At 43.3% G+C, this 72089-nt stretch overlaps 2 pseudogenes; both read right to left on the bottom strand.

Moving 5' to 3' along the window:
• Nucleotides 1–37614: 37614 nt before the first annotated feature.
• LOC116538145 lies at nt 37615–58616 on the bottom strand (annotated as a pseudogene).
• Nucleotides 58617–68260: 9644 nt separating this feature from the next.
• On the bottom strand, nt 68261–68549 carry LOC116538082 (annotated as a pseudogene).
• Between the last annotated feature and the right edge of the window lie 3540 nt (nt 68550–72089).

Genomic DNA, 72089 nt, shown 5'->3' with positions numbered 1-72089 from the left:
AATCCCATTACTGGGTATATATCCAAAGGATTATAAATCGTTCTACTATAAGGACACATGCACATGAATGTTCATTGTAGCACTGTTGACAATAGCAAAGACCTGGAACCAACCCAAATGCCCATCGATGATAGACTGGACAGGGAAAATGTGGCACATATACACCATGGAATATTATGCAGTCATCAAAAATGATGAGTTCGTGTCCTTTGTAGGGACATGGATGAACCTGGAAACCATCATTCTCAGTAAACTGACACAAGAATAGAAAATCAAACACCGCATGTTCTCACTCATAGGTGAGTGTTGAACAATGAAAACACATGGACACAGAGAGGGGAGCATCACACACTGGAATCTGTGGGGGGAAATAGGGGAGGGACAGTGGGGGGTGGGGAGTTGGGGAGAGATAGCATGGGGAGAAATGCCAGATATAGGTGAAGGGGAGGAAGGCAGCAAATCACACTGCCATGTGTGTACCTATGCAACAATCTTGCATGTTCTTCATATGTACCCCAAAACCTAAAATGCAATAAAACAATAATAAAAACCGATTTAAAAAATTAAAAAAAAAAAAAAAAAACCTCTCCCCCAGCACACTACATGCTTTCACTACATTTATAACTTGGGAATTTTTTTTTTTGAGACAGAGTTTTGCTCTTGTTTGCCAGCCTGGAGTGCAATGGTGCGATCTTGGCTCACTGCAACCTCTGCCTCCTGGGTTCAAGCCGTTCTCTTGCCTCAGCCTCCCGAGTAGCTGGGATTACTGGCATGTGCCACCACGCCCAGCTAATTTTGTATTTTTAGTAGAGACAGGGTTTCTCCATGTTGGTAAGGCTGGTCTTGAGCTCCTGACCTCAGGTGACCCACCCACCTCAGCCTCCCAAAGTGCTGGGATTACAGGCGTGAGCCACCACACCCAGTCAGGGATGTTTTTTTTTTTTTTTTAATCGGTCTACATGTATCTCCTTTACTGTTATTATTACAATTAACTGTACATAAGCAGATTTCATTGATAGAGACAGAATGACCATTTCCTGCTTTTTTTTTTTTTCCCTGCTGTAACCAATCATGCTTCAATGAATAATTTCTTAGAGCATTTATGTGAAGAGTGCATAGAAATACGTAGAAAATTCCCAGAAGTAGAATTGGCTGGAGTAAAATATGTATGCATGAACAATTTATTCTATTTCTTTTGTAGAGTTGGGATCTCACTGTAGTGCCCAGGCTGCTCTGGATCTACTGTCCTCAAGCAATCTTCCTGCCCTGGCCTCCCAAAGCACTAGGATTACAGGCATTAGTCACCATACCCACCCCAGCAATTTTGAGATATTTTCACGTTGCCTTTCCAAGAAACAGCAAGTGTGTGTGACTCTTGTCAACAACCGATGACGGCTGAGCAGGGCAGGGAGGATTTCCTAGCAGGTTTTCGGGTGGCTCAGGTGGATCCCTGACCCTTGAAGGATGTGAGAGAAGAGGATCCCCAGGAGGGAACACAGCCTGTGTCCAGACATGGCAAGCTGGTGTGTGGAGGCAGCCACCCGGGAACATGAGTGTTCAGTGCAAGAAGACAGGGGTAAGGCAGCCGAGTGGACAACTGGGCTGTCTGGGAGGCCCCAGAACATTTTGCTGCCCTGCTTGGACAGCCCCTTGGAGGCCCTTGGGAGGTGGTTTTAAGGACAGTAATGTGATCAAATTCTTTTTAAGAAGCATCATTCTGGCAGAATGCAGAAAGGCTAGAAGAGAAGAGATTGGGTGAGGGGATACATAATAGTGCTGAAGAAAAATGATGAGACTGGAAGGAAGGTGAACGTTTTGAGACTCCAGGAGGGGGAATGCTTTTGCGAGGTCTTTAGGAGGAAAGTTGGATGAACAATACCTTCATTTACCAAGTGTTTTGAGATTTCTTATCTATGTGATTTTCTCAAAAGCTTGAAATATTTTAAAAAGCGTCATTTTCATGTTTTATGTAACTCTGGTAACATATTTTTTATTAGCCTATTTGCATGATAGGCCCAGCGTACTATGAGAATGAATCGAGGTGGAGTCGGGTTGGTATGGAGGTCTCAGGAAACCCGGGTGGGGCTATTTGGAAGGAATACCCAGTTCTCTTGGCATGCGTAAGGGGATAAGGACGTCAGGATTGGGCTGAGGAGTAAGTCGTCACAACTCTTTTGAGGGTTTGTAAAATATTTCCTCTCACAGACTGGGCTAGAGAAGGAGACTGTCTAAAAAAAAAAAAAAAAAAAATTTCTTCTCTGAGTCAAAGGCAAAATAAATGAAATTATCATGTTACCTTTCTGCGAAAGTTCTAATAGTTCCCCATTGTCTCAAAAAAGTACGTGAAATACTTACCTATGTTCTAGGGGTCATGAAGGACAACTTATGTAGGCTCTTATGCCCACTTGGCAGAGGACATTACTGAGGTTCAGGGAGAAGAAGAGGCTGCAGACTCAGAAATAGAGCTCAGCTTAGTAAAAGCCTACACACAGACTTGGGAGATCCTGGATATTTGGATGATGGTAGTGGGTCTCTTTCTAGAAAGTTCCTGGGTTAAGACCTTTTGTGGAAGGCCAACAACCCCCAGAGGATTTAACCAACAGGTTCTGCCTTCAGATAGCATCATCCTAAAAGCATTGTCCTCTGAAAACATTGGCTCCTCCAGGCCTGTGTTGAGCCAGATATTGAATGATATTGATTTGCACAACAGATGCTCAATATTAATTCTCCAAATTAAATGCCAAAGGTAGTGGGCATAAGAATGGCCTGAAGAAATGGAAATGTAAAGAAACATAAAGAAAAAAGTCAGCTGCTCTGAGCTGGTGCCTTTGGACAGACACCAGGTAAATAGAAAGCAAGTTGGTCTGGGGACTCCACCTTGAGAAACGCTGCTCTATTTGAAAGTTCTATTAATTGAAACACAGCTAGTTCTAATATAATTGTCACATGGAATTATTCCTGTAGGCAAGGAAGGAGAAATTAATAAGAAAATGAGCTCACGATTGGGAAGGCTTGTGTCAAATTTTGCAAGTCAAATGGTCAGGTCATGACTTAGACGTGCAAGATTCAGTTCAGTGTTCTCTGGAAGGTATTTACTTAGTCCAGGGAAAGGAGTGATACATCGAAAATGATGGTCACTAAGGAAGGAGACAAACAGTGTTTTCATTCACTTCATTTCCTTTTGGCAGTTAGAAAACCTGCCTTCTGCTTCAGCCTGTGCTGGGTGCTAGAGACGTAGGAGGAGACTGATGTAGCCTCTAGTAGTTGGTAGTTACCAGAGCAAAGGAGAGGAAGCGGAAGGAAAGGGGGTAAGGAGTGGAAATGAGGTGAGGAGGGAGGAAAAGAGAGGATGAAGAAGAGCAGAACAGAGGAAGGGCAAACACTTCCCAGTGCTTACCCCTGAAGGTCCTTAACCGGAAGCCAAGCCTTTCAGGGTGTGCTGCAGCAAATTCAAAGGGTGTTCCGGGCTATTCTAAATTTCAAGGAAAAACACAGTGATCCTTGATTGATTGATTGATTGATTTCCTTCTTTCTTTCTTTTTTTTTTTTTTTTTTTTTTGAGATGGAGTCTCACTCCCTTGCCACGGGCTGGAGTGCAATGGCGTGATCTCAGCTTACTGCAACCTCTGCCTCCTGGGCTCAAGCGATTCTCTTGCCTCAGTCGCCCGAGTCGCTGGGATTACAGGTGCCTGTCACCACACCCGGCTAATTTCTGTAGTTTTAGTCGAGAGGGGTTTCATCATGTTGACCAGGCTGGTCTCCAACTCTTGACCTCAGGTGATTGCCCACCTGGGGCTCCCAAATTGCTGGGATTACAGGTGTAAGCCACCGTGTCTGGCCAGATCCTTGATTTCTATTGCACTCTGTGCACTCCTAGCCTGAGACAGCGCCCAGTTTCAGTGTTAGGTTGTGCAGCATTGGTTCTGATGATGTCATAGCTTTGGTTTTCTGCAGTTGCTGTAATAAAGCACAAGTAGAGCAGGAAAATTAATGTGGAATTGAAAATGAGGATGGTGGTATCCCTGCTTCCCAAGGCTTAAGAAGTTGTGGGACACCCAGCAAGCACACATGTCCCTTATTTTGTTCCTAAGTAATCATGGCTATTGAAGAATGAAACAAATATATTACTGTTCTTTCTATATATGTGTGCTACTTTTTTTCGAATTGCTACTAAATTGTTAGGATATGGATACTTACTAACTCCTTTGGAGCTAATTGCTTAATGAATAGAACTTTTAGATATTTCTTTTTGCCTGGCGGCACAATGAAATGCTGAAATGCTCAGGGCACTGAACAGACAAAGTTTGGGAGCTTCTTATCACTCTGTTCTTGCAACATGTAATTCTTTTTAATTTAATTATTGCGCTGACACTATTAGGTACAATTACTCTATTTTACTTTTGAGAAAACAGATTCAGTAAAGACCAGCACCCTACAACTAGTTCGTGCTAGAAAGAGAAATGACTTTGGATCAGCCTGACAGAATGTCTGTGTTCCTGGCCACTACTCTTAGCTCCCAGATACTTAGGATGTCCAATTAGCCAGTGCACCCTAAGCATTAGGAAAGCTTAGTTTTACTGTATTACTAACAAGGCCGCATTATTCTTTCATCCTATTAAACTGCACCCGCGTCTTATCCTCCAATTTGAAATCCCTTGATGTCTGGGAAGCACAGCCCTGTGAGTCAGATCACTGGCTCCACTGCTGTGATCGTGGACAGGAACAGAGCCCTGGGGACCCATGGAGTAATATGCCCTTTAAATATGGCCAGGCCTTTTTCCAGGCACCAGGAGGTATTCTTTTTGAGGAATGAGAAAAAATTGGAGACAGTTCAGAAAAAAAAAAAAAAAAAAAAAAAAAGCAGCCACCGTGATCACATGGTGGGAATCAAAGAATATTACAGTGTTAGAAACTAGCTAATCAACCCCTCATGACACCAAGCAGAAAACAGGCCCAGGAGGTGGTGGGTGGTTCAGACCTTGTCTAAGGCTACGGAGTGAGTTGGTGGCAGAGCTGGGGTGAGCTCCAGCTCTCTTGACGTAAGCTACTGGGCAGAAATCAGGCCCAAGAAGAAAACTGCAGAAGCCTCAGCTGGAGACTCAGACCTTATATGTTCACCTTCAGCCAACCTTCAAGGTGACCTTCAAAGGTGCTCCCGCAGGTGCCCACATTTATTGTGCCTGGCCCTCTGTGTTACATATTATATGTTTTATCCTATCAGGCATGACTTAGGCATTTTAAAGATCAGGCAACTGAGGTTCAAAACAAATCATTTACAAGCTAGGCAGGAATTGAAGCGGGACTCAAATCCAGCTTGGACAGATTCCCATGACAGAAGATGCTGCTCATATACCTCTTGCCATGTTTAGGTGGATTGAGAGTATATGAAACTGTTAGCTGCCATTCCCAACACCATGATCATTTTGGGGGAGTTTTAAATTTCCACTGGACTTCAACTCTGAACACACGCAGAGATCTTCCAGTTGTCTGATTCCAGAGGGGAGGTTTCCAAAGGTTTTCAGAGGGAAGCCATAAACTCTCATTTATCTAGCTATGTCTAGGTCAGGAGTGGGCAAGGTTTTTCTGTAAACAGCCAGATAGTAAATATTTCAGGCTTTGCAGGTCTCTGTTGCTGCCACAACTCACTTCTTCTGCTATAGCAAGAACAGTCACGGAACAATGCATCCATGGATAGAAGTGACTGTGTTCTTATAAAACCCTATTTATAAAAAACAATGACATGCTATGGTTTGCCAACTCCTTCTACAGTTAGTCCTATATCCAGCCAACAGTCCCTTTCTGATTTATCTTCAATATTTTCCTGAAACACATTTCAACAGAGTCCTTTACTTCAGTGGCTCTTACTTTTGCAGGGGCTGAGGGTGAGAAGGAAGAAGGCACAGAGCCCATTGAGAATGCCATAAACCCTCCCATAAGACATGCGAATGTGCGTACAGTTTTGCACACAATTCTAGGGGGCTGTGGACATATACCCTCTCTAGTCTTAAGAGCTTCATAAATGTGTCTTGGCTTTCTGGAAACTGGAGAGATGGGGACAGCTGGTTAGACATAAGAACATCAGCTTGAGAATGTCAGAACTGAGGAAGGTTTGGTAGTGTGCCAAAGTGCTGGTTATCTCAGAGTTTCATCTGAGCACAAAAGTGCCCAGCTAAAGGGGATGTTTCTTAACTCTCTTGGGGGACACATGTAGCTATGTGATCTTGCTCTGCTCAATGGGATAGAGTCGAAGTGACAGGTACCACTTCCAAGCCCGACCTTAAAGACTAGGTGTATGCTTCCCTGCCTTCTTTCCCCTGCCACCAACTAGGAGGTGGTGAGAATGGGACAGTCGTCCTGGACCCAAATGTAGAAGCTGCATGCCAAAGATGGAAAAGACATCTTATTGTCTGAACTGCCTTCTTCTGGTCTGTTAGGTAAGAGGAAAAAACTTCACTCTTATTTAAGGCACCACATTTCTGCATCTCTTTGTTACAGCAGCAAAACTTCTACCTAGTACTGACCACCGATTTTGCAAGGCCCAGTACAAAATGCAAATGTGGGGGCTCTTGTAAGAAAATGAATAAAAATTTAAGCCGGCTGCAGTGGCTCATGCCTGTAATCCCAGCACTTTGAGAGGTTGAGGCAGGCTGATCACTTGAGGTCGGAAGTTCAAGACCAACCTGGCCAACATGATGAAGCCTTGTCTCTACTAAAAATACAAAAATTAGCTGGGTGTGGTGGCAGGTGTCTGTAACCCCAGCTACTCGAGAGGTGGAGGCAGGAGAATTGCTTGAACCCAGGAGGCAGAGGTTGCAGTGAGCCAAGATAGCACCATTGCACTCCAGCCTGGGCGACAGAGCGAGACTCCATCTGAAAAAAAAGAAAGAAGGAAGGAAGGAAGGAAGGAAGGGAGGGAGGGAGGGAGGGAGGGAGGGAGGGAGGAAAGAAAAGAAAGAGAAAATGATTAAGAATTTCAAGACAGTGACAGCAGAGTACAAACTTATGTTCCCATCTTTCACCCTTCCAAGGGAGATGGTTTGCTCCCATTTTATAGCACCTGAAATGTAAAGGTCTTGAGTCCAGAGGTTGCAAGGACAGGTTCTGGTTAAGGTTACGCAGGTTCAACATCTGGTTCCATTACTTACCACATGCGTGAGTTTGGGCAGACCTCGGCTTCCTCATCTGTAAAATGGCAATAAGAATAAAAGACTCTGCCTCTTTGCTTTGGCATGAGGACTAAATAAGGTAACACAGGCAAATAACTTGGCATTTAGTGAGCACTTTATAAATGTTTGCCTTCATTACTGATATATAACACATGGTAAGCTAGATTTTCTAAAGTCCTTCAGACATTCATGTGGATCTGTTCTGCTCTCTCCGGCCCCTTCTTGCTTCTGTCTGGGTTTTGGTTCCTTTCATTCACCTACTTCTCTTCCCTCGCTGCAATGTTAGACTAGGCAGGTGTTTTTTGTTGTTGTTTTGTTTTTAAATCAGGACAAAATGGTTATATTTAACTGAGCATAATTTATTAAAATAATTGCCTTAATGAATACTAATTATTAAATGTTCATTTAGTTATGTGCTTCCCTTTGCTTGTATATGAACTTCATGTGAGTCATTATGAAACAAGACATGCAGCAAACTGTGTAATTACAGACAAAGCATTTAAGACACAAACCAATAAAAATCAAAGGTAGGAGAAAAATGCTTTGAAGAGAGCTGGGGAGTTGTTGGGACTTCCTGTGTCCTGCCAAGAACCTTCGGTGGGAGGGGGGGCAGGAGACGGGGTGTGGGGCGATGGCCCTGAGATCTGTGTGCCAGGCCTCTCTATCCAAGGCAGAGAGGAAATGAGAAAAGACCAAGGAGCGACCATGTCACATCTTTAAACAAGTGGAAAGAGATGAACTCCAGGCCAACAGAGCCCTCCTTCTCTCGGGGAGAGCGTGGAGTGCAGGTGGGGGAAGCATCTTCATGGAAGCCAGGTTTGTGTTGGGTCCTTGCCTTCTCCATTCTCACAGTTTGCTGAGTGACTATTAAGGGTTGAATTGTGTCCTTGCTGATGAATTCATATATTGAAGTCTTAACGTCCAGTCCCTCAAAAAGTGACCTTATTTGGAGGTAGGGTCTTTGCAGAGGTCATCAGGTTAAACTGAGGATATCAGGTTGGGTCCCAATCCCATAGGACTGGTGTCCTTGTAAAAAGTACCACCAACTGTATAGCTTAAACAACAGACATTTATTGTCTCACAGTTCTAGAGGGCAGTATTTGGAGAGGTAGGTATCAGCAGGGCTGGTTCCTCCCACGGGCTGTGACAGGTCCCCTAGCTCTCTCCTCCAGCTTCTGGTGGCTTTCTGTCAATCTTTGATGTTCCTTGGTCTCTGCCTTCATCTATACATGGTGTTCTCCTTGTGTGCATGTCTGTGTCTACATGCTCTCTTTCCGTGGACACTAGTTATACTGGATTAGAGCCCGCCCTAATGTCCCCAGTTTAATTTGATTACCTCCATGGAGACTTTATATCCAAATAAAACCACATTTTGAGATATTGGGGGTTAGGACTCAAAAGTATGAATTTTGGAAAGGACACGATTCAACCTCTAACAGTGATCTTGGGCAAGTATCTTCCTTTCTGTGAGCTCAGTTTACCTATCTGCAAAGTGATATGTCGTGATTACATAACCTCCAAGGGCTTTTCACCCCTAACGTCCTATGTGGGTGAAATAAATTCCAGCCCTAAGCCACACAGGGACTAGATACAGCCTTGCCCCAAAGGCTGCAGAAAGACATGCAAAGACTCCAATTTACCGGAGGCAAAGGAAGGTAAAAACGGCCCACTATGGCAAAAGCACACTTCATTATAAGTGTCTTTGTGCTTTGTTTGGGAGAGGCCCTGACCACTCTTCAAATCTCTGTGTCTAAGGACTTTGCCACGTTAAGCAGAGAGGACAGAGGACAGGAGCAGAGCTAGCCCATTCGGCCAGAGGGATTGGCAGTGCTGAGACAATCCATACCACAGATAAAGCCAGAATGTATTATTTCTGTATTGAAAAGTTTCCATCTTGCATGGAATTTCATGTAAATTCATTATTCATTTATTCATGTATTCAGGACAAATGTATTGAACACCTAAATGTCAGGGATTGCTTTGGTTATTAGAGATACAGGGATGAACAGAACACAGTTTCCGGTCACATGGAACTTTCATTTGCAGGGGTGTGGGGGAGGAGGTGCAGACAACAAACAAACAAGTAACTCATTTCAGATAATGATGATTGAAGGCAAAGAAGAAGGAAAAGCTGTCCAAAGTCAGAGTGATATGCATTTACTCTCATCAGCTTGTGATGGGCATAGCCAAAGGACTTTTGTCTTAGCAAGCAGCTTGGCTGGCTTCTGGAAGACCCCTAAGTAGACAGGCTTCCAGATGTAGAGTCTGACTAACAGGACAGAAGACCACAAGGAAGGGACCTCCACTTCACCAAATGTCTTCCACTGGGTGTCGTATAAGGAGCTATACCTTTGGAGCCAAACAGCTGTGAGCTTCAATCTTGTGTTTATCACTTTCCAGCTGCATGACTTGGAACCAGTCCTTTCACCTCTTATAGTCTGTTTTTCCATCCGTAAAATGGGGGAAATAATTATTAGGTTGTTGCAAAAGTAATTGGGTTTTTGCCGTTACTTTTAAATGGCAAAAACCACAATTACTATTACAATCATGACCTGATTGGGTGGTTATGAGGACTGAATGTGATAATGCCTATGAAACTTGCAGGTGATGGAATTTCGATACATTTAGCCACTGTGATGATGAACTCCAGCTGTAGTACAAAAAAAAAAAAAAAAGAGCCCTGGGCTTGAAGTCAGGTGAGCAGGGCTCAAGCACTGGTTTTGCTGGGTCGGAATAGTGAGACTCTGGGAAAGAACTTCTCTGTGCCTTGGAAGATTTATTTATTCATTCAAATGAGAAAACTTGACCTTAAAATAGGCATAATAATTTATATTTCCCTGGGTTGTTATGAAGGTTCACAAATTCATACATAGAAACTTTATTTAAAGGCAAGGCATTCATAAAATAGCTGTTCCTATATCACACAAAGCGTCCCTCCTCTTCCCACCACACAGATTTCCCAAAGTGCTTTATTTCTTCATTTGTCCCCATGTTGGCTTCTCCTTAAGCCACCAGGCACCAGACCTCCAGAGTCAAAATACATCAAGTGAGATCTTAAAATCAGGAGGACCAGGCTTCCAGTGAGTGAGAAGAGAAAGGGTACATGTGAGCATCTGAACCTGGTATACGGAAATATTACACTGATCTTGGAGACAGACACACCCAGAGTGGATCCGGGGCCATCCTTGAGGCTATGTGATCTTGGAAACGGTAAGTCCCCCCTCTGAGCCTCCATTTCCTCATCTGGAACACAGAAATCCTAATTCCCAAATCTTAGCTACCACTATTGTGCAAGTTATAGAAAATAACAAAGGCAAGAATGATGATAGCAGCAATAATAATAACACCTCACATTTATTAACTATTTGCACACGATTCTGTGTGATTTACGTGCTTTGTGGCATTTAATCCTCATAGTGACCTTATGAGATGCTAATTATTGTAATCCCATTTTGCAGGTGAGGAAACAAAGAAGGGACAAAATAGCTGCCGAAGTCACACAGCTGAGAGTGGCAAAGCCTGGGTTGTGGCTGGGGTCTTCTACTTTAGAGACCACACTTGTCACCATGACACTGAATTACCTCCCACAGCACAGTGGTGAAATCACACAACAGTTGGACACAAAACCCGGTACATCTGAGGTGACTGGAACAGGGTGGTTATGACTGTCATTACCACGGTCAGTGTTCCCAGCCCACAGATGATGTGATCAGGTGTCTTTTGCCAACGCTGCTAAGAGCTGCCTGGGAAGAGGTTTGGCCAATTTGCTGTTGACCGGCAGCATCCTTGGCTCTGTCCTTAGCGGGCAGCCTTCGTTTTTATTTTGAGATGGAGATGTTTAAGGCAGAATTCTTCCGAGTAGCAGAATTTTTTTAGGTGTCATTTTAAGCTACTAAGTCTTGGGGTAATTTTGTTACACAGCAATAGATAACTCAGTGCAGGGCACCAAGGCTGAAACAACATCAGCATGTAGCAAGTGGGGGGTGTTTGAAGCCTGTCTGGCTCCAAATTCCCCTTCCTACTCCACTTGTGTCCTTCCCGCAAGAGCAATAACAACTCAATAATAACTCAATAATAAATGTGAGGAGTAATTATTATTGTTGCTATTTCGATGTGCAAAAAGCTGAACATCAAGGACCATGTGTCTTCACTGGCAGACTCATGTGTGTGGAAGAGGTTGGAATTCTGTGTGATCTCTGTCAGTTCTTTTACCCCACCAGGGAAGATGCTCTTGAGGGAAGGACATGGGTAGAGCAGGAGGGGATTTTGGAGCCAGGCAGGCTTCAGATGCCTCCCACTTGCTGCATGCTTGGCTTTGCTTTTTCTTTATTTTTTTCTTCTCTTCTCTTTCTTCCTTTTCTTTCCTTTTTCCTTCCTTCCTTCCTTCCTTCCTTCTTTCTTTCTTTTTGAGACAGCCTTGCTCAGTCACCCAGGCTGGAGTGCAGTGGCACAATCTTGGCTCACTGCAATCTCCATCTTCTGGGTTCAAGCGATTCTCCTACCTCAGCCTCTCAAGTATCTAGAATTACAGTGGTGTGCCACCACACCTGGATAATATTTGTATTTTTTTTTTTTTAGTAGAGATGGAGTTGCACCATGTTGGCCAGGCTGGTCTTGAACTCCTGACCTCAGGTGATCCACCCCTCCTTGGCCTCCCAAAGTGTTGGGATTACAGGTATGTAATCCCACTGTGCCCGGCCTACATGCTTATTTTCTTCCAGCTTTGGTGTCCTCGACTTACCTATTCCTGTGTAACAAATTACCCCAAAATTTAGTGCCTTAAAATGACAATGTCAATCATCTCGCATTTTCCATGTATCCTCTGCAGTGTATCCTTGGCCTCCTTCTGGGTTCCTCCCAGGCTGGGATTAAGGCTGCGGACTCACTCATGTGGCTGCTGGTGGGTTCAGTTACCTGACTGTTGGCTGGAGTCCTCCCTCAGTTGTTCCCTGCCACTGGGGCCCCTCCAGTGTGGCAGCTGGCTTCCTCTGTGTGATTAAGCCAAAGTAAGACTGAAGTCTCAGTCTTTTATAACTTATGTCTCAGAAATAACATCCCATCTCTCTTGGGTTTTGTTGTTGTTTTCTGTAAAGTTCTTCTTGTGTTGTCTTTTTAATATTAAAAATTGTTTAGGCTGGGCACAGTGGCTCATCCCTGTCATGCCAGTATTTTGGGAGGCTGAGGTAGGAGGATTACTTGAGCCCAGGAGTTTGAGATAAACCTAGGCAACATAGCAAAACCCCATCTCTAAAAAAAGAAATTTAAAAAATTATCCAAGTGCAGTGGTGCATGTCTGTGGTCCCAGCTACTCAGGAGGCTGAGGCAGGAGGATCGCTTGAGCCTGGAAGGTCGAGGTTGCAGTGAGCTATGATTGTACCATTGCACTTCAGCCTGGGTGACAGAATGAGACCCTGTCTCAAAAGCAAATAAAATAGTTTAAATCTTCAATTGTAGTAAAATACACACAACAAAAATTCCTATCTTAACCACTGTCAAAGGTATAATTTAGTAGTGTTACATACATTCATGTTGTTTTGTAACTGATCTCCAGAACTCTTTTCATCTTGTAAAACTGAAACTCTCCTCATTGAACAACAGCTCCTCATTCCTGCCTCCCTCAAGTCCCTAGCAACTATCCTTCTACTCTCTGTCTCCCCGAATTTGACTACTCTAGGTGCCTCATATATGTGCAGTCATATAGTATCCATCTTTTTGTGAAGGGCTTATTTCACTTAAGATAATGTCTTCAAGGTTCGTCCATGTTGTAGCATGTATCAGAATTACTTTCCTTCTTAAGGCTAATAGCCCATCATATATATATACACATATACACATGCCACATTCTGTTGATCCCATTCACCTTTTGAACACTTGGGTTGCTTCCACCTTTTGGCTGTTGTGAATAGTGTTGCTGCAAACTTGTGTGTGCAAATATCTTTACAAGACACTCCTTTTAGTTTTTTGAGGGTATACATGTAGAAGTAGTTTGCCAGATCATACAGTAATTCTATTTTTTTTTCTTTATAAGAACTACCATACTGTTTTCCACAGCAGTTTCTCCATTTTACATTTTTACCAACAGTGTACAAGGGCTCCAGTTTATCCACATCCTCACCAACATTTGTTATTTTCTGTTTTTCTTTTTTTAATAGTAGCCACACTAATGGGTATAGGTGGTATCTCATTGTGGTTTTGATCTGCATTTCTTTCATGGTTGGTGATGCTAAGTATGTTTTCATGTGCTTGCTGGTCATTCACATACCTTCTTTAGAAAAATGGCTATTCATGTCCTTAGCACATTTGTATTTTATTTTATTTTACTTATTTATTTTGAGATAGAGCCTTTCTTAGTTGCTCAGGCTGGAGTGCAGTGATGTGATCATAGGTCACTCTAGCCTCGACCTCCCACCTCAGCCCCTACAGTAGCTGGGACTACAGGTGAGTGACCAGACCTGGCTAATTTTTTTTAAAAAGTTTTTATCAGAGATAAGCTCTCCCTATGTTGCCCAAGCTGGTCTCAAATTCCTGGGCACAAGTGATCTGCCTGCCTCGGCCTCAAAATGTGCTGAAATTACAGATGTGAACCACCATGCCTGGCTTTGCCCATTTTTAAATTGGATTGTTTGTTTTTTTGTTGTTGAATTTAAGGGTTCTTTATATATTTTGGATAGTAACCCCTTATGAGATATATGATTTGCAAATGTCTTTTCCCACTTATAGGCTGTCTTTTTACCCTGTTGATGTGTCCTTTGATGAACTGAAGTTTTAAATTTTGATGTAGTCCAATTTATCTATTTTCACTTAACACATTGTTGTCTTTTGCTTTTGGTTTCATAGCCAAGAAATTGTTGCCAAATGCAATGTCATGAGGTTTTCTTTCTATATTTTCTTCTAATAGCTGTATAGTTTTATGTCTTACATTTGTCTTTGATCCATTTTTAATTTTGTTTATGATGTAAGGTAAGGGTCTAACTTTCTTACTTTACATGTGGATACTCAGTTTTCCCAACACCATTTGTTGAAAAGACTGTCTTTTTCCCTATCAAATAGTCTTGGTAGCCCTGTTAAAGGGTGACCATATATGTGCAGACTCAATTCTGGCTATCTATTCTATCCTGTTCCATTAATATATATGTCTATATTTATACTAGTACCACACTGTTTTGATTACTGTAGGTTTGTAATAAGTTTTAAAATCAGGAAACGTGAGACCTCTAACTTTGTCTTTTATTAATTTCATTTTTGCGTCCCTTGAAATTCCATGTGAATTTTGGGTTTTCTATTCCTGAAAAAAATGCCATCAGGCCAGGGTCAGTGGCTCATGCCTGTAATCCCAGCACTTTGGTAGGCTGAGGAGAGTGGATCGCTTGAGGACAGAAGTTTCAGACCAGAGTGGGCAACATGGGGAAACCCTGTCTCTACAAAATACAGCCATGTGTGGTGGCCCACGCATGTAGTCCCAGCTACTTGAGAAGCTGAGGTGGGAGGGTCCTTTGAGCTTGAGAGGCAGTTGCAGTGAGCCAAGATTGGGCAACTGCACTCCAGCCTGTGTGACAGAGTGAGACTCTGTCTCAAAACAAACAAACAAACAAAGAAAAACACCATGGGGATTTTGATAGAGATCACATTGAATCTGTAGGTTGCTTGGGGTAGTACTGACATTTTAACAATATTAAGTCTTTCAATGTATGAATATGGAATATATTTCTATTTATTGGTATTGTCTTTAGTTTCTTTCAGCAATGTTTTATAATTTTTTTTTTTTTTTTTTTTTTGAGATGGAGTCTCTGTACCCAGGCTGGAGTACAGTGGTGAGATCTCGGCTCACTGCAACCTCTGCCTCCCAGGCTCAAGCAATTCTCCTGCCTCAGTCTCCCAAGTGTCTGAGATTATAGGTGTGCACCACCACTACACCAGCTAATTTTTGTATTTTTAGTAGAGATGGGGTTTCACCATGTTAGCGAGGCTAGTCTCAAACTCCTGACCTCAAGTGTTTCACCCACCTCAGCCTCCGAAAATGCTGGGATTACAGGCGTGAACCACTGTGCAAGCCTTACAGTTTGTAGTGTCTAAATACTTAGGCATTTTACTTCCTTGGTTAAGTTTATTGTTTAGATATTTTAGCCTTTTTGATGCCATTGTGAATGAAATTGTTTTAATTTTATTTTTAGCTCATTCATGGCTAGTATATAGAAACATAACTGATTTTCATGTGTTGATTTTTGTATTCTTCAACATTGTAGCATCCATTTATTAATTCTAGGAGTTTTATAAGATCATGTCACTTGTGAACATAGATAATTTTTTCTTCTTTCTTTTCGATTTGGCTGTCATTTATTTTTATTATTTTTATTTTTTTCCTGAAAGTTCTGGCAGGGACTTCCTATACTATGTTGCATAGAAGTTTCAAAAGTGGACTCTCTGTTTCATGCCTGATCTTACAGGAAGCTTTCCGTTTTTCACCATGAGTATGTTGGCTGTGAGCTTTTCATCTATGCACTTTCTTTTTTTTTTTTTTTGACACGGAGTTTCACTCATGTTACCCAGGCTGGAGTGCAATGACGCGATCTCGGCTCACCGCAACCTCTGCCTCCTGGGTTCAGGCAATTCTCCTGCCTCAGCCTCCTGAGTAGCTGGGATTACAGGCACACACCACCATGCCCAGCTAATTTTTTGTATTTTTAGTAGAGACGGGGTTTCACCATGTTGACCAGGATGGTCTCGATCTCTTGACCTCGTGATCCACCCGCCTCGGCCTCCCAAAGTGCTGGGATTACAGGCTTGAGCCACCGCGCCCAGCCCTCATCTATGCACTTTCTTATGTTGAGGTAGTTTCATGTATTACTGGTTTGTTGAGTGTTTTTTTCATGAAAGAGTATTAAATTTTGTTAAATGCATCAATTGGGATAATCTTGTGGATTTCTTTTCTCATCATTCTATTAATGTGATTTATTACATTGACTTTTTAATGTTGAAATATCCTTGCATACTAAGAACAAATCCCACTTTGTCATGGTGCTTAATCCTTTTAACATGCAGCTGAATTCTATTTGCTAGTTTTTTTTGGGGGTGGGGCGCGGGGCAGGGGGCAGGTGGATTTGTGCATCAAGATTCATTAGAAATATTGGTCTGTAGGCCAGGGTCGGTGGCTCACACCTGTAATCCCAGCACTTTGGGAGGCCGAGATGGGCAGATCATTTGAGATCAGGTATTCAAGGCCAACCTGGCCAACATGGTGAAACCCCATCTTTACTAAAAATACAAAAATTAGCTCGGCATGGTGGTGGGTGCCTGTAATCCCAGCTACTTGGGAGGCTGAGTCAGGATAATCGCTTGAACCCAGGAGATGGAGGTTGCAGTGAGCTGAGATCGCACCATTGCACTCTAGCCTGGGCAACAGGAGAAAAACTCTGTCTCAAATATATATATATATATACATATATGTATGTCTGCAGTTTTCCTTTCTGTGTCTTTGTCTGGCTCTGATATCGGGTAATGCTGGACTCATAAAGTGTATTTGGAAGTGTTCCCTCCTTTTCAGTTTGTTGAGAGTGAGAAAGACTGGTGCTAATTCTTTAAATGTTTGGCAAAGTTACCAGTGAAGCAGTCTGGCCCTGGGCTTTTCTTTGTCTGGAGGTTTTTGGTTACTGATTCAGTCTGCTGACATCCCATCACTTTTGCTATATTCTATTTGTTAAAAGCAAGTAATTAAGTGTAGCCCACATTTAAAGGAAGGGAAGGAGGGAATAATTACCAGAAGGAGGGAATAATTAGGGTCATCTTACAAAGCTACCTATCAGTCTTTCTCTGCGAAATGGAGCTATTCCCAATCAATTAATTAAACAAGATGATGAGTAGGGCACCCCACAGGGTGTCTGGTGTCTCAGAGGTACTTGGTAAGTGGTTAGTCTATCTCCTGCTGACGGGTTTCACAAAGCAGTCTGGTAGATGAGCCATCAGATTCCATTCTGATAGCCTGGATTTCTGGTCAGTGGTAACTGTTTTGCATCCTTGTGTATGATTCACATTTTGACACAAGATCCCAGTTTTCTCAAGTTAGTACAATTTCATAGGAATTTTAACTGTACTCTGTGTGTTTGTGTTTTCAGGCTCAAGCAATGAAGAGGATAAGCATCCTGGTCATGGTTTTCTGATGGTAATTCTCACCCTTCAACCTGGATACAGCCCCTCCTATACTATCCCCAGCACCAGGGGCTTCTTCTCATGTGGCACTTGTCAAACAGTACTGTCTTTGTCCATTTCAGGTGGGTCTTTTTTTTTTTCTAGATGGTGAACTGAGTCCAGAAATGATATCTTTTTGTTTTCTTTTATTTTCCTAGTATTCCTGAGTACAAGGTAGGCCCTCATTAAAGATCTGGCACATAAAAAGGAAAAAGAATGAATGAGTGAATCAATATTGTCATTGCCACTATATCTACCTGTCTCTCCTGCTAGTCTTGAAGGCTCTGATTCAGTCTGCAGGGTCCAGCCCAGGACCTGATTGGTTTAGAAGCTCAGTAAATGCCATGGGTTGAAGGAGAGAACGGAGCTTAGCATCTCCTTGCCTTGAGCTCATCAGCGATTGTAACCACCGGACAAAAATAGAAAGACCGTTTTAAATTCATTCAAAACTTCATTCCTTCATTCATTCATTCATACTTGAGATGTCATTCCCATAGTGTTCTTACCACAGGAATAAAAATCCCAAAGCAAGAGACCCCTTAAATCATTTTAATGTAATAAACAGCTGGATGCAGTGGCTCATGCCTGTAATCCCAGCACTTTGGGAGGCTGAGCGCTATAAACCCAGCACTTTGGGAGGAAAGGAGTTCAAGACCAGAGTGAAATAGGGAGACTGATTCTACAAAAAGTTTAAAGAAAAATTTAGCTGGCATTGCTGTGTATGACTGTAGTTTCGGCTCCTGGAGACTGAGGATCACTGGAGCTCAGGAATTAGAGGTTGCAGTGAGCTAGGATTGTGCCATTGTTCTCCAGCTGGGTGACAGAGGGAGATCTTATCTCCAAATAAATAAATAAATAAATAACTAAATAAAACACATCACTTGCAGTTGGATTCTCCCAGAAGCCCACTGTGAGACAAGGATTTGAGTATGTCTCATGGAGCACAGTTGGGAAGTAGAGAAAGGAGCCAGAAGACGGAAGGAAGCCCGAACATGTCACACTAATGAACAGGAGCTGCAACGCACACCTGATGCCCAGTCTTGCCAGGGATCATAGGGAGCATGCCTCAGCATCGGTCCCCGTAAACAGCATGAAAGCCATCAGCTTTACACCAACTCCTGTCATCTTTCTTTCCTTGGCGTCCTGGTCTGCCCTGCAGCCAAGAGAACCCTTATGAAGAGAGACTTGGATGCTCGAAAGATGAAGGTGTCTATGAGTGCTGAGTTCTGAGGGGATTTGGGAGGGACACTGACAGCATCTGCAGCAAATGTATGAAATTAGCTCTACAAACATGGACCTGAGACTGGTTTTGTTCCTTATTAGCAAAGGAAGTCCTATCAAACTCCCCAGCCCTCAGTGTGCCCATCTATGAGGTCCTGTTCTGTTCCACTAGGGTTTTATTCCTCTATGAAAACATATGACTTGGGATTACGGAAGGTGTTCCTTGTCAAAGCTCAGTTCCTAGAGTTTCTGTGTTCACTGACTTCCTTCCATGTCTCTGTCCATGCGTCACATCAGTCACTGTAGCTAAAGTTCTGCAGAATTAAGTTCCTCTTTGCAGCTGATCTATGTATGTATCACCACAAGTATGATTCACACATTACCCTAACTGTGGTGTTTATAGTATCTGATACTTTGATTACTTTGTTCAAAGTGATATCATTTGTTTATAAGCATTTGTTAAATCTTCAGAAATCCCTGCTCTCCTATCCTCTGGGCTCCTTACCTATGGTCAGAGTTAAGTTCCCTGTTGCTGGGACAACCCAAAGCAAGTAAGATGGTCTAATCAGTGAGTCACAGGTTTGTCATATTTCTTTTCTTTTTTCTTTTTTCTTTTTTTTTTTTTTTTTGAGACAGAGTCTCTCAGAGTCTCGCTCTATAGCCCAGGCTGGAGCGCAGTGGTGTGATCTCAGCTCAACCTCTGCCTCCCAGTCCTGGTTCAAACAGTTCCCCTGCCTCAGCCTCCCGAGTAGCTGGGATTACAGGCAAGCACCACCATGCCCAGCTGATTTTTTTAGTTTTAGTAGAGAATGGGGTTTCACCATGTTGGCCAGGCCAGTCTTGAACTCCTGACCTCATGATCTGCCCACCTCGGCCTCCCAAAGTGTTGGGATTACAGGCATGAGCCATCACACCCGATCGTGTATTTCTTAATATAATCAGGGTGAAAGAGAGAAACAAAACAAATGCAAAAGAGTTTTGACCAAGTTTTGTTAGTAGTTATTGATACTGACTTAGGTATGTGGTGATCCCCCCTTTGCCATGTACCCCTTCTACTCCTTGCCGCCCTTTCGTGCACCTCCCCCAACATCTTCATCTTCACCACTTTAGGACCAGATAACTGCCTCCTAAATGTTCCATGGAGTATGAATGTGTGTATCAGGAGAAGAAAAAAAAAAAGATCCCACAGTCTTTTTCTGGAGTGGAAAAAAGACTTCTAGTCTAGGAAAAGCTAGAATCAGCAAAGCACCAAGGTGACTTTGCTGCTGGACTTCTCAGAGACTTGTACATACCCACATGTACTGTGACGCTTGGTGAGGAAAATGGAGTGAGCAGCGTTTCCTAAACTATTGTGACCACAGAACACTGATAGCTGGAGAAATATTCTCCAGAACAATGCTTGGGACATGCTTTCCCGGATCGTGCATTTGCAATAGGAGTGAGACAGACCGATGATTCAGAATGCTACCACCCGCAGGCTGCAAAGGCTTCATGGTGACAACTGCTGACAGAGCTACTTCATGTATTGAGTATCTGCTACGGGCTGCATGCTTTACCATAAAGAAACAGCTTTGCGAGAGAAGACAAAAGTTAAAACATCCTCAAGGAAAAGGCTTTCTGGCAAAGCATTTGGTAAATCAGGAAGGCTAATTTACTGAATGATGGAGGCTGTGTGGGAGTCACTCAAGGGCCTGCCCTCAGCACCAGATCTGGCTAATTTGCAGGGTCCAGTGTAAAATAAACACATAGGCTCCCTTGTTTAAATGTTACTAAAAATTTCAAGATAATGACAGCAGAGTGTTAAAGCAGGCAGGGGGCTCTTTTAACAACACATAAGTTCCACCCCTGTGAAGTCTACCATGTGCAAAAAGTGCCTTCTGGAGGAGCAGCAGCCCTGGACCTCATGGGAACCAATCCGATCGTGCCAAACATCACCTCCTCCTCCCTTTCTTCCGTGTGCTGCTCCCAGACAGGCCTCCTCCCACTCTGCCTCAACAGGAAGCTGGTTCTGCCAGCTCTCGATGACTCAGCAGCTGATTTAAGCAACCTGCTGGGAGATTACCCAGAGGCAGCATGAAATTGTGGCAGGAGATTAGGAGTTCCAATTCCGGCTTTTACTCCTTCCCTCTCAACTACTTTGGGTGATTTTATGTCTGTTTTCTGTACCTTAGAAAATACTCTTTGGAAAAAGAGGTTGAAAATAATGCCCAGGCTGGAAACTAGATGGTGGGAGGAGCCAGCGAACCCAATGACAAATGAGTCAGCCTTTTGCAAATGGGCCAGTTCCTCACAGGTATTGGATTTTTCAATTTCCTCTCTTGGAGACTCTTGGCCACTTCTCTCATTTACTTCATTCATCATTCATTCATTCATTCATTCATTCAATATTTGAAGGGCCAGTAAGAATGAACCAATCAAAGAAGAAGGGGAAATAGTAGTGCAAGACCTTGTGGCTGGAAGAAGTGTGCTACACAGAGGGGAAGAGCCATCTCCTGGGTCTGGAGAAGCTTGGCTGTGGAGAAAACAGAAGTTAATGGTAGACAAAGGCCAATGGGTTGTCTGTGGATTCTAACCATTCTTCTAACCCCATTGCACAATAGTCCAAATAATTGACGGTTGGCCACCAACCACCTCCAGGAAACTCCAGCCTCCCAGTGCCTTCAACCATCTCCAGCAATTAGGCTCAGCGAGACAGTTGTTTCTGAAATGAGAAGCCGAGTGAATGGAATTAATCTCTCTGATTTAAATCCATTAGTGCCTGTGATATACTGGCGCAGGCATATAAGAGCCACTTCACCTCACCCCGTCATGCCCAAAGGGTCACAGACTGACTCATAGTTAATAGTGGGGAAGACTTCAATGGAGGGGCGGCTTTGAAGAAGTGCAGGGTGTGTTCAGAAGCTTGAAGGTTTAATGCATTTTTAATTAAATGTGCTCTAATAGGATTCAGCACCAACTATCATGTCACTACAGATAGATTCATTATATTTGTTCAGTTAATTATGCGTGCATTATTACCCAAGTGAAAACTTTGATGACCTGGAAAGAAGCTTGACTTCGAGGGACACTCAAGAGCTCTGCTGGCACTTTCAGGATTAGATTAAGCCCTTCCCCACCCTCCAGCCCCTGTGTGTACTCTCGGGCACGCACACCCACGCCAGTACATGTAGGCACATGTGCACACACCAGCACAGACATGCAGACACAGGTGTGTACACAGTCTCTCTCTCTCTGTTTTCTCTATCTCACCTCTATCTCCTTTCAAAAGGCAATAAGTGGTAGGAAATATTGAAGTTAGAAAAAAAGCATTACCAGATTGGGCTCCATCTTGTTATTAGCTGAATGCCTTCAGATGCGGCACTGCGGTATGAGCCTGTGTTCCTTCTCTATAAAATGACAATATTATTAATAATAATTATACCTCTCAGGATCACTATAGGTGCCAATGTGATTTTGCCTATAGAGTGCTTTGTGAAATGCCAAGAGTCTTGCACGTGCTTCCTGTTGTTGGTTGTAACAACTCAATCCACCTGTATGCTCTCTGTATACTCACCCCTGACCTATGCATGCACCTGTATTCGTTCTGTACACTCATTCCTTCAATATGCACACACCCGTATCCAATCCAGACATGCACTTCCCCATATGCACCCACCTATAGCCAATCCATACATTCACACTCCTGTATGCACCCATCTCTATCCAATCTAATATCCAAACCATGCACTCACGCCCCCATACACACCCACCTGTATCCAATCCATACACTCACGCCCCCATATACAACCACCTGTATCCAATCCATCCACTCACTCCCCCATATACACCCACCTGTATCCAGTGCATACACTCAGTGCCCCATATACACCCACCTGTATCCGATCCATCCACTCAGTGCCCCATATACACCCACCTGTATCCAATCCATCCACTCACTCCCCCATATACACCCACCTGTATCCAATTAACACACTCACTCCCCCATATACACCCACCTGTATCCAGTGCATACACTCAGTGCCCCATATACACCCACCTGTATCCGATCCATACACTCACTCCCCCACATACACCCACCTGTATCCAATCCATCCACTCCCCCGTATACACCCACCTGTATCCAATCCATACACTCACTCCCCCATATGCACCCACTTGTATCCAATGCATACATTCAGTGCCCCATATACACCCACCTGTATCCAATCCATACACTGACTTCCCCATATACACCGACCTGTATCCAATCCATCCACTCACTTCCCCATATGCACCCGCCTGTATCCTATCCATACACTCATTCCCCCATATACACCTACCTGTATCCAATCCATCCACTTACTCCCCCATATGCACCCACCTGTATCCAGTGCATACACTCAGTGCCCCCATATGCACTAACCTGTATCCATTCTCTGCACTCAGGGCACAGGATTCCTGTTTTATAGCAAGCATTTGCACGCTGAAGCCTGTCCTCAAGTACTCATTCAACAGACATGCACTGAGCACTTGGTAATGACTTCCTGAGTACCTATATGTGCCCAGCTCAGGGTCCTGGGCTTTAAAGTGTTTCTCATGCCTGGTTGCTTTCCCACCACAACCAGATAAGTTATGAGTGGGAAACTGAGGCTTATATAATTGATTCAGTGGTGTTTACTGGATTTTTTATTATGTGTTAAGCATTATTTCAGGGGTAGAGGATAAAGAGAAAAAGGAATCAAGTGTGGCTCTTGCCATTAAGGATGTGATCTTGTCACAGGAATTTTTCAAGAGCTTATAAGAAAGTGTGTATGTTTCTGGGTCTTTTGTTTTCCTTTGGGTCGAATCTTGGTATACAGATTGGACTGTGTATCTCACAATGTGGTAGACTGAGCACATCACTGCCTGCGTCTCCACAATGTTGCTTCCAAGTTTGGGGATTGAGGAAGGTGTCTAGGGAGCCAGGAAGGGGATCTGACATATCCAGGGAAGGCTCATCTGGGACATCCTGGATAAACCCCAAAGGTGGTGCTTCTCACACTTCCCTGCGCTTATAACTTTTCTGGGGATCTTGTTAAAGCCCAGATTCTCTCTCATTCAATAAGACTGGGGGTGGGGAGGGTTTGATGGTCAGTTTTGTGTATCAACTTGGGGAGGCCATAATATCCAGTTGTTTGGTCAAATGCCAGGCTAGATGTTGCCGTGAGAGTGTTTTGAGGGATGAGATTAGCATTTAAGTTGGTAGACTCTGAGTAGAACAGACTATTATATCTTCTATAATGGGGATGAGCCTCACCCAATCGTTGAAGGCTAGAAGAGAAAAGATTGAAGTCCTCCTAAGAAGAAGATACCATGGCTTCGGACAGCCTTTGTACTCAAGCTACAACGTCAACTCTTCCCCGGGTCTCCAGCTGCTGACATGCCTTGCAGATTTTGAAACTGTCACAACTGCATAAGCCAATCTATTAAAAAAGGAATCAATGGATCTCTACCTCTATCTCCACCCCATCTCTGTCTCTATCATCCCTATCTCTGTCTCTATCCCCTTGGTTCTACTTCTCTGGAGAACCCTAATACAGGGGTTTGAGATTTTGCATTTCCTTCAAGCTCCAGGAGATACCAATACTGCTGGTATATGAGCCAGACTCTGAGTAAAGTCATAGGTAAATATAGCATCTGTAAATAGAAAGTCTGTCACACAAAAAGCTGGACAAGTCTTAAAGTTGCCCCGAAGACCATCAGAGGAAACTTTGGGCAGAAGCCATTGCTCTATGTTCTCTCCCATGATGAATTTCTTCTACCTGATCATCTAAATCCAGTGGCTTGTCCAAGCTGGTGAGCCACTGGAGTCTCCAAGAGGGTGCCCCCACTACATTCAGCTCGTGGTTTTCAGTTGTCTAAACACAGTTTTTCTCACACACTCTCAAGCCAAGCAGAGTCAGCAGTATCCAATGCCAAACAGCTGGATGGCAACTGAGAATAGAAGAAATCAGAGTTGGTGCAAATGTTTTCCAGCAGCCCAGATGTTTGGCATCCTGCAAACACCCACGCGGGCTTCAGCAACCCCCTGCCTTTCCTGACACCTTTTGAATGCTATACAAAAACAGTGAGAGCAGAAGTGGAAGCCGTGGCAAATGCAGCAGGGGAAAGTTGGTCTGCAATGTGCTTCCTGGCTGGCAGCAGAAGGCAGGAGAGCAGACCCAAGGGAAAAAGGAGGGGATAAATGAGGAAGCAAAAAGGATGTCATCAGCAAAGGATCTTTGCCTTCCTCTCTGGTAGCTCAGACCACAAGAACGCCCCTCAGCCACATTCAGGAGGAAAGTACCACTTCCCAAACATCCCAAGGCCTTGCCCTGCTGCTGAAAACGGGCAGAAGAGTCTGTGATGACAAGTGCACGGGGGCCAGTCCAATCCTGTCCAATAGAAACATAACATGAGCCATGTATGTGAAATCTAAATTTTCTTTCTTTTTATTTTGAGACAGGATCTGTCACCCAGGCTGGAGTACAGTGGCATAATCACAGCTCACTGCATCCTCAGTCTCCCAGACTCAAGTAATCCTCCCACCTCATCCTCCCACCTCATCCTCCCAAGTAGCTGGGATGACAGGCATGCACCTCTATGCTTGGCTGATTCTTTTATTTTTTGTAGAGACAGGATCACACTATGTTGCCTAGGCTGGTCTCAAACTCCTGGGCTCAAGAGATCCTCTCGCCTTGACCTCCCAAAGTGCTAGAATCACAGGCATGAGCCACGATGCCCAGCTAGTTTTCAATAATTTTTTTTTGTAGAGATGGGGGTCTCCCTATGTTGCCCAGGCTGGCAATGAAACGTTTAAGTTTTCTACCAGCCTCATTAAAAACTTCAAATGAAACAGATAAATTAATTTTAGTAATGTATTTTATGTAACCGAAAATACCCTAAATATGATTTCATCATGTCATCAGTATAAATATGTACAAATAAGATATTTTACATTTATGGTTTTTGTCCAACTCTTGGAAGTCTGATACAGTTACAGCCCATCTCAATTCACACTGGCCACATTTCAGGCTGAGCGCTACCATATTGGGCAGCGAAATTCTGAGGGGCCTTGAAGGAGCAGCATGGTGTGATCACAGACCCTCAAGTTGGTATTTTTCAACTGCCCCAGCCTCCTCTAAAATATAGAAGAATGAAAAAGAAAAAATGAGAAAAAAATAATCTTTTGATAATTAAGGATGCCAGGCAAATCCTGCCAGGTTAATGCTCACAGTGAAGTGAATAATCACATTGATTCTACTCAAGCAAGCACCAAATAAGCAAGCATTCTTTAAATAAACAGAAATTGAATATAGTTCAGGAACCTATTTACTCTGTGGGTCACAGAGAAGGTTAAACAAAAATTTGTTTTAAAAACATCTCCCAAGGGGCACTCTCTACTGCGCTTCTCCTGCTTGCTGGTGGAAGATGGAGTGGCTCTCGGGGTGGGAGCTGGGCCAGCTGGGGGCTGAGAAGTCAGGTTGAGGTGGACACCAGGGCCTCCAGACGCCCCCACCTGCTATGGCCATTCCCAGCTCTCATAGTCAAGCATTGACCTCACCTGTGGGTCTGCAGAGAGGGTGAAACCGCCACTCAAAGCGCTATAGGAGACTTTCAGTTTCTGGTGGGGACCTTCCATTTAGCTTCTAGTGGAGACATCAGCAGACGCTGTGCAAACCTGGAGGGGACATGTGCCCCAGATATTTGAGTTGTTCCTTCATTTGGTTAGCTGCTCACTCACTCCTTCGTGCATTGATTCACACATTGTCCCAACTGGGTTCCCTGGGAAGAAGACAGGAGCTTTCTAAGGAAGTATCTTGCAATCAACTCCAATGGAAGGGACGGAAAGGAAGTGGGGCTGGGCTTAGGGAAACAAGGAGCTGTGATGCAGTCTCAGTGAAGGCCCAGCCCTTACTGGGGGAGTTGTAAACATGGGAGGAGACTTCAGAGCCCTCCTGACTGGGGCCAGAAGACCAGGCCTTTATACCTCCGTGCTGGTCAATCATCCGATGTGGGCTTTCCTATGAAGGGCGCTGGACACGGCGCAAGGGGGCTTTCTTCAGCCAAGAGCTGAGATCTGCAGGTGGCACTGCCAGCCTCTGGGGTAGTAGGTCTTTTATTCCCGAAGGGACATTTGGGTGGCACATCGTAGCATTCAACGCATACATCCTTTAATATAGTCACTTGTTTATGCACTCTTTTCCCTGGCTTCACATAATGACTCACTCATTGATTTAATTTATAAATGCATCTCCTCTGCTGAGAACTCTCCAATGGCTTCTCTTGGCACTTCGAGCCCTTCATGACCTGGGCTCTGACCCTTCTGAGCACTTGCTGGATAAGACCCTTACCCTCACTCACAGTGCTGTAGTCACCCTGGTTTCTTCCTTCCCTTGGGACACACTTCGCTCTTCCCTGGCTTAGGTACTATTGCATTTATTTTGGTCTCTATTCGAAATCCTGCTCCCTTGGGACTTCACAAAGCTGGTTTCCTTATAACATTCAAGTATCAGCTCAGGGCACCAGTCAGATGAGCATTGCAAACCACCTTATCTACAGCAATTCACTGTTTATCACTTCTCACCTATAATCCTCTTCCCTGGTTTATTTTTTTTTTATACAATCTATCACAATCTAATACTACTTTGTTCATTTACTTATTTGTGTATCTTTCTCCCGCTCCATTGGAATGTAAGCTTCATGAGGACAGGATTTCTGTCTGGTATTTATTCTTATTAGTTACTCAAATATTTGTAAAATGAATAAATGATTCAGAAATTTGTCTGTCAACTAACTTCATTCATTTATGTATTAACTCTTATTCATGTATTTTTCTGTTTATTCATTTACTCAACAAACTTTTTATACATGTATGTATGTGTGTTTATACAATAAATTTACTGAGTTCAATAAAGATATACATATATATATATATATATATGTTTTTTTTTTTTGAGATGGAGTTTTGATTTTGTCGCCCAGGCTGGAGTGCAATGGCACGATCTCGGCTCATTGCAACCTCCACCTCCCAGGTTCAAGTGATTCTCCTGCCTCAGCCTCTCGAGTATCTGGGATTACAGGCACCTGCCACCATGCCCAGCTAATTTTTGTATTTTTTTAGTAGAGACAGGGTTTCACCATGTTGGCCAGGCTAGTCTCCAACACCTGACCTCAAGTGATCTGCCCGCCTCGGCCTCCCAAAGTGTTGAAATTACAGGCGTTGCCTCCACTCCCGGCTCAGTTAAGATATTCTTAGCAACATTATTGCAAACAGCAAAAATACAATTATATAAAAAACAAACTAGAATAACCTTGAGCTTGTCCAACTCTAGGGGATGGCAAAAAAAGATGATGGAAGAGTATAATAGAAAGCAAAGACCTCTCTCCACATGACACTTTGTTACGACTTCATGGTGGTGTAACAACATGGAACAAGGTCAGTAGGTCCAAGAGAAGCGAGGGGAACACAAGGTTGATAAAAAGGCATGCACACTATGATTGCAGCAGTGCCAAATGTGTCTGCTTTTGGGTGAAGATGAGAAGGAAGCAAGCAACAGTAAATAGAGTCACTCTCAGGGAGTGAGATGTGGAACAGTTTATTTCCCAAGTATTCCTTTGATACTGCTTCCTACTTTTCTCTACAATAAAGATGTTTTGGGATTATATGGTCCCCAAGGCAGGGCCAGATGTGTATTTCTGAGACCCGGTAAGAAGTTATATTTATAAATCTTCTTCTGCATGTCTAGTACTGGATATGCATTTTTTAAATTTAACATTCAGAATAATCCTATAAGGCAAATGATATCTTTTATTTTGTTGGTGGATATGGTAGGCAGAAAATGACCTAAAACCTGTGAATATCTTAGCTTACACTGCAAAAGGGATGCTGCTGCTGTGGTCAACATAAGGATTTTGAGATGAGTTGATTATCTTGGACCTTGGATAGGTCCCTATAAAAGGCAGGCAGGAAGGACAGAGTCAAAGATGTGACATCGGAAGCAGAGGCTGGAGATATGCAGGGCTCCAGGACAAAATACATAGGCAGCTTCGAGAGGCTGGAAAAGACGAGAGAACGCAGCCTCCCCTATAGCCTCCAGGAGGATGCTCACCCAGTTCAGACTTCTGAGCTCCAGAACTTAAGTGTATAAATGTGTCTTGTTTTAAGCCACCAAGTTTGTGATAATTATTTAATGGCAACAGTAGGAAACAAACGCAATGGCTAAATTGAAGCTCAGAAAGATAAAATAACACATCCAAGGTCAGAGGCACAGTTGGGATTGAGGTCATAAAATCTTAACTCTTCATTGCTCTCCACTGCCACCTCTCTATGGCCCATAACTGAAGCTGGACTTCTTTGTAATGAATTATCCACAACACTTTAGACACTTGCAGTACCCAGTTGCTGCCTTAATTTTGGAAGGTTTATTTCTACACATATTTCCTTTCCTTTTTTCTCTGTCCCTTCTTCCCTCCTTCCTTCCCTCTCTCCTTCTTCTCTTTTCTTTTGTTATTTCCTTCCCTCCTTCTTCCTCTTTTCTGTTTATTGAGCACCTGTTATGTGCCAGGCTCTGGCCAAGATTTTGAGAGTGTACTGAATGTGAGAAGGCCAAGTGCCTGTTCTTGGGGAATTCACGCTGAGATTTTGCACACATTTTGAAAATATTTAGAATTTTGTGGATAATGTATGCTATTGAAGTTCAGCTTCAGCTTTAGTTCCATATAGAAGTGGAGAGGCATTAAAGAGTTAAAATTAGGGTCTCTTTCTTCAACTAGGTCCTACTCCTCCAAGGGAGATGATGGAGAACGCTGAAACTGAGCTCCAAGGCCGTGAGAAGTAAAAGACCTGGATTTTCTCTTAATTCTCTCTCAGTCCTGCTGCCTCCCAGTTTCTCCAGGGGAGTTTCTGTCTCCCTAGGACTTGAGGAGGATCCAGGGCTCATGTGTTCAGGAAGAACCAAAAACAGGTCCTTGGGTGTTAGGAAGCAGAAAAACACCAACGTGGAGTGGCATAGGAAGGAAATCACCTGCCTGGGAGACTGGGGTCTGACTTCCATCTCTGCCTCTCACTCCCCAAGTGACCTTGGACTGCTCCATGTGCCAATGTGGACCTCAGTCTTCTCATCTGCCCAATGGGTAGAGCAGTATTACTTAAGGGTCCTTGTCTTAGTGTTAGGAATACAAAGGAGAAAATACATGTAAAGGAGTCTGCGAAGTGATGAATAACAGATGCACTTGTGGTCTACTGTGAGGAGTGAGCAAACACAGAAACGTTTACGGCCAGTGGCTGCTGCGCAGATTATGCGGATGAAGACCACACTGTACCATGAATGGTCGTAAGTATTGATTTGTAGAGCTCTCGTTTTCCATCAGATTGTGCCTACATATATATGTATACACACACACACACACACACACACACACACACTGTGTGCTGCCGTAGAAAAAAATTACCCAGTACACGGAAGCATGAGACCTGAGTTTTGGTTCTTCTCTCTGGACCTCAGTGTTCCCGTCAATAAAATGATCAGTGGTCACCAACTGAGGGCTATGGGCCCCATCCTGACTACAGATGTGTTGACTGATCCAAAGCATTGAAAAACAAAAGATTTAAACTCTTGACTACGTTAAAAATAAAATAGAGAGTTTGTCAAAACAAAAACAAGACCAAATCTTGGCTTCTGCATTCTCTTGAAACTCCTAAGTTCTAGCAAACCCGGCCTTGCATTTTCAAGGCTAAAACTGCCTGGCACTAAGGGGCAGCCGTTGCTCTGAAACCTAGTGTGCTCTTGCCTGCAAGCCACAGTCCCCACCATTCCCAAATGATACACACCCTGTGGGCTTCTCTATTCAATGATGCATCTTACTGCCTGGCCCTGCTGTGACTCTGCCTCCATCCATATGTTAGGAATGCTTCATTTCTCAGCAGCCAGGCCTCAGGCACAGTGCTATTCCCAGGGACGAACAGATGTACAGGGAGAGATAAAAATGGCTATGGCTCCTGGAGATGAAAAGTGGCAAGTGAATCATATCAGAAAAAATCCCACTTCCTGCCGTGGACTCCCAGAATCCCAGACGCCAGATCTCGGGCAAGTCCTTTCTTCTGTTCCTTTCCTCAGTTTCCCCATGTATAAAATAGGGTAGCTGGAACCAGAATCACCAAGGGTTTTTCAGTCCTTGAGTTCTTTGGTTCTGTCTCTCTTATATGCCTATGTGAAAGTGCACGCAATGTGCTATGTTCTTACACACAATCACATTTCTACTGCTGAAAATCTTTTTCCACCTATCAGTTGAAAGCAGAGACAGTGACTCCAATCTCCTGCACCTCTGACATCATTCCCTCTGCAGGTCTCCTTTATGACTAAATCCAGCCATTAAGCTTCAAATGAGTTACCTGCTGGCATTGTGTAAGGGCAGCCAGCAGATTTAGTCACCTAATCTCTCTTATCAGTGTTCTCTCCCAGCGGCAGACAACAACATGAGATTGTTCAGTTAAGTACCAGCAGGAGAGGGCTTAGATCCCACCCGCTGAGAGCTGAGGGTCAGGAAGGGGGGCGGGGAGAGGAGGGACTGTCACCTCTTAGTGGGCGGTGGGATCTGAAAAAAGGTCAACCAAACAAACCTTTGTTCTCATCTCTGGTTGGGTTCTCAGGACTGTAGGAAAGAGATCACAAAGTTCCTTGAAAGGGTTCAAGTGAGGCTGGGTTCTAATCCTGGCCCTTGGTCACCCGTGATGTAAAACAAGCCCTTCCCAGGTGGGGCCCGCCTGACCGTCCCTCTATAAAATGCATACTCATTTCTCATTCCAGACACTCAGGGATTCTTCATGAAGACTAAAAGGGGGCACACCAGATCATTTCATATTCCACTTTTCCATTTTCCTTTTGGTCCTTGCAGAAATGGAGTGACTTTTTAAAAGCCTGGGCATATTAAAAAGTGAAGATGCTGTGGCTCAAGCCAGTAATCCCAGCACTTTGGGAGGCCGAGGCAGGTGGATTACCTGAGGTCTGGAGTTCGAGACCAGGCTGACCAACATGGTGATTCTCCCAACCCCATCTCTACTAAAAATACAAAAATGAGCTGGGCGTGGTGGTGCACATCTGTAATCCCAGTCACTCGGGAGGCTGAGGCAGGAGAATCTCTTGAATCTGGAAGGTGGAGGTTGCGACGAGCTGACATTGCAGCATTGCAAAATAGCCTGGGCAACAAAAGCGAAACTCCCATGTCAAAAAAAAAAAGAAGGGAAGAAATGCCAAATGAGAGTTACAAATATGATGATATTAATTTACATGGATCAATGCATGCTAATTGCCAAGAACGTTACAATGTGACCCAGCTGTGCTATTCATAAGACATGGAGTAGGTTATTTTTGGAAATGTAAAGTGGGAGCCAGATGCGGGACACCGAATGAAAGCTTTGAAGTAGGCATCCTCTTCATGTAATCCACATGACACAGGTATTGTGTTTGCTGAGGAGTCTGAATTGGAAGTCCTTGGTGGGTGAGCAGTCTGGGCCTTGAGGCCACCCAGGCTTTTCAGGGACAAGCCAAGATTTCACTGCTCTGATCTGGGCACTTATTAAAGTCCCATGAAATGGCTTCCAGGTAATAATGACCCTTCCTTTGAAGATGACTTTGTTCAGAACTAGGCTTAAAGTTCCCTATGCTGAGGCCCACACTGTTCCTCTCTTTTTTGTTAAAATTCCGGTCCTCCTGGCAAAGGCTGCAATAAAGTGACCTTTAGACAGTCACCTCTGAGGGTGAATTAGTTCATCAGCCCTGTTGCAATCTGGCTGTCTGCTGTTCTCCTTAACACAGAAGCACAAGGCACCAGACATTGGACGAAGCGGCTTGGCTTGGCTTGACTGGGTGGGAAAAGCCACAGACTCAGGGACTGGAAGATCTAGAATCTCATTTCCACTCTATTAGCCCTACAACCTTGCTCAAACTTCTTCATCCCACTTTCTCCACAAGCAAAAATGGAAATAAATGTATCCCTCAAAGGGTGGCAGTCCAATGAGCTATCCTAGACATTGAGTTTATAAGAAAAAATCTCCACCCGAGTGCAGTGGCTCATGCCTGTAATCCCAGAACTTTAGGAGGCTGAGGCAGGCAGATCCCATAAGATCAGGAGTTTGAGAGCGTGGCCAACATGGTGAAACCCTGTCTCTATTAAAATTACAAAAATTAGCCGGGCCTGGTGGCAGGCACCTCTAATCCCAGCTACTCGGGAGGCTGAGGCAGAAGAATTGCTTGAACCCGGGAGGCAGGGGTTGCATGCAGTGAGCTGAGATCGTGCCACTGTACTCCAGCCTGGGTGACAGAGCATGACTCCGTCTCAAAATAAAAAAGAAAGTCTTCATTATCTCCTAGTTCTGTCAGGGAAGCAGCCAATCAATAAGTAGATAATTCACACTAAATGGTGGTAACTGTGATGAAAATGATGAAATAGGGGATTTGTAGAGAGGGCTATTGGAATGGAGAAATAATTTTATGGCAAGGAAATATCTCTTTGAAGAAATAAGGTTTGAGCCAAGGGAGAAGAGCAAGAGACACCCTGTAGTGTGCACAACACGGATGTTGTCTAAAGGCTCTGGGTGGGCACACTGGGTGGGCGGGTGGGGTGAGGAACAGCGAGGCTGCCTTATCTTACCAGGGGACATGGGGAAGGATGGTGCCGGGCCCACATCACACAGGGCCTCCTGCATCATCCTAAAGAATGTGCATTTTATTCCAAATGAGCTAGGAAGCTGCTGGAGAGTATTTAATACAGGTGAAAGTATTTTTAAAATAGGTGGAAGTGTTTTGTAAACTTGAAAGCACAAAGGAAAGTACTATTATTACCATCTGTGTGTAACAACTTCTGTTGTAGTTAAAACTGGTAAATTGGCAGCTTGGTCCTCCAGTTCCCTCAGTGTAAACTTACAGGAGCAAGATCCTGTGAGACTAGGTGTGCGAGGGCTTTGGGACTGCCTCTCAGGCCACGGGCTGCTCAAAGGGAGTGGACAGTCAAGAGCTCAGGCGCTGAGCCCAGCCAGAAAGCAGGAGCCCCAGGCAGATGCGGCTTCTCCCACACTTGTTTCCTCGCTTTAGTGGGGCTGGAAGGGCAGAGGCACCCGGTGATTGGTGGATGAATCCCACAAGGCCTTTGAGCTCCTGGGCCACTGAACTGGTGTTGCCTCTGTCAGAGAACACACCGTCTCTTTTGGGGGTTTTTACTCGAATTTGATTTTTCTCTGACTTACCCAGACCACGCATTATCATTAGTTTGCAATCAATTTGCAATTGTTCATTTTTTTTTTCTTTTAATGACCTAATTAAGGCTGAATTTCCCCACTTGACTGGCAATTCTGAGTCTAGGGCCATGCTTGAATGTGCTTACCTTTGCAGTCAAGCAGGAGAAGCTGAATTATGCTACAACCACAAGCACCTCCCAGTGTCAGTGACTTAAAGCAACAAAAGTTTACTCTTTGCTCAAGCTTCATGTGTCCATCACAGGTGGGCAGGGGAGCTCTGCTCAGGGTAATCAGTCGGGCACCCAGGCTGATGGAACTGCCTCCTTCTTAGGTGGCTTCTCAATGCAGTGCTTCAGAGCTCACTATAGGAGGGGTGGAGTGTTGAGAACAGCATTGAACTGCTTCGGACTGGAAGTGACACCTGCCACTCCTGCTCACACCTCCTTGGCCAGAACCAGTCACATGGCCAGGCCAAACATCAAAGGCTGGTGGTAGTAAAGTCTTCCACACTTAAGTATCTAACACCCAGTACTGAAGGATGCAGTGCATAATTTTGGAAGTGTTGCAAACTGATCTAAGCCAATTTGACCACTCACCAATTACAAGTTTTTTTTGGTAAATATCAGAGGGGACATTGGGGAGGGGGAGGCTGTGTATTTCTCCCTCCACAGCTTCACTGCTGGGTAGTAGGGTATACGGAAAATAAGCCTCAGATTGAATTTTGTTACATGTATGACATTTGTTAGCAAATGAGCAGGGGGTGGGATATCACTTAATAATAAGCAGACAGAAATGGTTATGAGCGCCTATAAAATAAGTGAAGTCCTAGCTCTCTGTCATGAGAAGTATTTTTCTGGAAAGGTTCACTCCACAGTGGATGCTGCATATTCTCATGGAAAATTTAACTGACCTTATAGTACAACCAGGTGGCAGAGTTCAGGCTGGAAAGGCACCATACCAGACAGAGAGGACCTCAGTGACTGTAAAGTCTGTCTGTCCCACCTCAGTTCTTGAGCAACACTCATTTCACCAGAGAAAAATGATCCCCTAAATCATTTATTTTAGATAACCAACCAAATATTTGAAGACCCTGTGGACATGGATTCCTAATAAAAGTCCTTCGAATTTTAACTACTCCTTCTGAATGTAGATAAAATTAATTCATATATAATGGATAGACGACATGTGGTATATCCATACAATGGAATACTATACAGGAATGAAAAGGAATGAATCACAGATATAAGCAATCACATGGATGAACCTCAAAAATATCATGCTTCAGTGAAAGAGGCCAGACATAAGAAACTACTCCATTTAGATGGGATGTCCAGAAAAATCAAATCTATAGAGACAGAAAGAAAATTAGGGTTACCTGGGATGGGGGTGAGGGATTATAGTAAATATGCGTGAGTGATATTATTGGAGGGATGAAAATGTTCCCAAATTGATTTACTGTGATGATGTGCAACTTTGTAGATTTACTAAACTGTCATTGAATTGTGCACTTGAAATGAATGAATGATATGGAAAATGTGCCTCAATGCAGTTATTTATAAAATAAAAATTTAACACGTATATATGCATCACACTACTTGTAATGCATTTAAAAATAAGTTACAGATATTGTAGCACAAATAGTTTCTTTCCACAGGAGGTTTAAACATTTTTACCTACTTTTTGTATTTTTCTTCTGAGATAAGATCTCAGATTCCTAGACTCAAGCAACCCTCCCACCTTGGCCTTCCACAGTCCTGCGATTACAGGTGTGAGCCACTGCGTCCAGCCTTCTATCTGAGCTTTAAAATAATAAATTTATTCAATCCCAACACAAGAGAAGCTTGGGGATTTCCTCAAAAGGCCTCTAAACAAAGCAGCTATAAAACACAACTTGGAGCTGAAATTTTAAATGTGTTATCTTTTCCTATCTACACATATACAACAGGGAAGGGGGGTTAGGTAGCAAAAAAAAAAAAAAAAAAAAAAAAAAGAAAGAAAGAAAAGAAAAATGCCATGGAAGGCCTTGGATTTTGTTTCAAGTCAGTTCTTCAGCCCTGATTCCTTCAACTGCAAAATGGGGATAATATTGGCTCACTGCAGGGCATCAGCACCTGGGCTCACGGTAGAAGCTGATATTCCCCAGGCTCTCTGCAGGAAGGTGTTGGTTATGTGTCATGACGGAGTCCATTCCTCAGCAGACCCTCTGGGATGCATTGAGGGGATATAGTGGTGCTTCTCAAAGCGGAGATCATGCTGAAATGCAGATTCTGACTGAGGACATCCCGGGCATGCTGGTGCTGCTGGGCCGCGTCCCCACTTTGAGTTGCAAAGAGAAATAGCAACCTTCATCCAAGAGGACTTTAAACTTCCTGTCACTCTCAACCATGTCTGCTGCTCTTTGGAATTGCTTGGGAAGCATGGATGCCTGGCTTTGCCAATAGGCCTCCTGAATTACTATCTCCCAGGTGGGGACATGGAATCTGAGATTTCTCAAAGCTTCTTTGGGGCTGGGAGACACTGGTTAAGAGAACCCTGTAAAAGCCAAAGGAAGACCTTGGATTTATAGAGGTCTTTCAAGCGCCTCCTTGAGTCCCTTTTCTGCTACTGTGTGGCCTCAGGATGAGATTATTTTCCCCATCTGGGCCTCAGTTTCCCCATCTTGACAAGGTGGGGTAGAAGAGGTGTCCTCCACCTATCTCCTGTCCAGCATTTCTGTTCTGAGACTCTGTGAGCCCTGGCTTTCCTGGCCTGCTCCCCATTTCCAATTGGCCGTGGCATTTCTGTGACTCAGTGGGGCAGGCCCAGCAGCCAGGAGGCGGGGAGCTGAGGGCGGGGTGCCAGGTTTTCCGCCCCGCTGCCACTGGAGCCGGGCGCCCCGCTCAGGCTATTGTACTCATGGGAGGTCTTAGCTGGCGAGGCCGCCAGCCTGACTGCTCAGGCGCCAGGTCTGTTTCATTATTTCATCAAAGTTCATTATGCTGGGGAGGAGACCAGTAATAAAACATGATTACAAGTGTCTCCAGTGAGCACTTAAAGACATAATTCGGGGTGTACATTCTGCTGCATCCCTGCTTGTGGTCACATAACGCTAGGAGATTTGCACCTCTGATAGATATATGCCTGTCTTCGTGTTAATTGAAGAGGAAAAAAAAAAAAAACACCCAAAGAACTTGATTTAATTTGTCTCTGGACTGAGGTTGTTGTTTTATATGGAGGCATGATTTGCCATTTTCGAAAACACACAGTTAATTATGTGCATAAAAGCAGGTACAGTGACACAGGAGACACGGAGCGACTGAATCGCAGCCAAGCCTATCAGATATCAATGGCAGAGCACTTGGGGAGAAATAGCTTTTCTCTTTCTTTCTTTTCTCTGTCCCCTCCCCATCCCACCTCTCAACTTTGCAAAACAGCAGCTGGCTATGAATGCTGGGAAGGTAAGAGATGATACTTTACATGCCAAAGCTAATACAAAAGAGTCTTCTGCCCTGTCCCAGGTCATTCATCTGGAGGGATTGCCAGGGTGCTAGGGCAGTGTTGTCCTCTGATCCTCTGAGGATAAAGCCTTGATTGACACTGACTAGTGGGTTTGAGTCCACTGCTCAGTATGTAGATTGGAGACCTGTGGATTGTAATTTTTTTTTTTTTTTGGCTGAGCACAGGGGACTTCATTGGTGGTGTATGACAAGGTGGGACTCCCTAGGACCCTCCCTCTTCAGGGGGCTCTGCATGAAAACTGTGAGGAGGGGAGATACTTAGTGTGGTGGGACTGAGTGTGGCAGATACTTCCCAGCAGCGAGAGCCTCTCTGTAGCTCTTGTGCTCTTGCTGGGGCTGGTGGTCCGGGGGTCTTACTCCTTGGAGGCCATGTGGGCCATGAGGTCCACCACCCTGTTGCTGTAGCCAAATTCACTGTCATACCAGGAAATGAGCTTGACAAAGTGGTCATTGAGGGCAATGCCAGCCCCAGCATTGAAGGTGGGAGAGTGGGTGTCATGTCGCTGTTGAAGTTGGGGGCGACAACCTGGTGCTCAGTGTGGCCCTGGATGCCCTTGAGGGGGCCTCCGATGCCTGTTTCACCACCTTCTTGATGTCACTGCATTTGGGAGGTTTTTTCAGGTGGCAGGTCAGGTCCACAGCTGACACATTGGCAGTGGGGACACGGAATGCCATGCCAGTGAGCTTCCTGTTTAACTCAGGGATGATCTTGCCCACAACGTTGGCAGCACCAGTAGAGGCAGGGATGGTGTTCTGGAAAGCCCTGCGGCCATTATGCCTGTTTCCCAGAGGGGCCATCCACAGTCTTCTAGGTGGCAGTGATGGCATGGACTGTGGTCATGAGTCCTTCCACTATGCCAAAGTTGTCATGGATGACTTTGGCCAGGGGCATGAAGCAGTTGGTGGTGCAGGAGGCATTGCTGATGATCTTGAGGCTGTTGTCACACTTCTCATGGTTCACGTCCATCACGAATATGGGGGCATCAGCAGAAGGGGCAGACATGATGACCCTTTTGGCTCCTCCCTGCAAGTGAGCCCCAACCTTCTCCATGGTGGTGAAGACGCCAGTGGACTCCACCATGTACTCAGTGCCAGCATCGCCCTACTTAATTTTGGAGGGATCTCACTCCTGGAAGATGGTGATGATGAGCTGCTGATGGCAAGCTTCCCATTCTCAGCCTTGGCAGTGCCATGGAATTTGCCATGGGTGGAATCATACTGGAACATGTAGACCACGTGGCTGAGGTCAATAAAGGGGTCACTGATGGTGGCAATATCCACTTTATCAGAGCTAAAAGCAGCCCTGGTGACCAGGCGTCAGTGCGACCAAATTCATTGACTCCAGCCTTCACCTTCACCATGGTGTCTCGGGGATGTGGCTGGCAATGCACGAGATGCTATGGCTGTCTGTCAAACAGTAGGAGCAGAGAGTTCTTATGGATTATTCCTGTGGGTGTATATTGGGTAGAATTTTCCTGAGCTGTGGCTGTGTGAGTCCAGACAGGCTACCTCTCTCTCTGGGTCTCAGTTCTGCATCTAGGGCCATCCACAGGCTCCAGCCCTGGGCAGCATGGGGCATGGCCCAGGCGAGGGCTTGAAGCAGCGCGTCAGCTCTGGCCTCAGCCCTGACTCCCCCAGTACCCGGAGGTCAGGCCCTTCCCTTTGGTGGGCCATGTAAAATCCCCACAAGTACTACATTTCTCATCAAATGGAAAGGTTGGGCTAGACAGTGCCACCCAAATTTGCCTAATTTTAAAATTCATCTGAGAAACTTGTTAAAAACTGATTTCTCCAGCATTATACTGAGAATATCAGGTTAAAATCTCCCAGGAGAGGCCATGGAATTAGTACTCAGTAAATCTTCTGGGTGATCCATGGCACTCTTTAACAGTCTTTAAGATGTGAGACATTCATATCATAGATCTTTGACAGAGTATACATTTCCATCCCCCTTGCCCGCCCCCCAGCCTCTTGGTTTCCATCCCCAATCACAAAATTAGTGGTTCCATGTGTGTATTCTTCCAGTGAAATCCGTGATCTACAGGCCAGTATGTATATATGTATATATTTTTTAACCCTCTCCTCTTTTTTACTATGCATACTGTTCTGGGTTTTGCCTTTTCTTCCGTTCAATACATCTTGGAGATCTTTTCATATCAGTTAATAAAGACAGTGATGGGCTAGAGTCAAGAGATGTATCTCTTCTCAAGTCCAAGTTCAGTGACCTCATGTTGGTTGCTTTAAGTTGACCATGGTGGAAGTATTTAAACCATAAGCAAATGCTGCAGTCAGAGAGAACCTCACCCCGGCCTCCCCAGCTAGAGAGCTGTATGTTCAACATTTACCAGCACACCATTAGATAAAGTGCTCTCTTTTATTTTACATTTTATTGTCTTCTATTTCAGTTCATTTCATGGTTGTGGCAAGAATACTTAACAAGAGATTTGCCCTCTTTACAAGGTTTTAATGGCTGTGTAATAACCTATTGTATAGATGAACGATAGTTTACTTAATCAATCCCCTGTTGATAGACATTCAGGTTGTTTCTGATCTTCTTCCAATGCAAACAATATTCAAAGAAGCAATTTTGTGCCTACATCACTTCACATGTGTACATGATTAAGAAACACCTCTAGAAGTGGCCCGACTGGGTCAAAAGTCTGTGCCTTCGTTGTTTTGAGTGATATTACCACATTGCCTCGGAGAGGCCGGAACTGTGCCCATTCCACCAGCAGCAGATGAGACGCACCGCTGCCTTCACACCCTCCATGTTATCAGCTTTCAGCTATCTCCACCAAGCTAATGTGCATTTCCTCATGACAATGAGGCTGAGCAATATTTCACATATCTAAGAGCAATTTGTAACTCCTTTTGTGTGTGACTCGGTGATCCTTTTGATTAGGAAAGTTTGGAAACGTCAGACTAATCTAATCTTATTTTTTCACCCCTTACAAGGGTTTACACCCTGAGGCCTTGAGATGTGTAAGGAGTTAACCAAGACCTCCTTCTCCCGTGAGTGATGGCAGAGAAAGGATGAAAACTGGGAACTGTGGCTCCTTACAATTAAATGGTGTGCTAGGTAAATGAGTCAACAATGATTGACAAATTCTAAGTGAAGTAACTCAAGAATGGAAAACCAAACGTTCCATGTTCTCACTCCTAAGTGGGAGCTAAGCTATGAGGCTGCAAAAGCATAAGAATAACTCAGTGGATTTTGGGGACCAATGGGGAAAGGGTAGAAAGGGGGCAAGGGACAAAGACCACAAAAAGGGTGCAGTGTATACTTCCCGGGCGACAGGTATACCAAAATGTCACAATTCACCACTAAAGAACTTACTCATGTAACCAATACGACCTGTTCCCTGATAACTCTTGGAAATAAAAAATAGAATAAAATAAAAAGGGGGAAAAAATAAGACCACAAGGAATTGTCATAACCAGCAAAAGAACACAGGTGAGGATTTGAAAAGCTGATACAGTCACTTGCCCAAGATCTCTTTTCCCTTCAGAAAACATAACATTCAAGGAGATATCACTTTGTCATAGTGGCAACTTTAGTCTCAGTTGCATAAACCTAAAACTGGTATAGGATGATGTGGATTAGAAGCCTGGCTCAGCTGTGAACCCTGGGCTTATCCCTTAACTCTCATGAGCTTCAACTTCCTTATTAGCAATGAGGCATAACAGTCCTTTCTTTGTAGAGGTCTCACAGAAATTAGATAAGATAATGTGTCTGAAAGCACAGTGTGAACTGAAGAGCAGTGTGGATGTCTAAGAGCTTATAACAGTAGTGATGTGCTCCACTTCATTGCCCTGCCTTAGTTCCAGCCACTATTTTTTTTTTTTTTTTTTTGACTGTCTTGCTCTGTCGCCCAGGCTGGAATGCGGTGGTGTGATCTTGGCTCACTGCAACCTGTGCCTCCCAGCTTCAAGAGATTCTCCTGTCTCAGCCTCCTGAGTAACTGGAATTATAGGTGCCCACCACCATGCCCAGCTAATTTTTGTTCTTTTAGTAGAGATGAGATTTTACCATGCTGATCAGGCTGGTCTCAAACTCCCGACCTCAGGTGATCTGCCCGCCTTGCCCTCCCAAAATGCAGTGATTATAGGCTTGAGCCACCGTGCCAAGCCACACCATTATTCCTATCTGGATTTTTGCAATAGCCTCTTCCTGTTTTTTTTTCCTACTTCCACTTTTGTCCCTTTCCAATTCAATTTCTCCATTTCACCCAAAAGGGCCTAATCACATCACCTTCTTCAGAAGCCTCTGTGGCCTTCTGGAAAGGCTGTTCTATCTGGACCTGCCTCCCTTGCCTGCCTGGCTTTTACTGACCCTCAGCTTCCCTCTTGCTGCGTGGGAGGCCTGTCCTCAGTTGCTTTAAACCTTGTACACGTGCTTCTGTTTGCCTCCAACACTTCCCCTCCCTCCCTGCGGACAAGGACTGCGTCCTGTGACTGCAGTATCCTCCACAGCCTAGCACTGGGCCTGGCAGGTGGTAAACACAAAGAATCATTCATTCAGGGAATGAACCTAATCCTTAAGGAGCATTCACTCGATGGCAGGCCCAGGGCTCTGGGCATTCAGATGCATTGTCTCACGTATAGATACGTCTACTATTATACCCATTTTTATCATAACTTTACAGTAAGTAAATACATAATTAAATACTTTTTTGGCCCTAAAGGGAACAAGGCCTTTTGCATTTCATTTTATAGAATTCTACATGTCCATAATACTTTCCTTGTTGCTGAAGAAAATTTTATGATTTTTAAAAATGGTTTGTTATTTTTTTATGACCATAAGCATGAATACACTCGCTGTCCTTCATTTTCCCCTTGGGGAGAAGAGATGGGCTAATGTATATAACGTATCAGATCTAACGTATCTCTGTCCATCCAGTACCATAATCCTACCAACAATCTACCAGGAACCCATAAAAACTTCACATCAGGGAAAGCCTCAAAACCCTGTTGATTGATTCAGAGAGAATTTCACTGCTTCTCTCCCCAGCCAGGTGACTTACAAGACTCGTTGTACCTGGATGACTTCCAGGTCTATCATATAAGTGTTTTAGTAGGACAATGAGATCATTTTCAAAAGGTTCTTTCTATTCTTTCCATGATCATCCCAAAGCACCCCATGCAGACACAAGCCCATCTAACATGCCTTGGGGGAGGAAAAGTTGATATCTGTGAACTTAAAACAACGTTAGACTTGCACATGAATCCCAGCACCACCATTTACTGCCTGTGTGAACTTGAGAAGTGATTTTATCTCTCTGTGCCTCACTTCCCTCACTTATAAAACAGAATAAATTTTGACCCTTGGGGGTGCTGTGAAAGTTGGGTGGATCAAAGGTGCCAAGTATCTAACATCATGCCAGAGGCAGATATCAGGTATCAGGCACCAAGTACCAGCAGCAGGGACACGAGCTCAGGTGCTTTCAGGTACCTTATGACTTCTGGCAAGGATGGGGAGAAGATTTTGCCCAAGGGCCAACTCCAATGGGGTGTCAAGTCTACTGGAAGCATTCTGTCAAGTTTTCTGGGACCACATTTGGTCTCACAAGGAAGAAGGGCTGTGATCTCTATGTCAAGGTGGATGGGGGGATGAGCATCTTGGCTCTCTTGAGAGTGTTTGCTGAGTCCATCCCAGCCCTGACTTTCCCAAATGTCACCCTTTGGAGACCTTTAAATACCTTTAGAGAAAGCATTTCTCCCCCTATTTGAATTACCTTCAGAGTATGGGAGGAAAGAGAGCCACCTCTTAGGAAAAAGAATGTTCCTTAATCAAGATCGGAGAAGTAAAGCAGGGAGAGTTATGGGTGAGAGAGACTGGATACCAGGAGAGCTCAAGGGCATCACCATTGGGACCAGCATGGATGCAGACTGAGAACCCAGAAGAACGCATCTGCTGGTGGAGGCACGTGCCTGGTGGAGGTGGCTCTGCATGAGTCTCACGGGCACTGCCTCCATGGTCACTGTGTCCCACCTGGTGCAGAGGTGGACCCAGGAGGGCCTGTTGTTTGGTGGGCCCTCCTGGAGACGAGGAGATAAGGAACACTTTGAAGGAGGGTGAAGACATTGAGGAAAACTAAACCTCCATCACAATTTTCTTCCCATCTTGAGCTGGGCAAATACTTGGGAGCTTTTTCTGCTACTATTTTCCTGTGAGATTGGAAACTACAAATTCAGAGGGATGGAAGTGAAAGGTTTCTGATTCATTTACAGTTGGGTCAGCAAAATGGGCATTGGCTGGGAGAAGGCCGCCCAGGAAGTTATATAAGCTTCCTCACAGAACCACGAATCCTTGTTCCGGCCAAGCTTAACAAAATCAGCAGGGGACTGCGCTTTGATTCTAAAAAGCTAGAGCAGAAATGGGGCTTGGGGGATTCCCTTTCCTCCCCATCATCTTTTCTGGTCTTAATTACACAAACCCCACCCCTACCTCCCTCCACTCCGGAAACAGAAATTCTAATTCACAGTAACTGAAGGAGGACCACAATCTATATTCCAATGTGCCTTATCTCAGTAATTTCAGAAGAGAAGTTAAAAAAAAAAAAGAGAGAGATTCAGAACAACTATTTGTCCAGTAAACAGCATCTACCACCCCCTTCGTTTCCTGCAAAGAAAGCTCTGTTGCAGCTAATCCATGCTGGCTCCACACAGAACACATCATTTTTATCGGCCTCATAAATCGCCTTTCCAGATTTCACAAAAATATACATTGCCCCACTGTAATTATTCCAGACCCCACTTCTCCCTTTTCATTTTGATCCCAGGTAAACCCAGTCATTACTCATATCAGTGTGGCTTCCCAAAACGTCAAGATTAAAACGGACCAGGGAGACTTACGCAAGACTGAGTCAGCCGAGCAATTTGAACCAATAAATATCAAAGTCCTGTCTAAGCAGAGAACAATTCATTTGATACCACATCTGTCAACAGGCCTGCGGAGGATTTTCCTTCCTGGGGCCCCGCCCTGGTGGCCCTGCTTGCCTTCTTCCTGGTGCTGTAGAGAAGCTGCGTTTGGTCTCGCTGGAGGATGGTGCCCCGCGCCCAGGACTTGGTGCCCAGACCAGGGGCATTTAGAGGTTCAGCTGCTTGTCCTCCAGCTGCTATCGAAATGCCCTGCTCCAATGCCTCAGCTGGGCAAGCGTACTCTGCAATTAGCAATTCTTTTTTATTGGTTGATGCAGGCTTCTGGCCAAGAGGAGTTGGGATTGAATCAATATTCCCTTTATTATGTCATCGCGGGCAAATGAATTATGAAAACAAAAGCTCAATATGAAGCTGCCAATGCTAATTACTGGGTAGGATGCAGAGGCACAATAAACAAAGGGTACTCTGTGCGGGCGGGAGGAGTGAGAGCTGCCTCCTAGCCGGTTCTGGGGGCTGCAAAGCCCATCTTTCCCTGTCCCCTCAAGCCCTAGGCTCCCGGAAGGAAGTCGGAAAGGATCTAGCTTGGTCCCCACAAGCCTAGCAATCTTGGATGCTGGTGTTTCAACCAACACAACCCAATTTAAAGAAGCATTTATTGAGCACGTACTGGATACCAGGCATTGTGTTTTTCACAAACTGCCACCATCATTTATTTATTGCCATCTCTAGAGTCTGATGGTAAAGAGGGTATAGCTTTAGAAACAGACACACCTAGGGAAGCTTGGCCTCTCTGAGTCTCAGTTTTCTCATCTGTAAAATGAAAATAATAATATGCATGTCACAGAGCCCCAGGAGAACTGAGAAAATATGTGCCAAATGGTTGGCACAAAGTAGTCAATAAATGTTAGTGATTCTCCTTGTCCTCCTCTTCCTCTTCCGTCTCATCCTCCTCTTTTTCCTTACCCAACCTCTTCTCCTCTTTCTTCTTCACCTTATTATCATCATCATCGCTCAGTGAGTTTCCCTAGTACTCAGTGCAGGGCTCACTTACACATTGTTAATTGATTTTATGAATGAGTGAATGAGAGGGAAGAAGGAAGGAGAACAGGCTTGGCAATGTGGAGGTGATAAAAGATATTCACATCAGAGTCTTGGACCCCAGAGCTGACAGTTTAATGAGGAGACAGACATATGTCAAGTTAACTGTCACAGAATGTGAGGAAACGACACGCCATGTTGTAATGGTGAACACCACCTCTGTCCACCTCCCTGCTCTGTCTTGGAGAGTCAAGTTGGAAGAATCAAACGTGCCCTTTGTGAGAACGTCCTTGCTTTCTCCTTGAGTGGAGAAATGAAGTGGCATCTCAAGCCCAGTTGTGCTCTTCCAGTCAAGTCATGGGTGGTGGGAGGTGGGCTGGTCAGGGGTGCATGTGGCAGGGGAGGGTGGAGTGGGGTGGGAATAGACAGCCTCCAGCCCCCAAAGCTCATGCTCTTTCTGTGTCTCCCCAGGAGCCTCTTTAGGGTTCAGTCCCATGCTTGGCACTGCCCTGGGTCCAGCAACGAGTGCCCAATCAGTCTTTGCTAAATGAAGAAGAGTAGTGGTAATAACATTTTTATACCGTGAGTAACAGCTTTCAAATAATCTCCCTTTCACAGGGTCACAGGAAGCGTCTGCTGTGGGGGTTGTTATATGACCATCTCACTTTTAAAGGAAAAACTGAGGCTCTGTGAGGGGAAGTGAAGAGACGGTTTTCACATAACTACTCAGGGCCACTCACTAGAGCTAGTCTTTCCCACCACACCAGGCCTTCTGAAATAAAGAGGGAAGCCAGCCCTCTACCTCCTGCTTAGGGGACGACTCCAGACATGTGCTGGATCCCCAGTCCCTGGCTTTTTTAGGAAGGTGAATGCTCCCCAGCTGAGTTTTGTGGGACTCCTATCCTCATAGGCAGATGAATCAGTCTTAGTTATTAGTTAAATGGAGGCAAAGGGCTTTGACTTCCCTTTCACATTCTGGCATTGTGTGGCTCCGAGCCATGGGAGTAGGTAATCTCTCTGAATCCCAGGTTGGAAACATTCCCATGACAAAGGGCTTCTGAAGGTGATGGAATCAGACTGTGGGAGAATCACACTTTCAAAAATAGATAAACTGGACTTCATCAGAATTAAAGCCCTTTGTGCACCATGGAAAGAGAAGTGGAGAAGCCTCATTTTCTATTTTTCTACTGAAGAAATACATGGGTGTGTAATCGGTGTAGTTGGTATTCAAATGGGCCCCACACTTGGAGTTGAATGCTCATGGTCATTGTGCCACAACTTTTAGTAGCTTTGTCTTTGATTTTGTGTTTTGTAAGTGAAGTCTGATGGGACAAGGAAGACTTGGAGACTTGCAGCCTCAGCTCCCACCTGATTCCACCTCCTTTTTCCTCCTTGCCTACCTGGGATGAGTCCTCAGCGTCCACTTCTCTGTCTCTACCGAGTGACCACTGCCATCCTCTGACTCTGGCAGGAGCCTGGATACAGAAGCAGGGAGGGTTGGGGTTGTGGAGACATGGTCCCGGCATCTGTAGGGTCTTTACTCACATCATGAGTATCCCCATGCCCAAGGGAATGTGGCATTAAATAACAAACTAAAAACACCGTGACAAGTCAAGAGAGAGATGGTGGAAGAAAGAAAATAAGCTTTTTCCCTGATATTTGAATAAGGGCCCTGCATTTTTATTTTCAACTTGGTCCTGCAAATTATGGAACTAGCTGTGGTAAGACAACAGCAAGACTGGACACAAACGGAGACTGTGGTTGTTCTAAATCAGCATCATTATATAGCCCAAGAACGTCTGCTGGAGGGACATCTAGGTCTAAGATAGCATAGCCCAGTGGCTGCCAGCACAGACTATGGAATCAGCCTCTGCCTCTACCTGCTGTGTGACCTTAGACAAGTTGTTTTGCCTCTCTGATAATTTGTTTTCTTTTTCTTTTCTGAGACAGAATCTCACTCCGTCTCCCAGGCTGGAGTGCAATGGCGCCATCTTGCTTCATTGCAACCTCTGCCTCCCAGGTTCAAGTGATTCTCCTGCGTTAGCGTCCCAAGGAGCTGGGATTACAGGTGCATGCCACTATGTCCAGATAATTTTTGTATTTTTTTTTTTTTAGTAGAGACGGGGTTTCACCGGGTTGGCCAGGCTGGTCTCAGGCTCCAGACTTTAGGTGATCCACCCCTCTCAACTTCCCAAAGTGCTGGGATTACAAGCATGAGCCACTGTGTCTGTCCTGTTTTCTTATCTGTAAAGTAATAATGGGGTTGTCAGGAGGACATAATGAGAGTATGCAAGTAAGAGCTCTTGGCAATGTGCCTTACACAGAGCCAGTGCTAAATAGGTGCTAATTGTCATTGTTTCATCATTGTCATTGTCATGGATGTTATTGTCATGAGTTCTGCTTCTGCCAGCTGTGTGACCTCAGATACATTATCACCACTTGCAAACACATGACATCACACATATTATGCTCCAGAGTCTCTAAAAGTAACAGTATCCTCACAAATTTGGTCAATTGGTGTTCAACAAGAGTACCAAGACCACACAATGGGGGAAAAGACAGTCTCTTCAAAAAATGATGCTTTAAAAATTGGATATCCACATGCAAAAGAATAAAGTTGTGTACCTCATACCATATACAACATTTACTTCAAAATGGATCAAAGGCCCCAACATAAGAGCTAAAGCTCTTAAGAAAGAAGTTAGGAGAATACCTTCATGATATTGGATTTGGCAATGATTTCTTAGATATGACGAAAATCACAGGCAACAAAAGAAAAAAAATACATAAACTGAACTTCATCAGAATTAAAGCCCTGTGTGCATCAGAAGACACTAGCAAGAGAGGGAAAAGACAATTCACAGAAAGGGAGAAAATACTTACAAATTATATTTGTAATTGATAATTGATATAGGAGTTATAGGAATTCTCTACATATTTTGGATATTATCAAATTATTAAGTAATATCAGAGTAACAAATAATCTAATAATATCAAAAATAAGTAGAGAACTCCTATAACTCCACAGCATAAAAACAAACAATCCAATTCAAAAGCGTGCAAAGGACTCAAATAGACATTTCTCAAAAGAAGATATTCAGATGAGCAATAAGCATATTGTATTAGTCCATTTTCAAGCTGCTGATAAAGGCATACCCAAGACTAGGAAGAAAAAATAGGTTTAATAAACTCACAGTTCCAAGTGGCTTGGGAGGTCTCACAATCATGGCAGAAGGTGAAAGATACTACTTCTTTTTTTTTTTAATATATATTTTATTGCATTTTAGGTTTGGGGGTACATATGAAGAACATGCAAGGTTGTTGCATAGGTACATACATGGCAATGTGGTTTGCTGCCTTCCTCCCCATCACCTATATCTGTCATTTCTCCCCATCTTATCCCTCCCCAACTCCCCGCCTCCCTGCTGTCCCTCCCTAGTTCCCCCCAACAGACCTGAGTGTGTGATGCTCTCCTCCTTATGCCCATGTGTTCTCATTGTTCAACACCTGCCTATGCGTGAGAACATATGGTGTTTGATTTTCTGTTCTTGTGTCAGTTTGCTGAGAATGATGGTTTCCAGGTTCAATCATGTCCCTACAAAGGACATGAACTCATCGTTTTTGACGGCTGCATAGTATTCCATGGTGTATATGTGCCACATTTTCCCTGTCCAGTCTATCATTGATGGGCATTTGTGTTGGTTCCAGGTCTTTGCTGTTGTAAACTATGCTGCAATGAACATTCGTGTGCACGTGTCCTTATAACAGAATGATTTATAGTCCTTTGGGTATATACCCAGTAATGGGATTGCTGGGTCAAATGGAATTCCTCTTTCTAGGTCCTTGAGGAATCGCCACACTGTCTTCCACAATGGTTGAACTAATTTACACTCCCATCAACAGTGTAAAAGTGTTCCTTTTTCTCCACATCCTCTCCAGCATCTGTTGTCTCCAGATTTTTTAATGATCGCCATTCTAAGTGGCGTGATATGGTATGTCAATGTGGTTTTGATTTGCATTTCTCTAATGACCAGCAATGATGAGCATTTTTTCATGTTTGTTGGCCTCATGTATGTCTTCTTTTGTAAAGTGTCTGTTCATATCCTTTGCCTACTTTTGAATGGGCTTGTTTGTTTTTTTTCTTGTAAATCTGTTTTAGTTCTTTGTAGATTCTGGATATTAGCCCTTTGTCAGATGGGTAGATTGCAAGATTTTTTTATCATTCTGTTGGTTGCCGATTCACTCTAATGACTGTTTCTTTTGCTGTACAGAAGCTCTGGAGTTTGATTAGGTCCCATTTGTCTATTTTGGCTTTTGTTGCCAAAGCTTTTGGTGTTTTAGTCATGAAGTCCTTGCCTATGCTTATGTCCTAAATGGTTTTGCCTAGGTTTTCTTCTAGGGATTTTATGGTGTTAGATCTTATGTTTAAGTCTTTAATCCATCTGGAGTTAATTTTAGTTACCTGGCAGTGGCAAGAGAGAATGAGAGAGACACGAAAGTGGAGTGGCTGGGATACAGTTGACCCCTTTCAGCCACAACTGGAGTGGTAAGTCCCTAGGTTGCATGCAGCATGGGACCCTGGACCTGGCCCACAAAGTCATTGTTTTCCTTTTTGGCCTCAGGGCCTGTGATGGAAGCTCTCTGACGTGCCCTGGAGACATTTTCCCCATCATCTTAAGGATTAACATTTGGCTCCTTGTTACTTATGCAAATTTCTGCAGCCAGCTTGAATTTCTCCTCCGAAAATAGGATTTTCTTTTCTACTACATTGTCAGGCTGCAAATTTTTCTGATCTTTGTGCTTTGCTTCCTTTATGAAACTGAATGCCTTTAAGAACTCAAGTCACCTCTTGAATACTTTGCTGCTTAGAAATTTCTTTTGCCAGATACCCTAAATCATCTCTCTCAAGATCAAAGTAAAACAAATCTCTAGGGCAGAGGCAAAATGCCACCAGTCTCTTTGCTAAAACATAACAAGAGTCACCTTTGCTCCAGTTCCCAACAAATTCCTCATTTCCATCTGAGATGACCTCAGTCTGGACTTTATTGTCCATATCACTACCAGAATTTTGGGCAAAGCCATTCAACAAGTCTCTAGGAAGTTCCAAACTTTCCCACCTTCTCTTGTCTTCTTCTGAGCCCTCCAAACTCTTCTAACCCCTGCCTGTTACCCAGTTTCAAAGTCACTTCCACATTTTCAGGTATCTTTTCATCAACACCCCACTTCTGATACCAATTTACTATATTAGCCAGTTTTCATGCTGCTGATAAAGACACACCTGAGACTGTGAAGAAAAATAGGTTTAATGGACTCACAGTTCTACATGACTGTGGAGGTCTCACAATCATGACAGAAGGTGAAAGGCAACTCTTACATGGTGGTGGAAAAAGAGAATGAGAGAGAAGTTAAAGTGGAATCCCCTTACAAAACCACAGATTTCATGAGACTTATTTGCTACCATGAGAACGGTATGAGGGAAACTGCTCCCATGAGTCAACTGTCTTCCCACTGGGTCCCTCCTACAACATGTGGAAATTATGGGAGTAGAATTCAAGATGAGATTTGGGTGTGGCACAGAGCCAAACCATATCACACATGAAAAGATGCTTAGCGTCACTCATTAGGAAACTGCAAATCAAAACTACGAGATACCACTTCATACCTATGACTATAATAAATTACAAAACAGAAAACCCAAATGGAAAACACCAAGTGTTGATGAAGATGTGAAAAAATTGCGACCCTTATGCATTGCTGGTGGGCATGTAAAACAGTGTAGCCACTGTGGAAAACAGTGTGACAATTTCTCAAAAAATTAAACACATGACCAGTAATTTCACTCCTAGATATATATTCAAAAGAATTACTAGCAGGGACTTGAACATATAGTTGTACACCAATGTTCATAGCAGTAGTATTCACAATAACTAAGAGGTGACAACAACTCAAATGTTCATTAAGGGATAAATGGATAAACAAACTGTGCTATATCCATACAATGGAATGTTATACAGCTGTAAAAAGGAATGAAATTCAAATATACACTATAACATGGATGTACCTTCGAAACAATTTGCTAAGTGCAATAAGCCGGGCACAAAGGGACGAACTGTATATGAAGTGCCTAGAACAGCCAATTTATAAAGAAGAAAGTAAATTAGTGATTTTCAGGAGCTGGGGGACGTGTGAATAGGGAGTTATTATTTAATGGATGCAGAATTTGGGATTCTCTTTGGGATGATGAAAAGTTCTGTAAATTTCTGTAAATGGATAGTGGAGATGGTGGCACAACATCGTGAATGTATTCAATGCCACTAAATTGTATACTTACAAATGGGTAAAATGGTAAATTTCATGTTATATTTATTTTACCACAATTAAAAAAAATCATTGCTTTTTTATTTCCCTGAGGCTTAGATGTCTCACCCATAAAATAATAGTAAGGACATATGCCTGGCCTATTATGGGGCTCAATGAGATAATGTAGGAGGAACATCCCTGGACATTAGAAAGTGGGGGTACATGTTGAAAAGCTACCTATCAGATGCTATGCTCACTACTTGGGGGATGGGATCATTAGAAGCCCAAACCTCAGCAAGGCACAATATACCCAGTAACAGACCTGCACAAGTAACGCCTGAATCAAAAATCAATTAAAAACAAAACAAAGCAAAACAAGTTGGGGACTGGTGTCCTGTTCCTGGTCCTGCTATGCCATTGCAGCCAAACTTGAGGCCTTGTCTTCGACAAGTGAGAGCGGGCGGTTTGATTAAGCGCTGAGAATCACACAAGCATATATTTTTTGAGCTTAGACTTACTATTTCCTAGAACAACATTTTAGAAATTGTTTACCCTGAAACACTTGTCCCAGTACTTACTCTTCAATCAAAAGATGAAATACAGCTGGGAAATTATTAGCATTTAGGACTCAGAGAAACCCTGCAATTTAAAAAGCATGTCTAATGTAGTTAAACCCAAGATTTTCAAAACTGCTTTGAGGATGGGTCTTTTTCCATGTAACATCTACAGCCTATGTTTAGGGAAATTCTTGTCTAGGGGCATTCAAAGGTGAAACACTACGTAGGCCTATTAGTAAAGAAACATGGCCCAGACATGAAGACAGACACACCCACAATTCCATGATTTTCTTTTTCTTTTTTTGTCCTTCATTCACTACGTTAACCTAAGTTCGACTAAGTTTCCCTTATAAGCAACTCATTTATTCTCTTTATTTATTTGCTCATGCATTCAGCAGAGCTTTGCTATGCACCTACTGTGTGCAGATGTCAGGAGACAGAGATGAGTCCCCAAGTATCAGCCCTTGGGCACTCACAGCCCAAGAGGGAACTTAGAGAACAGGACAGCAATTGCGCCCCAGGGACTAGGTTGGAAGCTGGGGCACTAGAAATGGGGGGGCACAGAGGAGGGCACATCTGAATAATCACCAGAGATTCCTCTACCCCACCATAATTTGAAGAAGCAAGAAAGTGCATGGAGAGATTGAGCCATGCTTTGTCTCCCCAGGTACCCAAAGCTAAGTCTCTGAATAGATTTAAAGGGATTTGGAGACACTTGCAACTGGTGATCTTCAGGTCAGTTTGTTTAATTTACATTCAATCTTTAAGATATAAGCTACCAGTAAAACAATGGAAAGTTTCCAATTAAAATCTGGGTTTCCATCTTTTCTTTTTGAGAGGGGGAACAATGGAATGAGCTGACATCTCTGGGCCCACATTTCAAATGTTGCAATCATTTGAAGCTTGCTGGTCCCCCTCAATTCTGCCATTTCTATCTGCGTGCTTATTTATTTAGGCTTATTCATCACAGTTTCTGTGTGAACCTTGTAAATATTTGTTTTTATCCCTATTGAAGATATTGTACCACCCAAACTGTTTCCCAAACATTAGAAGTATATAAAAATTTGTATGTCTATGTTGTTGGATCTTTTCCTTCAATTACAGAAAGTAATATATGAGAATATAAAATGTCACTCCAATCCCCACTGCTGAGACTTCATGCCCCTTGTTACAAATTTTCTGCATACAGAGCATTTCTGCTGATTTCTTTTTCCCCTCTGCCTGGAGTACAGCCAATTATTTTGAAATCAGTTACTGTTACCAATTTTTTTAAAGACTGGTAACATTTCCCAGAAGTTTACTGTGTGGGACACACATCTCTTGCTTTCCAAACAATCAGCTTTAACAGGGACCAATAGTTTTCAAAATAACTTGTTGCTTCAGTGAAATTGCCCCTTAGTTTTCTCTCCAGTGTTTGTAGAACTTCTATCTGTGGATAACACAGAGTTATCTTTCTAGTGACTGGCAAGATCAGAAGGGGAGGGAGGGAGAGCAGAAAAGGGAGGAAGTGACCAGCTTGTTGGTCACCTACTATGTCCCGGGCCCATTCTGGCCTTTTCTGAGCCTCAATTTTTCTCGACTAAACCCCGGGGATAGAAAGAAGGAATTCTATCATGGCTCCTTCATCTCTGAGACAGCATCTTGTTCAACTGGCATTGTGTGTTTGGGAAAAATGAGGCTCAGAGAGGTTGTGGGACTTGCCCAATATTACACAGCAGTGGAATAGGAACTGAGAAGTTTTTCTCTTTGTCCCTCTGGCCAGCACTCCTTCCCTTACACAGGTGTTTTTCAGGCATCAGTTATTCAAGCACCATTTTCATAACTTCTCCTGTATTATTGTATCATTCATAAAATTATGTACTTAAAAATTTTTTAAAATCAATTTACTACTTTTCCATAAAACTTTATATCATTACCGTAAATGGAAAAACATAATCATCTTATGTGAACGGAAGGCAATTGTACAAATTAATACATTAAAAACAGAAGGATATTAAATTTTAGCTTGATACCGTTGTCTGCCAGACTTCTCTTTAAAAATATGTCTATCCGTTGCTGAGGAAGGTGTTAAGACAGGCTAGCACCTAACTGAATCATTTTCCTTGATCTAATCAGAAGAATCGGAAGGAAAATGAAAGAGAAATCATTTTCTGTTGGGTAAGTTTGACGTTCTTTAAAGTCACATGAATGCACCACAGTGCCCGTAAAACCATCTTTTCCACATCAGTGTGAGCCCACTGCTTCCATCTACCCCTGAGACCAGCCCTGTGGACAGCATCAGGCTCTACCCTGTAGTGCATGACAGAGTGGTCAGCCCTTTGTTGAGGGGACATATTATGGTTACAAAAGCAACCAGCTCTGCAGTCATTTCCCAAAGCAACTAACTCTAGGGCTGTTATTAGTTGATTTCTCTAAAGGCCTAAAGTTGCCTCTGAATCAGGTTGACTAATTTGTCCAGCATTGTTAAGGCTAAGACCAGAAAGAAAATTAAAAACCAAAACCAAAACCAAAAAACAACCAGAACAAACAGCAGCTGAAATCACCTCCTCATGATCCAGTTTCTTTATGTGGAGCAAAAGCAGAGCTATTTCCCTGGAGTTGGAAGGTGGAGTCGCGGAAGCCCCACCTTGTCTAAAGACACCTGCAGGCCAGATGATCCGGATCCTTGTCCTTCTCAGATCATTCTTTCCTCCTTCGCTGTGAACTTTCTGTCCTACCCAGTAATTAGTACTGGCAGCCTCCTATTGCCTCTTTTGTTTTCATAATTCATTTACTTTTGATGATATCATAAAGAGTGCATAAATTGCATCCCCCTCCCCTTAAAGTCCTGGCCCCATGCCCAAATCCACTAATACAAAGACACTAATTGCTACGAGCTCTTGTGCCAGGCGCTTTGAAAACATCTTTGGCTAATGGATGGAATTAACCTTGTTTAACGTACAAATCAGCAGCCTAATTTGCCTTGAATCCCGACTCTGTGGCTCCATGACTATAGCTGGGAGGAAACGTCTTCTCACTCTCCTGGGCCACACCGGGAAAGAAAATCATTGGTTGCCAGGATGAGACAAGCCTTCCTCCAAGGCCCCCTCCTCTCCTTCTGTGACAGAATCATCATCTGCTTATAGCCTATGGGTCTCTTCTCACCACCTCTCAACCGAGAACCGCTTATGGATGATAGTGCCCTAACTTGGCACAGTCATGGTGCATGGAAGTAGTAGGGCCTCCTTGCTGAATGCATTGAGTGTTCACTTCTACATGGAGCATCTCCTGTGTGCCAGGTTGAGTTCCGGGCTCTGTGGACCCAGTAGTCAGAAGGCAAACCTCTTGCTCTCCTGCAGCGTACTTTATAGGGTGGTTGTGCAGCAAACTAGCAAGCAAATGCATACATCCACCGCATGGGTAAGATGTTAGAGAGTGGTGAGTGGCCCCAAGAAAATAAAGCAGGCGATGGAGTAGTGAATGAGGTAGAGGGAGAGAGCTAGAGAGGCTGGGGAAGCCTCACCGAGATGGTGACGTTTGAGCTGAGATCTTGTCATGGGGGAGCCTCCTTGGTGCAATGGCAGTCCTCAGGTACACTGCCAGGCAGGCTCTCCCAGAGGCCACCAAACAGAAAGACTCATGGACCAAACAACGATGCTCAGCCACACCGTTTATTAAATTCTTCTAAAATATACGGTGAGAAACAAGGGGCAGAAAGGAGGTTGATGAATACACTCAGGACAGGATGCCACAGGGCAGAAGCCCACAGGGTCTGTGTCCTGGGCTATGCAACGCTTCTACGTCCTGTCTCTCTCTCTCTCCTTCTTTCTGTCTTGTCAGCCTACTCTGCTGATGGTGAGGTTCTAAAGACCAGAACTGAGGGTGAGCTAGGGGACTCAGCAGGTGGGAGGTGCCTGGAGCCAGCACCCTTGTTCTTTCTGAGAGGTGGCAGGCCAGGCCACCTGGCCTGAGCTGTGGCTTGCCGGTGGAAGTTATGATCTTTTATCTCAGGGTTTTGGACACGGGATACACTTGGCCAGAAAGGGTGTCCCTAATGGCGGGCAATTTAAGACCGTGTGGACATGGAGTCCCGTGGATATTTACGATTGGGTGCTCTTGGGTCCCTTTAACCTTTTCTTCCCCTGGTCACACACAGATGCTCCACTCACTTCAGCTGTGTCTAACGCAGGTCACGAGCTTCTTGCTTACTTGTTACTCTTATTTAGTTTCACCCCACCACATTATTTCTTTTTTCCCTCTTATTCTCAGTAAATCAAAACTGAATGTTCTTATTAGTGCAAGAAATACACATAACAGACCTGAACGTTGAGCTGCAGCCAGCCATGGGAAGATCTGGAGAGAGTGTTCCAGAGGACAGAGAGGCATTCTCTGTTGACTCAGTCTCACTGCTTCCTGTTCCACAAGCTGATCAAGTTTCAGACTCCCAGCAACTCTGACCCCTTCTGAATGGTATGGCCTTCGTTAAGAACAAGGCCTTGGGGTCCGATATACCTAGGTTAGAATCCTGGTTCTATTGTTTACCAGCTGGGAGACGTGCAGCAAGTGACTTCCCTCTCTGAGCTTCCAACTTTGAGATTTGGAAATATGCATGCAAAGTGCTTTGCAGATAGTAGAATGGCAGAGACTCACTTATGTATTTGTTAATGCAATAGATACTTATTGAGTGCTTATCACAGCACGTGCTGTGCTCCATGCTGGGGACCAGGCCAGAAAAAGCTAAGCATGGTCTCTGGTTTTACTTGAGCTTAAATCTAGTAGGGGAGGGAGACATTAAACAGTCAGCTGTAGAAATTATAAATTGTGGTAATGCTGCAATAAGAACACAACCTTCTGACCCAGATGGGTCAGAACTCCCTGACCAGAGAGGAGCAGGAAGAAGCCAGGTGAAAGTGGGAGGGGTGCTTTCTGCAAGGGAGGATGGCGACTGCAAATGTCTGGAGCTGGAAAAGGCAGGAAGGGGTGAGCTCCAAAAGAGCCCATGTGTTTACAGGCATTGAGCAAGACGGGGGCACAGCAGGAGGCGAGGCTGAGAGGCGGGCAGGATGCTTGTTTGTGACTGCACCACCACATTAAGAAGGTTACCTTTTGCAATTAATACAATGGACACCACCAGAAGCGTCTAAACAGGGGAGCCACTTCATCCAGTTCCTGTTTTTAAAATTCCATTCCATGGATGCAATGGTAGCCTTCAAGTATGATGCCTGACGGGCTCTCTGAGAGGCTACCAAATAGAAAAGCTGATGGACCAAATGAAGATACTCAAACCATGCAGTGTCTGGAATGCATCTATAGCATACAGCTAGATGGCAGGGGAAGGAGACAGGGCTGGCTAATGCACTTAGGATACAGTGCTGCGGATGCAAGGGCCACATTGCCCTATTCCTACGTCACGCAGTGTTCCTACGCTCTGTATCTCTCGCTGCTACGTCAGTTCCCATCAACTTTCCCTGCTGATGAGCCTCTTTTTGCACGTAGCCAGCAGGCCCGTCAGTCAATTATAAGCAACAGGGATCCATTCTCTTCCTGTTCCTGGGGTTACATTTACTTCCTCATTCCCACCTGTTGCCTCGACGACTTTTGTGAAAAGGACAGAAGTGGAAGGGTCATTCCTCACGTTGTACAACTGTCTTTGTCAGCTTTCCATCATATGGCTTCTGGGGGAAAAAATAAATCTCCAATATGGAGCCTGGTGTGGTGGTTCATGCCTGTAATCTCAGCTACTTGGAAGGCTGAGGTGGGACAATTGTGTGAGCCCAGGGGTTGGAGGCTGCAGTGAGCTATGATTGCATTTTTGCGCTCCAGCCTGGGCAACAGAGCAAGAGCCCGCCTATAAGGAAAAAGCAAATCTCAGATGTGTGTCCTATCGATTGAAAGTCAGGGTGGCCTTATGTTTGTTTTTCCATGTAAAAAGGACAAAGTGAATGAAATGTTGAGGTCCTAAATTGTCATTGGTTGAATATATTTGCAGTTTTTTTAAAAATATATATTTTATTGCATTTTAGGTTTTGGGGTACATGTGAAGAAGATGCAAGATTGTTGCATAGGTACATACATGGCAATGTGGTTTGCTGCCTTCCTCCCCATCACCTATATCTGGCATTTCTCCCCATGTTATCCCTCCTCAACTCCCCACCCCCCACTGTTCCTCCCCTAGTTTCTCCCCCACAGACCCAGCAGCCATAAAAAACGATGAGTTCATGTCCTTTGTAGGGACATGGATGAACCTGGAAACCATCATTCTCAGCAAACTGACACAAGAACAGAAAATCAAACACCACATGTTCTCACTCACAGGCCGGTGTTGAACAATGAGAACACATAGACTTGAAGTTTTAAGCAATATCAGGAATGAGACACATCATCTGGCCTTGAGAGTCAGAGCTACGTTCGGATCACTGAGAGGGCAGGGAGGTAACCTCCCCGAGCCCTCTGCCCTACCTGAGACATGCTTTTTCTTGTTAGAAGGCTCTTCCTTGGCAGGCTCCCTCAGCTTGCTGCTGCCTCTGCAGGTGCCACCATCCCGGTGGACATTGCCATTCATTGAGTCAGGCCAGCTGCCTTCTGCATGTATGGGACTCCCCAGTTGATTCCAATAGAAGGGGACTCCTTACACTGGGGCCAAGATTCTGCGCCTCTGCAGCAGCAATTCCAAAGGCTCATGGTGCCGACACCCCCGTCACTCTGTCCTCCGAGAATTATCCCTACTGTGTTCTCACTCAGATCTGGTTATCTCTATATCCTCCTCAGTTTTCTCTTTCTCTCCATCAGGGCAGAAATAAGGTCAGTATGTCGGAATCAGATCATTTAGGATTTGGGCCTTATGCACAAATCAGAGGTATGTATCTTACGTCTGATATTTCTAGCCCGACATCACCTTCTTGTGAGGATCAAATGAAACAAAACAACACACAAGAAAGTCCACCATGTAGCATCTGGCACACAGTAGATGCATGGCCAATGGTAGCTATTGTTAATTTAAGCCTTGGATTTAACACATTCTGTCATAAAGACTCCTTGCCAGGTTTATGGTCATATTCTACAAAGTTAGAACTAGAGGGGTAAGACGGGAAGGGTCATTTGCAAATGGTTTCGAAAGTTCAGGAAAGGCATTTGCAACTAGGCCTTTCAACCATGCTCAGCTTTAGGCCAGCCACCAGGAGTTGTGTGATCTGTTGAGTTCCTGGGACTCATGCCCCTCTTTGCAATACCTTCTCTATAGCTCAAGGACGGCATTCAACAACCTGGGGATAAGATAGTGGAACCATAGCCCACAGTAATGTGAAAAGGAGCATTTAGGGTCTTTCTGTGAGTCCTGAGATATATTCACTCAATAGCCACTTATTCCCGGGATCCATTGGCCTATGCACACTAGCCAAATAGAAGCACAGCCTGCTGGCCTCCGTCATCCCTGATGTCCTTGTGGCTGTAGTATTATCCAGACAGGTTCACAGTACACAGGATGCATTCAGAAAATACTCAATGAATAAATGAATAAATGCTCTCACATGGCATAGAAATAAGTGAGCTTGGCTTATGGAGCAGATAAAGTAGGCATCTAAGGGTAGGCTTCTACCAGCAGTCACCTAACATCCGTAAAATGTCTACCTCTAAAATTGTAGGACATCCTCAAGCCAGATGCTACGCTAAGCACTGTGTGTGTATATCACACTTAGGGAGATGACTTTCCTAGCCACGCCTGCCAGGTTGAAGCACCTTCACTCATTCCCTTTACTCCTTTACTCCTGGCCTAAGCCCTTCCTGCACTCTCCTCCTTCCTACCACTGCAGGGTGGAAGTAGGCCAAGGACAGCAAGGATGTAGACAGAGGCTTCAGGGTGTCTTTGCCGCACACCCAGCTCTTAGGAGAGGCTGGTTGAGAAATGGCTGCCTACCCTGCCAAGAGGCGAGATGGAGGCATGGCATGCTGGGAATGGAAGAAAAGCCAATGCAAATCCTGTGGGTCTGAGGCTGTTTGAAGGCGATTTGCAAGGCCGACTGGGCTGGAGCTGAAGACTACCTCTGTGTGTGTGTGTGTGTGTGTGCGTGTGTGTGTGTGTGCAAGAGTCCTGCCTATACAAACACAGCAACCAGCCAGAGGCAGGCGGATGTGCTGTTGATGCAGTAAAGAACGTAGGAATCTACGGCTGTCATGCTGGGTTCACAGCCCAGCTCTGCTCATCCTGTGACCTTGGGAAACCTGCTGTTTCTCTCAGACCTCAGTCATGTCATCTGTATACCAAGGGTCAAATTTATGCCTTGAGATACTGTAGTAGTAGTTCTATTTTAGACACTGGCTCCTGGGCAACCTTCCTGAGTTTGAATTTGCAACTTCCTTTAATGTTTTTTACACTTTTAAAAAACAACAATAACAAAAAATTAGAATAGATTTAGATTTACAGGAAAATTGCAAAGACAGTACAGGGCATTCCCACAGACTCCACAACCAGTTTCTTTTACTAGTAGTATATTACCTTACCTAGTATGGTACATTTGTCGCGACCAAAGGGCTGACATTGATACTTTATTAGTAATTAATGTCTCTAGTTTATGCAAATTTCTTTAGTTTTCATCTAATGTCCTTTTTCTATTCCAGGATACCATTTAGAATACCATATTACATTTAATCATCTGTCTCCTTAGGCTTTTCTTGGTCATGTTAGTTTCTCAGACTTTTCTTATTTGTGATGATCTTGACAGTTTTCAGGAGTACTGGTCAGGTAATTTGCAGAATGTCACTCGATTGGGATTTAGCTGACGTTTTCTCATTGTCAAAGTTGGGGAAAGTCCATGGAAGTGAAATGCTGTTTTCATCACATCCTATCAAGGGCATACATCGTCAACATGATTTATCCCTGTGGATGTTGACCTTGATCATCTAGCTGAGTTGTGTTTGTCAAACTTCTCCACGGTGGAGTCACCACCTGTCCTTCCTTCCCTTCTGTACTACAGTCTTTGGAAGACAGTCACTATGTGACGCTCACACTAAAGGAGTGAGAGCAATACCCCACCTCCTTGAGAGCAGATTCTCTATTTCCTTATCTATAACCTCCCACTCAAAAGTGAGAAAGCTACCATCATCCACCATTCATTTACTTAATTGTCCAATTTAAGTACTCACATAAAGTGGCTTCAGAATTGTCAATCTGTGCTTCCATAGGAAACAACTTCACTAACTAGAGTGTAGTGCTTATGTGCAGTTCCTTTTGCCATTGGTTTTATAGATTCCACTCATTTCTGAAGTTACACGAATCAGCGCCTTAATTTCCCCCACCATCTTCAGTGAGGTTGTTTAATACATTCAAAATGCAGTTAGATTCTTTTGTTACAATCTGCATTCCAACCTGGGATTGTCAAACCTCCTAAATGATTTTTTTAAAAAAGCTTACATGCATTAAGGTTCACTGTTTTTGTTTCTAAGTTCTAAAGGTTTTGACAAATGCACAGTGTGATGTGTCCATCCTTGAGGTGCTGTACAGAATAGGTTCACCACTCTCAAAAATCCCCTGTGCTTCATCTATTCAATCCTCGCTCCAAACCCCAAACAACTGATCTGCTTATCATTTCTATAGTTTGTCTTTTCTACAATATTTATGAATGGGATCATATAGTATACAAGCATTTTAGATTTCTTTTCTTTCTTTTCTTTTTTTTCTGTTTTTATTTTTTTTTTTTTTGAGACAGAGTCTCTGTAGCCCAGACTGGAGTGCATTGGCACAGTCTTGGCTCACTGCAACCTCCGCCTCCTGGGTTCAACCAATTCTCCTCCCTCAGTCAGCCTCCTGAATAGCTGGGATTACAGGTACCCGTCACCATTCCTGGCTAGTTTTTTTTTTTTTTTTTTGTATTTTTAGTAAAGACAAGGTTTCACCATGTTGGCCAGGCTGGTCTTGAACTCCTGACCTCAGGTGATCCATCTGCCTCAGCCTCCCCAAATGCTGGGATTACAGGTATGAGCCACCAAACCCAGCCTAGATTTTTGTTTGTTTGTTTTACTAAACAATATACCTTTAAGAGTCATCCATGTCTTTGAATAACTTAATAGCTAATTTCTGTTAATTGCTGAATAGTTTACCATTGCATGGGTGCACGACAGTCCACAGTTTGCTTATCCATCACCTATCGATGGACACCTTGATTGCTGCTAGAATTTGGCAATTATTACAAAAAAGCTGCTTTAAACATATGTGTGCAGGTTTTGGTTAAGTTTTCAAATCAGTTGGGTAAATATGTAGAAGTAGGATTGATGGATCTTATATGTTGCAGTTACTTTTAATCTCTTTTCCCTGACATAACATTTAAATGAATAACTTTTCCCATCTCTTATTTAATTGAACCTGCACAGGAGTCCTTGTGAAGTAGGTGAATCCAGTAGAGTTCTTGGTTCAGGTACCAGAAACTGATGCTTATGATTTCAGTGAATTCAAGCAGACAAGGAAATGGAGTGATCTTCAGAACTTCACAATGTCAATAGCAAGACTGGACGTCCTGGCATAGCAAAGGAGTGACTGTACGAAGCTAGCAGTGGCAGGATTCACAAAGTTTTTATAGAAATGGCCTGGTTGAGACATTGCTGCTGCTGGCTACTGAACGGCGCTGATGATGTTGACAGGATTGGTCTTAATTAGCCCAGTATCTTCGGGTCACACTTCCTTGAAAGTCAAAATGCTAGGCAGGGACATCTGATTGACCACACCTGGACTCCAAGAACTGACATTAAATGTGAGAAGAGCAATTAAACACTATCCATGCTTCTACTCACCCTGGTCGGAGGATATGGAGCCACAAAGTGAAAGTAGCTTAATTCCCCAAAGACCATGTAGAGGAGAGTCAGGTTACTCCACCATAAACATCAGCAAGGAAATTTCTACATTGATGAGTCATTATTTGCTAAGGTATATTTGTTACAGCAGCTCTGCCTACCCTTACTTACTATTCAAGGAGCCAGACTGCAGAGGGTACAGACTTGAAACCAGGATTAGGGGCCTACACTCTATGCGGGATCCAGAGGACTGTTTTAAGATGCGGAGTTCAAACTGAAGGCTGGAAATGAAGCTGAGGTGGGTGGATCACCTGAGGTCAGGAGTTTGAGACCAGCCTGACCAACATGGCAAAACCCGTCTATACTAAAAACATAACAATTAGCTGGATGTGGTGGTTGTAATCCCAGCTACTCAGGAGGGTGAGACAGGTGAATTGCTTGAACCTGGGAGGCTGAGGTTCCAGTGAGCCAAGATTGTACCACTGCACTCCAGCCGGGGCCACAAGAGCAAAACTTTGTCTCAAAAAAAAAGAAGAAAAGTAAAAAAAGAAGAAATGTGGGCAAAAATACCTGTCTGGGACTGGGTCTTGAGAGACAAGGCTAAAGCCCAGACACTAAGTCTGGGGTCTAAAATCTGAGTGAGAGCAGGAGTCAGGCTGACCCACTATTTCAGAATTTTTTTTTTTTTTTTTGAGACAGAGTCTTTTTGTGTTGCCCAGACCAGAGTGCATTGGCATGATCTCAGCTCACAGCAAGCTCTGCTTCCCAGATTCCAACGATTCTCCTGCCTCAGTCTCCAGAGTAACTGGGACTACAGGCGCTCACAACCATGCACATCTATTTTTTTTTTTGTATTTTTAGTGGAGATGAGGTTTCACTATGTTGGCCAGGCTGGTCTTGAACTCCTGACCTTGTGATCTGCCTGCCTTGGCTTCCCAAGGTGCAGGGATTACAGGTGTGAGCCACTGCACTCAGCCAGAATTTCTTACAATTTACCATTCTAAGATGAAACATACCCTTTCAGTGGATATTGAGTTTCTCAACAAAAAAATTTGTTAGGAATCGGGTTGTAAAGCCTAGTATGGAAGGCTAAAAAGTAGCCCTCTAAGCACATCAGGTCCTAATCCCTGGAACCTATAAATGTTACCTTATAGGGAAATAGAGGATCTTTGAGGATATGATTAACTTAAAGATTCTGAGATGGAGAGATTATACAGATGGTCTCTAAAAGCAAACTCAAGTGTCTTTTTAAGAGAAAGGAAGAGGTGGATAACACACACAGAGGAAGCCATGTGAAGATGAAGGCAAAGATGGGAGTGCTGCAGCCACAAGCCAAGGAATGCTGGCAGCTACTGAAACTGAAAGAGGTGAGGAATGCGTTCACCCATAGGGCCTTTGAAAGCTCTTGACTTCAGCCTAGTGATTCTGATTTTGGACTTCAGGTCTCCATAACTGTAAGATAACACATTTCCACTGTTTTAAGCTGCTTAGTTTGTAGTAATATGTTACAGAAACCATAAGAAATTAAAACAACCAGGAAATTTTAGTAGGGAAAGCTAAAGTGGATATAGTGGAAAGAGTGGGTGCTTTGGATAAAAGTAAAACTCAAATCAAATCCCTCCTGGTATGATCTTGGCCAATAATATTAAACCAGCATGGGAAATACATGTGCAGCCACTCGCCCTCCCATGCCAAAGCAAATGTGAATCATCAATAGCAGCATTCCTTCCCAGATATGAACTCATAATATATTTCAGCACAGGTCTCTTGACAACCATAAGAAATGACATGTGACATTAAACTCAGTAACTATTCCTTTAATTACACTAACCATTATTCATTGGGTACCTACTATCTGCCAGGTATTTTAAATAAAAATATATGCAATTCCTCCAACAATTGAGGAGACAGTTTCTTCTTTACCTTGGTTTACAGACAAGAAAATCATATATCATAGCACAAAGCTATAAAGTCACAGGTTTGGCGTTCAAAACCAGGTCTCCCTGACTCCAAATCCCATTCCACCACCATGCATAACCAGCCACTTGGATTTTCTGAGCCTCAGTTTCCTCCTCTGTGAAATGGGGCTGCTGATCTCCACCTGGAAAAGCACATTTGAGGCTTGAGTGAGATCATTAACAAAGACAAGGACCCCAGGAGACTGTGTCTGACACAATGCTTGCACAGGCCAATGTTAGCAACCCAGACCTCTTCACTGCAGTGCAATAGAGAGAGATCTGGCCTCAGGTGGTGAAGCATAAAGCCCTGACCTAGCAGCTGTTGGAAACCCAGCCCATTCCTTGACACACCTCAACCCCATAGCTTGGTGTTTTTCCTCTGGAGGGACCACTCCTAGAGCCAGGGAACAACAGGGTCACTGTGACCTGAGCCAGAATACTCTATCAGATCAGCACGAGCCAGTACAATAAATTAGAATTACAAAACCAACAATCTTTTAACCAGGATGTAACCAAGGACCAGTCACAGGGAGGCCATCAACAGTGCGGAAGTGAACAGTGTTCTGATCCGGTCTCCCTGGACCCTCTGGGGGTTCTTGTCCCATTGTTGGGAGGTAGATTGAATCAGAGGAAACAGCAGGACGTCAGCAGAAAACATCCTCGGGTTTAAATCCTGGCCTTCCTACCTGCTTGCTGAGTTGTCTTGATTGCACTTTTTCACTTCCCCAAGCTTCAGTTTCCTTATCTGTAAGATGAATCACAACATGCCATGTGGATCAAATGGGTTAGTGCAAGCAACGGAGTAGATGCTCAGTCAGTGTCAGTTCCCCTCATTTTACCCATTCCCGCAAGTCCATGCCTGAGCCTGCCTGCAGAGCACTCTCCTTCCCAGAAACTCTCCAGCTAGATCCAGCAGCAAGTGTAGTGTCCATTGGGAAAGGCAGTAACATCCTGGGCAGGCAGGTGCTACCCTGGGAGGAAGGAACAGTGGAGATGACAGGGCCTCCTAACAAGTTCTAGTCCCGAGAGGCTCACCCACAGCTCTCTCTGTAGAACGGGATGGGAGGGAAAGGAATTAGGCACAGCCCTGCAAACCTAGTCTCAAGCAGAGAAAATACAAGTTGCACCTTCTAAGGAAAAAGAGTGCAGTCACCTTTCTATTTTGGTATCAACAACGTATGAACAGCAGGCTCTGGGCACAATAGGAAACCTACACCCACGCTGCTCCTTTATCGCTGTTCATCTCTTGGCAAATAATTACTCTCCCTGCAGGCACCCTCATGTGAGCCTTCTAATTATACCATTGTTGGGTTTCATGTCAACTGAACAATAAATTAAATGTGGGGCAAGATGTCTGATCAACATGTGCTGGGGAGTAAACTGTGGGAAGCACATGATATTAGTGATGGTACTGGGAATGGGGACATCGTCTTTCCGCCTAAGCTTTGTCTTGAGACAGGCTTCCTTATTCTCTGTTAATCCTGTTAAGGATGAGACTGTAACCTGGACCTGGAGTGACCCAAATCACCCTACCTCTGAAATGGACAAAACGCATTCATTATCATTTCCCTTCAAGGGACCCTGAGAGGGTTTGATTAACAAATGACTGTAAAATACTAGCAAATATATAGATAATAATTTCTCATCAACTTTTTCCTTAGTGGCATTGGCGTCCTTCTCTGAATTTTTGCTACATCAAAAGTCAAGTTTTTCATTAGAGAAAGAAAGAGGGCAGTGTTTATTTTAATATTTTGATATGTTATTTTAATAGTTTGATTTATTTTATATTTAACAGTTTTTAAGGTTTAATTAACAAATAAAAGTTATATATGTTTAATGTGTACAGTTGTTTTGATACATATGCACATTGTGAAATAATTACCACAATCACAATTAACGCACCCATCACCTCACTAATTTCCCTCCCTTTCTTCCCTCCTTCTCTCCCTCCTTCCCTCCCCCCTTCCAGGTGAGGGTACTTAAGATAAACCTTCTTAGCAAATTTCAAGTATCCAGTACAGTATCGCTAACCATAGTCACCACACTATACATTAGCTCCAGAACTTGTTTATCCTGCAGAGCTAAAACTACACTTTGACCAACACCTTCCCTATTCTTCAGCCCCTGGCAACCACCATTTGACTCTCTGTTCCTGTGAGTTTCACATTTTTTGGATTCCACATATAAGTGGGATCATGTAATATTTGTCTTTCTGTGTCTGGCTTATTCCTCTTCACATAATGTTCTCTAGGTTCATCCATGTTGTCACATGCAGCAAAATTTCCTTCTTTTTAAAGGCTAAATAATATTCCATAGTAGAAATATACCACAATTTCTTAATCCATTTATCCATCCATGAGCATTTGGGTTATTTCCATATTTTGGTGATTGTGAACAATGCTGCAATGAGCATAAAAGCGCAGATATCTCTGAGATCCTGATTTGGTTTTCTTTGGATGCACATCCAGAAGTGGGATCGTATGGTAGTTTTATTGCTAACTTTTGGAGAAAACTTCATACTGTTTTTTATAATGGTTGTACCTTTTCAAAACCCCATAAAAAATGTGCAAAGATTCTCTTTTATCCACATCCTCACCAACACTCAACACTTTGTCTTTTTCGATAATAGAACAGGCGTGAGGTGATATGTTAATTGTGTTTTGATTTGCATTTCCCTGGTGTTGAGCACATTTTCATTTCCATGCTGACCATTTGTATGCTTTCTTTTGAGAATACAAATACATCACGTCATATACAAAAATAAACTCAATCTGAAGTTTTGACCTGACACTAAAATTACTAGAAGAAAGTATAGGAAAAAAGGCTTCTTGACATTAGTGATGGCAATGATTTTTTAGATACAACACCAACAGAACAGGAAACAAAAGCAAAAATAAACAAATGAGCAATAACTATTCAGATCTTTTGCTCATTTTTAAATTCAGTTATTTGTTTTCTTGCTACTAGTTGCATGAGTTCCTTATGTGTTTTGCATATTAACTCCTTATCAGATATGTGATTTGCAAATATTTTCTCACATTTCATAGGTTGCCTTTCCACTGTGTTGATTCTTTTTTTTTTCTTTTCTTTTCTGTTTTTGAGGTTTGGACAAATTTATTGAAACATACAGGTTGTTAGCAGAGAAATTGTTCTATAGTGTGTTACATTTTGCCACTACCTTGAATATGTAATTAAAAATTTTTAAATATATTTTCCAAAACTAAGAATTTAGCCCAAAAAAAAAGTCATTTAGAACATTTTTAAAGATCAATAAGAAATGGGTTTTGGACATTAAGAAGATAAGTCACCAAATTAAACAGCAGCAACCCCCACTAATCTAGAATCACGTAGTGCCAAAGGTAGAGGTGTCTTGCAGAGTTAGTCATTATTACGGGAATCAGAAGAGATGGGCTCAGGCACACCTGTCAAAGGTGGTGGCAGAGCAGGCAGGACAGGACGGCTGGGCTGTTCAGGTGAGCATGCCCCAGAAACAGCAGCAGCAAAGAGCAGTCCAGCAGGCTGTGACGCAGGTGGATAGTTCCAACTCATCTCTTCGTAGGTCCTCTATCATGTACACTGTGGTTTTAGGAGGCTCCCGAGGTCTGCCCTGCCAGCTGTACTGTGGGTATCCTTGGTAGGGGTATCCTTGAGGTAGGGCCCCGCCATAGGTACTGGGCCCATTGTTTTTTTTGTGGATAAGGTGGGTATGGGGCTGATGGACCAGGGCCCGGATATGGTGGAGGATTCTCTTGGTTCATTAGGGACATGTAAACTGTACCTCACATCTCCAAAAACTGGCTGGGTAGTGGCTGGATCAGGATCTGAGGAGTCCAGACCAGCACACAGAAAACTCACTGCACCTACCTAGAAGAGAGTGAAGAGCTGCCATGTGACAGAAGTTTTTAGTTTGATACAATCCCATTTGTTTATTTTTGCTTTTGTTTCCTGTTCTGTTGGCATCATGTCCAAAAAATCACTGCCATCACCAATGTCAAAAAGCCTTTTTTCTATACTTTCTTCTAGTAGTTTTACAGTTTCATGTCTTCATGTTAAAGTCTTTAATCTATTTTGAGTTTATTTTTGTATATGCTGTGAGATAAGGGTCTAATTTTATTCTTCTGTGTATGTTACCCAGTTTTTCTAATGACGTTTATTGAAGAGACTATCCTTTCCCCATTGTGTGCTCTTGGCATTCTTATCAAAGATCAGTTAGCTGTACATATATGAATATATTTATTCTGTTATATTAGTCTACATGCCTGTTTTTATGCCAGTACCATATTGTTTTGATTACTATAGCTTTGTAATATATTTTAAAATCAGGAAGTGTGATGCCTCCAGCTTTTTTTTTTTTTTGTCCCTCAAGATTGCTTTGGAGATGTGTAGTTTTTTGTGATTCCATTTGAATTTTATGATTGCTTTTTAAAAAAATTAATGTAAAATGCTATTGGGGTTTTGATAGAGATTGCATTAAATCTGTGTGTTTCTTTGGGCACTATGGACATTTTAAAGATTTTAATTCTTCTAATCTATGAACATGGAATGTCTATCCACTTCTATGTCTCCTTTAGTTTCTTTCTTCAGTGGTTTATAACTTTCAGTGTGCAAGTCTTTCACCTCTTTAGTTAACTTTACCCTAAGTATTTTATTCTTTTTGTTTCTATTGTAAGTGGAATTGTTTTTTTAATTTCCTTTTTGGATAGTTCGTTGTTAGCATATAGCAAAAATATCACTGATGCTTGCAAGTTGATTTTGTATACTGCAAATTTACTGAATTTGTTTATTAGTTTTAATAATTTTTTGTATGGAGTCTTTAGGATTTTCTACATGTATGATCATGTCCCTGTAAGTGGAGTTCTTTCTTTTCAATTCGGATAGCTTTTATTTCTTTTTCTTGTCTGACTGCTCTGGCTAGAACTTCCAGTATTATGTTGAGTAGAAGTAATGAGATTGATCATCTTTGCTTTGCTTCAGATCTTAGAGAAAAATGCTTTCAAATTTTCCCCATTGATTATAATGTTAGCTGTGGTTTTTTCATATATGGCCTTTATTGTGTTGAGGTAAGTTTATTCTATACCTATTTTTTTCAGAGTTTTAAATCATAAATGGATGTTAAATTTTGTAAAATTAATTCTGAATCTTTTGAGATGATCATGTGGTTTTATCTTTCATTGTTAATGTTGTATATTATATTGATGTGATATGTTGAAACATTCTTCCATCTCAGGGATAAATCCTACTTGTTCCTGGTGTATAATCCTTTCAATGTGCTTCTGAATTTGGTTTGTTAGTGTGTTATTGGGGATTTTTGTGTTTATGTTAATTAAGGGACATTACCCTGTAGTTTTCTTTCCTTGTGGTGCTTTTGCTAAGCTTTGACATCAGGGTGATCCTGGCCTCATAATATGAGTTTAGAAGTGCTCTTTCTTATTCTATTATTCAAAAAAGTTTTATGAATCAGTATTGATTCATCTTTAAATATTTGGTAGAATTCACCCAGTAAGCCACCTAATTCTGGGCTTTTCTTTGTTGGGAAGGTTTTAATTATTGTTTAAATCTGATTTTTTAATTTAAAAAATTTGTCTGTTTCAATTTTTAAAATTTACCTGTTCTTAATTCAGCCTTGGCAGGTTGCATATTTTTAGGACTTTATCCATTTCTTCCAAGTTATCCAATTTGTTGATGTATAATTGTTGATAATGATTCTTTATAATCTTTTTTATTTCTGATGCATCTGCTGTAGTGTCTCTCATTTCTGATTTTATTTACTTGAGACTTCTTTCTTGTTTTCTAAGTTAGTTTAGCTATGAGATTTGTCAAATTTGTTTGTCTTTTCAAGAAACCAAATCTTGGTTTCCTTGATTTTTTCTACTGTTTTTTTTTATTATCTCTTTTATTTATTCCTACTCTCATTATTATCATTTCCTTTCTTCTGCAAATATGGGACTTGGTTTGTTCTTTTTCTGGTTCCTGGAGGCGTCAAATTAGGTTGTTTATTTGCAATCTTTTTTCTTTTTAAAATGTAGACATTTGTCACTATGAATGTCCCTTTACTACTGCTTTTACTGTATCCCACAAGTTTTGGTACACTATTCCTTCAGTTTTGTTTATCTCTCAAGGAATAGTTTTGTTTTGTTGATTTAATGTACTTTTGTATTATTTTTTCTTTTTTTAAATTATACTTTTAGTTCTGGAATACATGTGCAGAACGTGCAGGTCTGTTATTAGGTATACATGTGCCATGGTGGTTTGCTGCACCCATCAATCCATCATCTACATTAGGTATTTCTCTTAATGCTATCCCTCCTCTAGCTCTCCACTCCCCCCAACAGGCCCCAGTGTGTGATGTTCCCCTTCCTGTGTCCATGTGTTCCCAAAGCTGGAGGCATCATGCTACCTGACCTCAAACTATACTACAAGGCTACAGTAACCAAAACAGCATGGCACTGGTACCAAAACAGATGTATAGACCAACAGAACAGAACAGAGGCCTCAGAAATAATGCCACACACCTACAATCATCTGATCTTTGACATACCTGACAAAAACAAGCAATGGGGAAAGGATTCGCTATTTAATAAATGGTGTTGGGAAAACTGGCTACCCTTTGTGTTTTTCTTTTTCACACAATCGTTGTTTAAGTGGTTTGTTTAGTTTCAACGCATTTGTAAATTTTCCCAGTTTCTTTTTTTTTGAGACAGAGTCTCTCTCTGTCCCCCAGGCTGGGGAGGAGTGCAGTGGCACAATCTCCAGTCACTGCAACCTCTGCTTCTCAGGTTCAAGGGATTCTCCTGCCTCAGCCTCCCAAGTAGTTGGGACTACAGGCATGCACCACCACACCCAGGTAAGCTTTGTATTTGTAGTAGAGATGAAATTTCATACTATTGGCCAGGCTGGTCTTGAAATCCTGACCTTGTGATCCGCCCACCTTGGCCTCCCAAAGTGCTGGGATTACAGGAGTGAGACATCACTCCCAGCCCCCAGTTTCTTATTGCTATTGATTTACAGTTTTATTTCATTGTGATCAGGAAAGATATTTGATATAATTTTGATCATTTTATATTTGTTAAGTTATTTTGTGACCTAAAATATGACCTATCCTAGAGAACATTTATATGCACTTGAGAAGATGTATTATTTGCTTTTTGATGGAAAGCTCTGTATATATGTTAGATCCATTTGATCTAGAGCATTGTTCAAGTCAGTTTCTTTATTGATTTTATATTTGGTTGTTCTATTATTGCAAGTTGGGTATTGAAGTTTCCTACTATTATTGTATTGCTGTCAATTTCTTCCTT

Source organism: Sapajus apella, unplaced genomic scaffold, assembly GCF_009761245.1.
Source record: "Sapajus apella isolate SASKATOON/1434 unplaced genomic scaffold, GSC_monkey_1.0 scaffold117, whole genome shotgun sequence".
NCBI lineage: Eukaryota > Metazoa > Chordata > Mammalia > Primates > Cebidae > Sapajus > Sapajus apella.
This window is presented reverse-complemented; position numbering and strand designations above follow the sequence as displayed.